Here is a 72,089-nt window from a genome sequence, read left to right on the forward strand (position 1 = left end):
GAGGTCAGGTTGACAGGCCTGTAGTTACCTGGATCCTCTTTACAACCCTTCTTGTAGATGGGAATCACACTGGCAAGCCTCCAGTCCTCTGGGACCTCTCCAGTTACCCAGGAGTGCTGGTAGATGGCGGAGAGCAGCTCAGCAATTACCCCCGCCAGCTCCCTGTTGTTAATGTTGATGTTAAACTAAGGACCTTTATGTGCAGGTTCTATATAGATGCTGCCTAGTGGGTATGCATTTCTGTTCCCATAGACATAGATAGAAACTGAAGGCATTCAACTGTTCCCGAAAGGCAGTCAGCACATCCTAGAAGCAAGCTTTAAGTTTTCATCTACTATAAGCTATTTTTAACTTCTACTATAATGTGTTTAGGTTAAATGTTTGTTTAATGTGCTAAGTGTACATAGGCCTTATTTAGGCCATATAACTGTGTTGCTAGTTACTGTCCAGATTTGTAGCAATTGCCTTTAAGATGTTTCTGTCTGAAAAGCCATCCCTCTAGAGGTTCCCTAGCCAAGAGTGACAAACTCCTTCTGCCTTGTAATTCTAGGACTTTCTAGTTGAAAATATACATTACTACAGAGCATGACCATTATCTGCACTGTCTCATTCTTGGATTATTCAGAATAAATGGGAAGTCTGTACTGTACTGTATCTTGCCTATAATGCACATTAGAAACAAAAATCAAGCAGCTGTCTGGAACAGGAGGTTAAGAACACTGGGATGATGACTGAGAATAGCATTTTAATTTTTCCTGTGTGAGAAGCAAGGGAAACAGCTAATCCTGGCTCTGTCTGCTCCCACAGCAACTTCACTGACATAAATAGTTGTGGGATATTATATTAAAGCATTACATCACTGTGACAAATTCTAATTTACTTACTTATGGGCAAGGTAGAGTGAGATAGAGCTAGAATCCAATCTTTGCTTACCTGGTGTACACTGCAAGTAACTGCAGAGATAAATGGAGATAAATGGACATAACCAAGATTAGAGTCTGGTTCCCTTTATTTTTATTTATTTATTTATTTATTTTGTTGCTGTTTTTGGAAGCAGTTTGCTTTTAAAAAAAAGGGATGCCACATAAATCACTGGTAACAAAGTAGTTCTGGACTTCAGTTGCTAGCAGCTTCTGACTATCTATCTCTGTAAAATGGAAGGTTGTCCATGCAGCTGTTTTCTGTCCAGAGGCTTTCAGTCAAATGGAATGGACAATTCTACATCTTCTATGGCCTCAAGGAAGCAGTGATATTTGTGCAGCATAGGAAATCAGAAAGACACATCTTGTGAAATGCCATCTGATTGGAGATGGGATTCTAATAATGGAAGTCTGCTAAAGCAGAAGCAATCATATCTCATCTTCTTTGCTCTGGAGGAAAAATAACATTGGAAAAAAAAGTATCCAGGATAACAAAGTACATCCTTCAGTGAGATACAGTCTGTTCATGACTGTAGGCAGAATTTACTGAATACAACAAAGGTAGAGAAGAGTACATGAATGGATGTGAATAGATGTATCACACTCATACTTTGAAACCTTGAGGGAAGGAACTGATAAGACTTGTCAATCTCCTGTATTAAATGCAGCTTTAACTTAGAAAGACTAAGGTATTCAACATACAAAATAACCTGAGACAGTACTGATTTTGGATGTGCACATTCCAGGATGATGACTATGGGATTCTATCTCCTGTTTTTTTTTGGTTTTTTTTTTTTTTTTTTGGTGTTTTTTGTTGTTGTTGTTGTTTGTTTGTTTGTTTTTTGTTTTTCCTGATATATGTTGTAATATTATACTTGATTGTTTACCTTAATGCTTTTTTATGTATCGCCAGTCTACAGAGACGACCGCTACCTTTTGAGCTTTAGAAAGGCATTTTTTTTTTTTCCACATATATAAATAATTTCATCTGAAAATAAGCTGCAAAGATACACTCTGTTGGTAATGAGTGCAAACACAACAGTTTGAGAGGCTATGTGGTGAGGACGCCCACATTTGCAGAAGTAAAAACTAAAACTCTGGGTATGTGAGGTCATCAACAGTCTGCTTTTACAGGTTGCAGAAGGGTTTTCTGTTCCCTCAGCTCAAGGATGGGTTAAATACAGCTTTGGACAGAAACCTTCTCCACCTTCCTGATGTGCAAATACATTTCCTTTCACTTGTCTGTTTTATTTGGAAATGTCTCTCAAATACTGGGAGATACTGCTCTATTCATTAACCAGCTAGAAACAGAGAAGACAGGTCTGCCTAAAGAAATGCTGGAAAATTTTGTCACAAGTGAGTACCTGGCAGGTACTTTTGCAGAAGATAACAACACAAGGCTCCTTCCTAATGTTAGAGGAGCAGGAGCCAAGCATGCTGGTCTAAAGCAGTGCTGGTGCAACAGAGCGAAGAAGTTGCTGACACCCAAAGAAACTAGAAAGGGTGTGATAGGAAAGAAAAATATTTTGAAAAAATTTTGTTTGCAAGTAGGGGGTGGGTGGCTGCTAGAAAACTGGGGCATTAAACATTATTCCTCTAAGAAAATCATTTCCAAAGGGTGGAGCCATAAAATACCACAACACTGTAGTTAACATTTCAGTAAAATATTGTTGTAGGACAGAGGTTTCCACACATGAAATCTCTCCTAATTCTGTATCTCTCACGGACATTCTGGCATTTCTTCATTAAAGGGACCAAAATCCAGCCTAGAGTAGACAGCAGCTGCAGCTTGAGCTGCTGAATACTGTCAGTTTTATATGAAAGCTGCAATTTTTCTCAAGGAAGAAAGGGACTATGAAACTTCATGTGGCCCACAGGAGGAGTGTGCAAAGGAGTTCTGTGTATCCCATGCCCAAGAGCAGCTATGTGAAGGATATGATGTCTGTCCAAGGATTGCAAGGAGTCAGTGCTGCTTATCACCTTCCCAGGGGAGTGGTGTCCTGGAATGCAGTTCCTGCTGCAGACAGAGGAGGGAGGCCAGTCTCCTGCCCATGGCTTACCATGCAGCGTGGGCTGGGGAAACCAGGCTGGGCCTTCTGCAGGGCTTGGCTAGCACTCCAGAAAGTCTTTGGCATTTGCTATCATGCCAAGTTCCCTGCTCCTCAGGACACGACTAGCTCCAGCTCTGTGCTTCCATCCACATCTGCAGAAAGCATGGAGACACAGCTGTGCCCTCAGGGTGGGGGCTGCCACTCCTACTTCTGGCACAAGGAAACCTCCATCTTGCTGAGCCTCTGAACATTACTGTAAACACAGATAGTAAATAAAGGCACTGGCATGATTATTTTTTAAAGCAGCAGCTTGGCAGATGACAGAAGAAATATGTACAGATAAGGCGACCTTGTGGATTTGAAAGCGAGACCCATTATTTGTTTTGAAACGCATTGCCTCAGTGACCCTGTTAGTCCTGCAAGGCATGTCCTGTCTGGAAATGACAAAACAGGTTGTACACTATATTTTTAACCAATTTAAGGTTTTGTTGAAATAAAGAGTATCAGTCAAGGGCTGTTAGGTCAGAGGGCCACATTCTTTCAGTTGTTGATTTCCCTGGTATCTTTTGTCTGATATCCTTTGCTAAGAAGTTGTTGGAAGAGAACTCCTGGGGTGGGTGAGGATGACTAAAGGGAGACACATTTATCTATGTCGCTGTTCAATGTGTGCAATCAGGGATCAAGTTCTCAAGCTCCAGAGAAAACCTTCCAGTGCCCAGTGATTAGACAAGGAGAGATCCAGACACTCTTAGCAGAACAGAAACAACATTATGCAGAATGTGACAAGAAGAAATGGAACATAATACATGGGAGTGTTCAAGGTGCTTCTTACGGCTCCAGCAAGACAGGAAGGGACACAATGGTGTCCTGTTCGCAGGTCCTCCTCTTTCTAGCAGGAAATGTTCTAAACAAAATTTGTCATTTGGGACTTCATGACAATTGTGCTGAGGTCCCTCATGTAAGTACTGGTTTTGGTTAATTGCAAAAAGACTTGGGGCTAAGACTGGATGGCTTTCAAGCTAGAGTTTGAAACCATGTGAAATCCCAGACTGTGTGTAGTAACACTAATCCAGGTGATTTTTCTTTTTCTTGGTATATGAGAATTTTGCTGAAAAAAATGTAGTTCTTTGATTTGTTGATTGTCCAGAAATTGCTGACAAATTTGAATTGCACCTGCATACATGTTGTTGTGAGAATAAAGCTACTACAATATGCTAACAAAACCAGAGGAAAAAGAAAGATATACTCCTTCTTATCTTTTAGCATTCAAAACATGGGAGAGTTCAAGTCTCACTTTTTCCTGTGGGGATGTTACTCTGATTCACCTTCATCAGGGATTTCACATTTGGGATATCTTGGTTTGTGATGTTGACTGCCACTGTACAGAGCCATTCTGCTTTTTCAGGAATACTTAAATACTTTACCAAGCTGAGGGGCAGTGACAGGGAAGGAGAGATGGGACTGAGTAAAAGCAATTGCCTGTCCTAAGGAAGCGTACCAATGGAAGGGTGAATTTGAGACACGGGGTCTGATCACCTGAATATTTGTTTAGGCAGAGGACTGTATGGGAACTGCTGGGTCACAGCCTGAACCTCTGATTAACCACCTGAGGTCAAGCTCTGGGAGCAGAGGTGAAGGCAATTCTCCTGTGCTACTGGAAGGGGTGGAGCCCAGCTCCACCTCTCCTAGATCCCATTTAAGAGCTGGCTACCACTGGGGAAGGATCTCTTTGGAGATTACTCCTTGTGGAGACCTTCAGTGAGCTCAGGATAAGGGTAAGCTCTATCCACTCTTCTTGAACATAGCAACTTGCTAGCCTAACTCTTCTGATTATTTCCTAATTATAAGATCAGTAGATTCATTGTTTACACACTAGGCAAGCCCAGCCAAATATATGAAAATTTACATCATGTCCTTTCTGTGGAATTTCTGTAAGTGGGTCATGGGGGGAGAATGTTACCCCCCTAGATAAGATGACTCCAGGACAGATCCCAGGATTTGTGGGATCTTCCTATTACAAATTAGCAGTTATCATTGAAAAAATGGGGGTCCCTTATGTGTTTTGGGAAATACTTTCCCATACTGTGTGGCGTACTACTTTCAGGGACTCAGCAAAGATATATTATTTACCAAAGAATGACAATTAGCTGCCTCCGCAGTGGCATGGTCACAATTAAATGCCCTAAATCAGGCTGAAATGAAAAATAATATCCCCTGAAAATGCAAATCAACTTTTGAAAGGTCACATTGAAAAGTTAGAGCAGGCACTTGGCGTATTAACCAGGAAGAAGACAATTTTGCACCCCCCAATAGGTCAAGTTTGTAATATTTCAATAGACAGTGATCAGCCTTCTAAATCAGTGGATCTGGTTAATCAGGAGAATATAAACTCCAAGTCAGATCTTGAAGTTCCACTTGCAACGGATTCTCTAGAGATCCATCCTATCATACCTCCCCTCCCCACAAAAAAAAAACCAAAAAAACCAAACACAAAAAAAAAAAACCAACACACACACACAAAAAAAAAAAAGCAAGATCAACTGACAGGGGTGCCTCCTGATCAATGGCTTCCTGCCCAAACCCATTTCAGTGTAACAGCCTGACCATACACAGCAATGGAACTAATGGACTTTGTATGACTGTTTTGACAGAAATCTGAGAGTACCAACCTGGTTGACGAGATTAAGGGACACAGGGACAGAAAGTGTTACAGTTACTGGGCCAGAAATATCTAAACTATCTACTCCCGGGTAGGCAAGATGAAATATCAAAAACAGTGAAGGAATCAGAAAAAGTTGGCATTATAAGACCTGCACACAGCCCATACAATTCCCCCATATGGCCAGTGCAAAAGTCAGATGGCACATGGAGAATGACAATGGATTATAGAGAATTAAATAAGGTCACACCGCCTATTCATGCAGCCATACCCAATATTGCCTCCTTAATTGGTACATTCAGTAAGGAGATAAATAAAAACCTATAACCGCATCCTAGATTCAGCAAATGCGTTCTTCAATATTCCAATTGCTGAAGAATCGCAAGATCAGTTTGTGTTTACAAGGGGAGGCAAGAAGTGGACCTTCCTGATCCTGACACAGGGGTATGTGCAGGGGTGGTGATGAGAACGCTACCTCATGTGAGAGACCCATGCAAACCTTCTACGGAAAAGAATAGGCTGGATCATAGAGCTTTGCTGGGAAGCCCCACCACCTAGTACAGGAAAAGATGGAACACAACTACTTTCTCTCATTGATTAATGTTTTTAGTCTTTCATTTGATCTATTTTTATTGAGAATTGAGCATATCTTGTTTCAAGTCTAGCATGAATTACTCAATGCAAACTGAACTCTTTAACTCCCAGTACAGTACATGATGTTATGATCTGGAATACCAATAACAAAAAGTATGACACTTGGGTTGCTGGAAGGAAAGAAAAAAAGCATCACTACATATAATAAAGAAAATTTTTCCCCTGATTTGAGGAGCTGATAAAAAAAAAGAAAAAGAATTATTCATTCTCATTTTCACCCCAGTACATGGTGCTTTGGCTGAGGGACAAACAAAATGGACAGAAGATGGGAGGTGGGCACTGTGCTACTGTGAGGGGCTGTCTGGGAAGAACAGAGTGGCAGCCACCTCCACTTCATAATTTAATAGTTGTCCCTGAATGCTGGCAACTGAGTGAATGCTCTCCACCTGGGGCAAACATGAGGTAATCCAGGTTACGTTAAACCTCAGATGAAAGACACAGAAGTTAATCACTGTTCAACTCATGCTGGACAAGGATTAAGCACACACAGATAACCAGCTACCTTGGCTCAGCTGGGGTACTTCATTCTGCCAGGCTCTGGTGACTGGTGTTGTTTGAGCCCTGCTTCCTCTCAATGATGAATCTAAAAAAAAAACAACACAAAAACAAAACAAAAAACCCCAACAACTGCTGATGAATGTTGCTACACTGTGTCTGCAACATCAAGGTTAGCACTTCCAAAACAAGTGACTTATGAGAAAAAATTCAGTTCACGATTAGACTTAGTGGCTAAGTCTAATCACCCTAATTATTTTAAGAATTAGATTTTGGTTCAAGTTTTGAAAAACCTCAGAACTGCTTAACATGAACAACTATAGGGTATAGTCTCCTGAGTTACTCAGGTAGCTTTGAAAGCATTCATCATTTATTTCCTCTATATATTTCCTATTAGAAGGAGTATGAAAAGGTCACAAATCTGCTCTGAAGAAAAAAATCTTTTCAGTTGTATGTCTTGACTTTTAAAAGGGGTAACTAGCAATACACTTGATTGACTGGTGCTCTCCCAGTGTGTTTCTTCTCCAGCTAGTGCTTTGGGTAGGGATTGAACCCGCCTGAGAAGGTTGAAGAATGCTGTATTAGAGACACCAAACTACTGAGTGTAGTACCTGCTGGTCCATGCTGCTGCTTACTGTTATACTGCTGCAAGGTCTGAAAGTGCTCAGTAACTTGGAAATGGAAACAATATAGGTAGGATATAATAATCAAGGAGGTAATCTAGAAGACTATTTACAAACACAGTAATTGAAGCAGGATTCCATGACCACCTCTTTCTGTATTCCCAGAATCACAAAATCATAGGGATGGGAAGGGATCTCTAGAGATCATCTGGTACAATTACCCTGCAAACACAGTTTCCCTAGAGAAGGCTGCAAAGGAAAATATTCAGGTGTGTTTTGAATTACTATGCCTTTAGGCTTTACCTGATGACAGGACTTCAGCAGTGAGAATGTTACCTGCCAGGAAGATGTCTAGAGACTTTTGGGGTAGCTGGAGGCTTTTCACTGTTGCTTGTAGTGGCAGATAAGCTGCAGGAAGAGGAACCTTCTGCAGCCTGACAACTCCACTTTTCTCTTTGTTCTCCAGCCATTTTGATATCTAAAGAGGAGGAAACTGAAAAGGAATGGGAAAAATTAAAAAAAAAAAAATGAAGTGGACTGAGAAGCATGAGTGTGGAGTTCCCTGCCTGCCAGACAGTCTGAACATTTCTGTGAGCCTCCCCACAGGGCTGCATCTCTTACCTTCAAAGGCTGAAAACTGTGAGAAGAGGAAAAGCTCCCTCAGGCAAACAGAGCAGGGACTGACTGAAAGTCTGTCAGACTATGTAACACGCAGTTGCTCATACTCCAGGGTGTCAAAATTACAAGAATGCTTCCTCTGCAGCATGAACGCATGAGCTGGCTTGCATGGGATGCAGTTTGATAGGATGCACCTCAAGCAGCCTTAGCATTTGTACAGTCAAATGTACAGTTGGAATAATGCAAGAATAGTTGTAAATAGATAGCCAGAGGGTATCTGTGGGAAAAACTCACCAACTCTGAGGCCCTCAGTCAAGATGGAAAATGTTGAGGCTTGCCACCAGAACTCCACAAAGGAGCAATCTCCATAAAGAGATGCTGCCTTAGTGGTGGTCAGCCAAGCTCCACCCCTTCCAGGAGCACATCTGAATTACCTTCACCTGTGTTCCCACAGCTGACCAACACTTTCCTCAGATGGTTTAATCAGAGGTTCAGGCTGTGATTAACAGTTTCCCATACAGTATTAAGCCAAGCAACATCCATGCAGAACCACTCTGATTATGTCCTTTACCCATACACTTAAAACCAATCATTTTACTTCCCACTGTAGTCCTTCATGACTGAAACAAAAGGCAAGGCAGATACTGCTAATGATGTGTAGAGAGATAGCCTCTATAATACTTTGTACAAATCTAACTAGTAGATTTTGCAGAACTACTAAAGAAAGGAATGATATTACATTAACCAAAATATCACAAAATCTCTGAATTTACCAAGAAGTTATTCCCTGTAAATAGTATGGTATGCGATGTTCCTCACTTCCCCTCTGCTGTAGCAGAGATACTTCAAGGAGACTGTGGTTTGTATTACAGCTGCTAAGATAACCAATTACTTTCAAAAAGACTTAGGTAGTGCAGCTTGTTTCACAACAGAGAAGGTGGTTTGTGTGTGGGAAGTAAGTTTGTTTACCATGCTGCCCCCTTTATCTTGTTGTGAAATATATCCTCTGGGAAAGGAAAACATTAAACCAGCAGATCCCATGAACACACACAGACATACACATGCATCTTTTCCCTGTGAAGGGGCTGTAATGTGGTACTATTCAGTCTGCTGCTGGAGCTGGAGGTATCTGGTGGGTAGGAAAAAGCCCTGGCAGAAGATGATCCAGGTGAAATATTTTCAGTATTGGGATGGGATGTGCCATCCCATGACTGGGGGTTTGGAATGCAAAAGCTGCTGCATCTCAGGTGAAGTGGTCATTCAGCTATGATTGAGAACACCTTCATGAGGTGTCTAGCTACAGAAGGAGAGGACCATTAAAACAAACAACCAAAAATACCTAGTCATTTTAAAGCTCCCTGAACAGCTCACATCTAAAATAAGATGCACATTTTTAATGCGGAGGAGCAAAAAGTCTTTGGCCAGAACTTTTCAGGAAAGGGCTGAAAGGATGTTCACTGCCTCCCTAGATTACTTTAAATGAATTGATATAACTCAGCCAGAATCTACTGCCTTCATGCAAACATTATTGCCTGGATGCTCTAGTCTTAGATGATCATAATGAAACCTCCTGGTCTGAAAATTCATTACATCACGTAGTAAGCATAGTGGGCATAGAGCAATGCTAATCCATCCCCTATTATTCACAAGCCTGACAAAGAGTTGTTTCAAGAGCTTTGGACTGTAGCTCTGCTTGTGACCACTGTGTTTAAGTGACTGGAAGCATGGTGCAACCATATTGAGGAAGTCATTCTTTTGGCTAAATTGACAAATAATAATTAAAAAATACCATAAAGTAAGAACAAATGCTGTAGCAGCTAATGTGGAAGCAAAATTTACTTGCTAGTAGACAAGGAAGCACAGAAACTGTGTTCCTTAAGACAAAAAATAAAGTGAAAACCTTTTCCAGTCATAGGATCAAAGACGCAAACAAGGAGGAGTGCTCTTTTGAGAAGCCTTATGGTTTGCTGGAAAGACAAGCAGAATTGTTGCCATTGCAATTATTTCAAAAGGTAGGGTGCCTGCAGTGCTGAAAACTGTAAGATGTGCCTGTGGCTGAGAATCTGTGAATCCATTGTAGTGTTCTTTAGACCCGGTCCCTGCAGACTTCAGACTGACCACTATACTTATGGTGTGAGGTCCTTTTTCAGATGAGGTCTTCTCTGGGAGACCTTCTGGGATTCAGTTAGTTCAAAAGAAAACTTTCAACAGCCACTTAATCAGTTTGGAAGGTATGACTGATCACTGTGAGGGATCTGCCTCAGGACATAGACAAGAATTTCTGTCATGGTACAAGACCAGTGATCTTCTGTGTGGTTAGTGCTTCATTTTAAAATGGAGTTAATTGTTGCTCATTTGTACTCAGAAATATTTTTCCTCTTCCTTGTTCTCATTTGTTAATGGATTTTATTCCTCTCTAGCAGTTACTCATCTGTGAATGCTGGAATTAGATGGAAGATTCTTTTTCTACAGCTAGTGACTATTGGGAATCTTTGGCAACAAACATTAATAAAGATGAATGTAAACTTTTTGGCTTTGCTATTGTTATTAATAATGTTTGTACTGCAGCAATGCCAAGGGAGCTTACCAGGTCAGGGTCCACTCTACACAGCTGGTACACAATGTTTTACAGAGCTTCTGAGCTTTAAGATGCACTGGGCAAACCAGAGGAATGAGTAGCTGTGTGGGAAGCAAAGACAGGTGATGAAAATGTCAAGATAGTTTATTATACTGACTGTATTTTCTACATTCCCCCACTTGTCAAAATTAACTTGTTGATACATACGCATCATTTTCCCCTTTTTTTGTACTTGTGAACTAGAACTAACCAAATATAAAAACAACTGATTCAGAAATACTTCCCCACCCAATACTTATGATTTCTGGCTTGGGAAGTGTTTACTAATTTGAAGAACTATGCAGTTCCATTGTGAATCAAAATTTATCTCCTTTATTAATACAAACAAATATTTGTCAAAAGACTTTAAATGAATTTTGCCATTTATATCCCCAGTTATATAATTACTACAGAAATGCAATGCCAAATGCAATAGATGACCAGCTGTAGCTGTTGACTATGTGAATATAACATATCAGTTGAAAATTGTAGAAAATGGGACTGGTGATGTAAAACAGCCTGCTAATCAGAAAAGATACAATCTTAATGGTTACCACTGCTACTACATCCAGTGAATCATTTTTCAAATTAGCCATTCTTCATAACTGCTACATGCTTTCTTCTGTTTTGAATATATTGATGCAAACAATCACAAAGCCATGCACTCTCTGCGTTGTCTTGTCTGTTTCATAAATCAATTAACTCATGCCTCCATTAGAGCATCTTGTAAGAACCCATAGGATATTGGTGTGCATGCAGTAATCAAAGTCAGCACGCATGGTCCACAATGTGAAATGTGGTCTGGGGAAGTTTGAGCACTGTTACAGTGAATTCGACTCATTACATTATCTTGCTTGTTTGCAAAGCTCCCTAATTCACTGCCTAGCCTAAGCTACTGAGACAACTAAGCATGTAGCCTAGACTCATCATATACTAAGAATTGTTTTCATGCCTTAGATATCTATCTTCAAATGCAGTTGATCATCTCCAGGAGAGCCATGTGTTTCATTTGCTTTACTACACCTTCTCACTAACAGCAGGGGAAAGACAAGTTTGATTTCCCCTCTCTTCCCTCCCAGATGAGCAGGAAGAGCAACGTTGCTCTGATACATGAAAGGAGCACATGCTGCCCTAGATACAGAACAGACACAGAAAGGGTATCTTTTGTTTGCTTTCTATTCTTGTGTGATAACAAAGTTCATAAACATATTGGCTATTGTTAAGAAGTGACTTTCCCTTTTGTTACATATTTCCAGCAGAATATAATTACCAAATTCTGAGTTGGTTGTAATGATCTTATTGTGAATATGAAATTACATTTCTTCTGCCTGGTGTACGAACTGTTTGCCCTTTTTCCCATAACACTGAGAGGGATTAAAAGCTCAGTACAAACTCTAAGCTGTTCATTCAGCTGCAGGATACTTGTAACATGAGAATACCTCAGGATGTAAAAATCTAAGCACTTTGGAGAACTGCAGCTGTTCAATGAGCAGACAATACCTACGTATTCCTTGACAGCAAGAAAAACATCTGCCTACGTATTATCACATTGCATCAGTAGAAGTACCTGTCTAGTTTAGTATCTCAGGGAGGGCTTGGTAGAGTACTTTATAGTAGATAACACTGCATGATAGCACTTCTGAAGGATTTTTTTCCTTGCCTCAGCTAGTTATGAGGTAGTATCCACATTTTAAATAATAAAAAACTGTTCATAAAGAAAAAAAACAAAACTGTTCACTTCTGCAGTTGAGTAAACCATAAAGGAAACAAGTTTTTAGGAAAGCACTTTTTAATATTCCTTAATTCTGACAGAAGTACCTTATTTTTGGAAAGTTGTTGTGAATTAAAAACTGCATTTAAAATCCTCCTGCAAAAGCATTTAAACTCTTAGGCCACACACTTATATAGGCAGGCAGATTAAAAACAATATTGTTACAAGTTACTTTGGCAGAATGTCTGTTTGGAATCCCTGGTCTTGTGGTGATTTATCTACACCACTTATTTATACAGGATTTAAAAGAAAGTACCTCATTCTTAAAAATTGAATTATCTATTCCAGGGGAAATTATTTTATAAAGATAAGGAGCTAAAGATCAACTTTTCAAAGGTATGTAGGTGGCTAAGAACACAGGCATAACATAGATTTTCTGAAAGCCTGAAGATAGAAGTGTTCTTGAAATCCTGTGGATAGCTGACTTTGTTTTTAGAGACCCATATACCTTTGAGAACATGTTTCTAAGAGTTTTGATTTGACAAAGGGAGAGACCTCCAAGATCTCCAGAGCAGCTTTAACTCAAAGGCTCATTGAAACAGGCATGGGGGACACAAACTGCATTCCCTTCTTGTTATTCTAGAGTGTGGTTAAACCAAACTGGGTGGAAGAGCTCATGGTGCACTAGAAATATCACATGTAGACAATATCAATATGGTGGCCTTCTATAATCAAGTAGCAGCAGTAGTCAGAGTAACTGATGTCATTTACTTCCGATGACTCCTGTAAGCCCTTTGTTATGATCCCACACTGCACTCTCTAAACTGGAGTGATATCAGTTTGAAGGCCTGTTTATTAAATACCTAGACAGTAAGATTGAGTGCAGCCACAGAACATTTGCTGATGACTCCAAGCTGAGAGCTTCAGTTGTTACTATGGAAGGAAGGAATGCCACCCAAAGGGACATGACAAGAGTGAAAAGTGGGTCCACATGAGCAAGATCAAGGGTAAGGTGTTGCACTTGGGTCAGGGCAACACTATTATGTGTGCAGACTGGGAGAAGAGCTGCTTGAAAGTAGCCCTGTGGAGAAAGACTTGAGGGAGTCGTAGCAAACCAAAAACTGGGCATGAGCCAGCAGTGTGCTCTCAGCTCAAAAACCCATCAGTCTCCTCAGGTAAGGGAGGTAATTATTGCCCTTTACTCTTCCTTTGTAAGGCTCTATCTAGAATACTACAACCAGGCCTGGGGCCTCCACTACAAGAAAGGTGTGGAGCTGTTGGAAAAGACCCAAAGCAAAGTCACAAAGATGATCAGAGGGCTAGAGTTCCTCTCCTACAAAGAAAGGTTGAAGGAGCTGGTCTTGTTTAGCTTAGAAAAGAGAAAGCTCTGAAGAGACTTCATTGCAGCCTTCCAGTACTTCAAGAGGAGTTATAAATAAGAGATTATAAACAAGACTGACTTTTTACACAGTCTGATAGTGACAGAACAACAGAAAGTATTTTTCAATTTATTGAGGACAGATTAATAAGTTTCTTTACTCAGAGGGTGATGAGGTACTGGAACAGCCAGAGAAGTAATGAACACCGCATCCCTGGATGCCTTTAAGACCAGGCTGGACAGGAACCTTAGGAGCCTGATGTTGTGGATGTCAGTCCTGTCTGTGGCAGGGAGGTTGGAACTAGATGATCTTTAAGGTCATCCCCAAACCAAGCCATTCTATGATTCCATTAATTTATCATGAATCCTACCATTTCTCAGTAACTATTTCAAATAGCATTACATCACATCTACTCTGACAGGCCACTCCTTTGAGTGGGTCTATTGTGTCATTCCTCTATGGTAAACTCAGCACAGCAATAAGCATTGCAGTAACATGTAATAAGCACTGTAGGCTGGTCTTTTCCCTGCCTGGAGATACCTTAGGTTCTACACCTAAATCATGAAATTGCCTTCAGACTGGCTTTCCACACCCAAGTTTGCGAAGAGAACAGTTTTGCCCACCACAACCAGTGGGATGTAAAACTTAACACTGTCCACCAAATTCAAAGCCATTGTTTACAGTGGGGACAATGGGAAAATGTAAATATGTACATATGGTATCCTGCAATCCTGCTTTGATAAGCAAAACAACTGTTTTTCTTAAAAAACAAACAAAAAACCCAGAAAGCTTAACAAATATTTATTCTTACTACTGGGGTGAAAATCAACGACATAGCTGTGATTTTACTGTGATTCTAACTATGTTTGAGACTTTAGAGCTACTGCTTTCATTGAAAATATGCTTTAGCCTAACAAACCTCAAACCAAGAAAAATAACTCCATACCGTTGTAAGGTAATGACTCATTTTCACTTAAGCACTTCAGTATCATCCAAGAAGCATTAATACTTGAAAATTCGGTGCTCCACATATACTAAACAGAATTACCAATTATTACCCTCCTACCATAAAAGAACTTTGTGGTAAGTCATGATCTTCAAGTGGCTTAAAATAGCATAATAATTAGAATGTATTATTCTTTCACATGTTATGAATTAGTGTGAGTCCTATCTGCTATCCTTATAGTCACAGGGAAGCATATTTACTTCAGAATTCATATTAAGAATATGAATTCTTAATATGGACTGAAACAGTAAATTCAGAGGAGAACTAAGAGAGGTGGTAAAAGAACAGTAAATGTAGGAGACAAAAAACATTTGGATTGTCTAGCACTACAGAAGTGATGGCTTGTGTCTCTATACCTTCTATAGATACCAGAGACTGAGACTACAGAAAAAGGAGAACAGAAGCCTAGTGCCATCATTGGACTAATCAGTCTGTAGTCATTCCCATCCCTTTGCTTTCCTGACTGTGCACTGGAGAAAGCATTAAATTTCTTGATAGCATTTGAGAGTTCTGGATGAGAAAACCTAAATAAAAACCAAGCTACCATTTATACAAGCCTGCGTTTTCTTCAGGAATCATATATGTTACGTGTTTTCAAAGGCACAGACTCTGAGAACAAGCTTTGTTTCTTTCTGATAATTTAGTGTTAAGGAATGGGTGAAACCAAGGCACATAGCAGGGTGAATTTAAATGCACAAGTGTTCTCACTTGAGCTCAAAATTTGTGGCACTGTAACCACAAGATTTTATTGATTCATTGTCTGTTAAAAAAAAAAAAAAGTGTCATTTAGCTGCTGTGAAATCCTTAGAGAACACAGGAAATTTTATAAATTTTATATATCTTAGACCCCATTTAAGGCCTGACTGCCACTGCATATATCTCCAGGCTCCTCTGGGAATTACTGGGAGATATTGCCTTGCTTCTGGTGTTACCCTTCATAATCAGAAGACGAAGCAAAGCTCTACTTTTCCCTTGCTAGGAGCACGCTTGTTAAGTTTGACAATATCCTTAAGCTTATTTTCATTAGTTCTAAATCCTTGGAGTTTAGGAATTAATATCAACTAGGAAAATGCATATTTGTTAATGACTTATCATTCAGTGCCTGAGATTTAACCTTTACTTCTTAAGCTTCAACAGGAAGTGGCTGATACAGTGGCTAGGAGTCCTGAGTTGGTAAAACCTTCTCCATATTCTGAAGCTTACAGCTATAAGAAATCACACCATTTTTTATTAAAACAAGTGTACACTGCTTCTCTGCAATACATTACTCACTTCATCCTTGGGCTCATTTCTGTGGTTCTCTTCTGCTCCTTACTCTATCCCCTTCACAACTTTCCACAGGTTCCTCCAGCTTTTTAGTTATTTCTCCCCTCACCCCTCCCTTCCCTCTTTAAAAATGTAATTGCTATGCTTTCTTTTAAATTAGTTTCCTCCCCCCCCTCCTTTATTCCTCCTCTTTTTCAACTTCTTCCCTGAATTTCAGTCACACTACTACTGCTTTCCTGACTGCAGAGTCATAGCAGCTGTGGTAAAGAATAGCACCTGAAAAAAATGCTAACAGGGGCTTTTATTATAGAAAAAAACCCTCTAATTAAAAAAACAAACAAAAAAAAAAACAAAACACCTCAAATATATTGTTCTTTGAGAGTCTCCCTCTACAACAGAAGTTACCTGGCATAACCACAGGCAATACCTGAAGATAAACAGAGAACATAGTGTCTTCATATACAGACATTCATTTCATGGCTGATAACAAAGCTGTAATTACTGTGCAAGACATTTTTTACATGGACCTTGCAGATGTATCAAGAGCTGATTTTAAGTAGCCTCATCACAACAGATACTTTCATTTCAAAATGGAAAAGACTCTAAAAGAATTTGTGAGTTTTCAGTGAAATCTACATATGAATTCGTTTCAACCATACTAATAGCTAGCACATACATTTCAGTCTTCTGTCAGCCATCACACAGTTGTTTGTCACAAACAACAGTGTATTCAGATATCAGCCTGTCACTAAGACAGGTAGAATCTGTAATGTAATACATAACATCTATGCTGATGGAAGAAACACAAATGCAAAATGGATTAGAGGCTTATCTGACTAAAACAGTAAAGCAGCTTATTTCTTCAAGTAGAAAACTACTGAAACTATACAACAGTATATTACATTATACACAGATACCCTTAGATCTTTACATTTTAGAACAGTACAAAAACTACAACCATTGGCTAACAGATAATTTATAATCAGAAAAACACCATTCTGTTCACAAAGAAATGAAATCATTTCTGAAAGATTTTTAGTGACACCAGCTGAAATATCTGCAGGTAGACCAAAAGTCATGTACAACAGGAAACATCAAACTCACCCAACTGATGAAAGGGCTCTCAGGCCACACAGCTACCCAGTACACAACCTGGATCCAATAGACACCCTCCTTTCACTGGCTGGCTCATATATAAGCCTAGGGTGGCTCCACCCTGGGTCCACCCCTTCTCCCCTTCTGGTCACATAAGGAGCGCAGGTGCAGGCAATTTACCTGTGCGCTCTGGGCCAGCATTATCAGGTGCTTTTTCACTAGCCCGTGACCTAGCAGTTGCCCTACAAACACTTTGAAGTTCATGGTTTCTCTTAATTTAGTTTTCCATAGTGTTTCTTTACAGAAAAAACAAAAACAAAACAAAAAAAAACTCCTACAAAAAACATTGATAAAACAAAAATGAGAAATGTTAGCAGATTTTCCTTTGTTAATTCTCTTTTTTTACCCCTTAAGTTATTAGACAGATTTTCTGGAGAAAAAAAAAAAAAAAAAAAATCTCAGAAAAAAGCTATTTATAGGAAAAAGTGGAGTTTAGAAAATATTTTATACTTGTAGATTTCTATAAAAGTAATGTCTTCTCTTTATTTCCTTGAGAAATACAACAGATACAAGGAGTATAGTAGCACTATTTGTTAGAGCAAATTCTCATCTATGGAACACTGTTTTTCAACCATTAGCTATGCATTTTCACTAGTGATGAATGAAAGCATCTATACCAGTGGAGATGATTGGTTTTGTCACTGCTGCTGAAATGTACCGTCCACCGTCTCTTCTGCTCATATTCATATGGTTTGGTCTCCATCAGCATTCAGCAAGAATTGATGAATGTCAATGTAAGCCTTTTTTTTTTTTTTCCCTTCCCACGTGGATGAATTCAGTACCACATCCTTGCTTCATCTGTACTTCCATGTCAGATTCTATTTTTTCAGACTGCCCCTTTGCTGCCATCTGTTGCACAGCAACAAAGTGTAACAATATTTTGGGGAAGGTTCAACCTTTACTTCCATACTACTGCCTCTGGCCATCAGCCATCAGAATAAAATAGGACACATAACTTTTGAAGCAGCCCTTATAATATAGAGCCCAGTAATTCTGATCGTTGCTGCCTCTCTCTCTTACCATAGCCCTTAATTATTTCCTCTATTCTGCTGTTAAAAAAAAAAAAAAAAAAAAAAAAAAAAAAAAAAGAATTCTAACCACATATTCTGGCACACAGCTAAGCGTTCATATGCTACTAAGCCCTACCCCACCCCCATATATTCTATATACACCATGATTTTCTCCTGCACTTCTTGCATGCTTTGGTAGGCTGTGTAAAAGTGAAGTTAAGCTGCAACAATAAGAGCTACTTGGGAGTTAGGAGGCTTCGTGATCAAACCATCAGTGACTGTGCAGTCACTGGGGAAGGGATTTGGCCTGATTCATGAGATGGACTGTATGCAGAGCGCAGAAAAGCACCTCTCACCAGAGGCCCAGGTGAGAAGTTCTACAACCCAGTTCTCTGAAGAGCATGCTCACTGGCTTGGTGGGAGCTGTTGCTTACAGAGATCACAGAGTAAGTTATTAGGTATTTATTAACTCAGACTGGAAAAAGAGGAAAAGAGGAGGGAAAATCACTAGAGGGAAAATTCTTGCTGCAAAGAGGGAAAGCCCCATTTCCACTGTGGCCGAGCAAGTTCCTTGTAACCTGCCTAGTTTTAGTAAGTGTTGAAGGATATTTTCCCAGTTGGTATGCGTGTTAGGAAACAGTAATTAAAATATACAGGCAAAGGCTTAACTTTTGATAGCGTCTCAGTTTTGACCCCCGCTTAACAGAAAGCCCCATGACTGGAGCTTAGAGAGCACTGTGAGACATAGTTGTACCTCTTCCGGACATATCTCCCATACCAAGGTGCAGCCGTTGGTGGGATTAGGTGGCAAGCAAGACAAAAGATCATTTGGGATGAATAGAGCCCTTGACTTGTTGTTCAGACCATCCAGCCGCTCTCTGTGTTCATTGTCAGGGCCAACACACTCCATATCATTACGCTGGCATTCACTCGCCCAGTCTTATAATTAGGAGCATTAGCTGTGGGAACCAAATCCATGACAAAAAGGGGAAAAAAAGAAGAGGTAGAATTGGCACACAAAAAGGCTTTCCCAGCTCAGGCTAACAACTTGTGCCTATTAACTAAAAATGATCATTAGAAAATTCCCCTGCAGACTTAAAGCTTTAGGAAAAACTTGTTTCATGTATGCACTTGCCCTGTTACATGAACACATAACCAGCCTTAAAGAAACATACTCTCTCATACTCAGGGCTGAGTGAACAGCTTTCATTCAGACACTCCATTGCCTACTAAAAAAACTTTTTCATTCTTTTGAAGTTTAAAAATAAATGTTAATATGAGATAATAATGATAAAGATAAAAAGCTTTAATAGGAGAGGGATGTTAGAGAGGAAAAGAGCACAAGTTGTCAGTAAGTGGCCAATAAAACAAGAAAACAAGAGCTTGTATAGCACTTTGATGTTGTTCTTGTTTGGTTTGGTTTGATTTGGTTTGGTTCTGTTATAGCTACCTTATACCAAACTACAGAAAAATGTGCAGAGGAGCATGTCTCCATAAACTTCATAAAGAGAGTTTTCTCTAAGTACTACTAAACTGACTTTGTGAACATCCATGAAATCTTGCCTGAAATACATCTTCACCACAACAGTAAAATACATGACTCAACAATAAAACACATGGCTCTAGAACAGGCTAGGGCAGCGGTCAGGGCACAAACAATTCTGGAATTCAAGAAGTGTTTGGACAATGCTCTCAGACATAGGGCTTGCATTTTTAGGTGGTCCTGTGTGGAGCCACTTGATGATCCTTGTGTGTCCAATCAATATTGGGATATTCTATGATTCATAGGCTCCTCTCCTCTCCCCTCCCTTCTCTTCTCAAGTAGACTTACTTTCTTAAGATTTCCTAATGTTAAGACTTTTTTAGGCTGTGCTATGATCCTCCTAGGAAATGCTGGAAATTCCAGTCTCTCAGACATATAAACGTTAGCAGGGCATGTCTTTGGTGAATACACTGCAGGGAACAATACCAACAGTGAAAACAAATAGGCATGTCTTCCCCACCCTTAACGTACATGCAGTGTTTCATTCCTAGTTGCCATGCACCAGAAATAGGTCCCTAAATCCAATTGCTTTGGTGAAGTCAAGGTCCAGGTAATGAAGGCCAAAATAGGCACAGCAGCAATATACCATAAGCAGAGACTAAGACTGAGAGTCTCAGCTTAAACACAGCTTATGAGGGAGAAAGAAAGGTCCCTAGTGAGGCTTGTCCCCTCTATCCCACACAACACTTTCCCAGAAGGATTCAATGTCACACAGCTGCACAGCAGCAGAACTGGCCTTGGGCATGTGCAGCAAATTCCTGTGATGTGCACTGGGCTCTAGAAAGGATCTGAATGGGTGCAAAAGAAACAACCTTACTACTGCTTCCACTAATCTGTATTGGAATAGTGGGACACACACAAGGAACCCAGTCTGGATCTTACCAGCTTTGCTACAAGTCCTGCAACAGGCATGATTGTCCAAAGAGCATCTTAACAGGCTGAGGCTGTATAGCAGAAGCAGTCACTCCTGTAGACATCTTTGGTTGAGCAAGCCTTTGGCTCATACTGGCATCCTTTCCTGGTGCTCCATTTGTTTAACCAAGGCTATTAAGATTAGTACCCTCCTCAGAGATGCCCCATATATATGGTATCCTAAGGTCCTGTTTGCATGTGACTTTGCAGGGAATTGCTGGATACTGAGAGAACTTAGTGATCTGTGCTCACCCTTATCCATGTGTTCATTGATCATGACATGCGCCTGGAATAGATCAAATTGAGGTAGTATGCTATTTGACCAACGGCCTTGCATACACCTAATTCGAAACTGTCAGCAGTTATGTCCTAATCACACTTTTCTTCAGCTCTCCTGAATATTGTTTGCAATGCTGGCCTGTAAGCAATTACAGCCTTAGCAGAAAGCTTATCTCTCACTGTTTCCCATGAGGACACATTTCTTAAAGAGAAAAGTGTTTTTCAGTCTGTCAGGCTCAAAGGAAGAACTTTTACAGTGCTCTGACTCCTAATCAAACAGGTGGCAATGGGAGACTGCAACACAGTACAGGATCAGTACCATAGCACATCAAGAGACTTAAATGACTTCTCCACCACCTCCTTCTTAGAAGTACTTATGAAATACCAGATCACAGACAATAATTTCTTCTCTGCTGTTGCAAACCAACTGTGTTAAGATCTTCCTCAGACAAAAGGTGGATTCTGAAAGAAGTTCACAAACAAGTTCTCATGCATGTTTTCTAGAACAGTCCCAGGGACCCAACACAGTTAAATTAGCTTTAATCTCATAAAAATCAAACTAAGGTGCCCAACTCTTGACAAAACAAGAGAATATCAAAACTTATCAGAACTTCAACAACAAAGCAATATGGACAGAATCCAAGCAGCCCCATCCTCCTCCTCTCACCAGCAGTTCATGCCTCCTAGAAAAAAACAAAAGTAAGATTTTGGAAAAGAAAATCAGGGACCAGGATACATATGCTATAAAGACTTTCTCAGTTTGCCAAAGAAATTAACCAGCAAAGATTTTAAAAACATAAAAGTCTAGCATAGTGTACTAAAATAGTTTTGTTTTTCCTGACTGTAGCAAGAATCTTTTGGACCTGCTGGCATTAAGAAGTGCAGTTATCTTAAAACACATTGATTTCAGATGCTTGCACATTTCCAAAATTTTCTTTTATGAAGAAGGAAATTTTCCTATCCTAGGATGAAGGAAATCGGAAATTTTTTTAGAAGTTTAGCAAGGTGTACGGTTGAGTCACAGTCTGAACCATTGATTGAGCACCTGGGGAAAGGACATAGTCAGCCATGGGAGCGCAGGTGAAGGCAATTCACCTATGTGACCAGAAGGAGTGGAGCCTGGCTCCACCTCTCTTAGACCTCATTTAAGGGCTGACTGCCACTAGGGAAAGATCTCTGGTTGAAGTTCTCTTCCTTGTGGAGTTTTTCCACTTCAGCTTAGGTTTTTGGAGCTGGGTGAGCTTCTTTCCACCCTTCCACTGTGTGGACTTTTCTGATTGTGACACAAGCTAAATATGTTGTTCTCTTCAATTTTTATATTTTATTTATTTATTTATTTTTAAAGACATTGAATTGAGAAGACAGAATGACCTGATTTTAATTTGGAGTAGTTAAAAGTAGCCTAGAATTTTTAATTTGCCATGATAAATATGTTCTCAGGTATACTTTCTTAAACAACATCCAGAAATTCTGGGAGTGGCATAATATTATCTTCTATTCTACAAGAGTATGCAGACAGGCCTCATCTGTGAGGCTGGGTTTTGTTTTCACGCCAAAGGTAGTTTGATTTTTTTGGGGGGGAGTAGGGAGGATGCAACAAAATGATTACCTTTAATTACACTGCAAACTAAAATGTAACACGTGTACATATATGTTCTGATTGCATGTCCAAAAATCTTTCTTCAGAATTGTATTTTTCTTGAGCATGTGTTGCTTTTGAATGTTGCTGTATCTTCTCTATTTGGAATTTTTCACTTGTCAGCATCATTGACTAAGGAAAATGAAGTTATTCCTATTTTTGTCTAGTTATACTAGTCTTAATGTTTCCCAACTTCTAGAATGGAAGTTCCTCAGAATTTTACTATATCAATTTCTTTATATGGTAGTCCAGTGTATCAAATCTAATTAAATACTAGCTAGATGTATGAATTTATATGGATTGCTTGTAGGTAATACAAAAAACATTATGTATCTTTCCTTTTGTGTGTGCTCATACATCAGGTACCCCCACAATGTGCAATGCCATTACTGCTGTATTCCTTTTGATGCCACACTGACCTTTGAGAACAAAAGTTTTATGGAGTTTCCAGTTCAAGCTATTTTTTTGTTTGTTTGGTTGGTTGTTTTTTGGTTGTTTTTTTTGTTTGTTTGTTTTGGTTTGGTTTTTTTTTTTTCTTCATTAACACAGGCCAGGAAGTTATGTAACTGCTTTTCTTCTGAAGTGTTATAATGTAAAAATATTTTCTCTAGCCGTTCATTTCTGTGTGTGTGCGTGTTCTGAGCTGTAGAGAATTTTAAGACAGCTCTTTTCAGATTAAGGAAACATGTTCAAGATTGTGGTTCAGAAAATGTTACTGGTGTTATGTATGGTAAGATAAGATTAACTGAGGTAAAACATTCTTATAATGGATGCACCTGAAAATGGTGATCATTTATTTTTCTGATCTTCAGATTTGGTTGGAAAATGCAGTTTCACTGCTGTTTACAGTATTGATGGTATAAGTTTTGTAATAGAAGTCATCAAAAATAGCGTTCTATATAAGTGCTGAGCAAAATCTAATTGATGTAGCTGTGTACTTTGCTCTATCCCACCTTATGTTTCAGAAGGAAAGGCATGCTTCTGAGCATGTCAGAAAATGTTCCATTGGACTTTTGCAGGACATGTTGTTATCTGCAAGGATTAAAATGGGTTTATTAAATAGTTGGAACAAAACAATATCAATGCTTTAGTAGTAGTTCTGAGTGTTTTAAAACTTCTTCATAGAACATATTAAGTTTCAATATTCCATTTTCTTTAAAGGAAGGTTCAAAATTTCAGAACCCACTGTGGAATGGAGTTCTTGTTTTCTAACTAGCTCTGGAAATTCTCACTGATTAATCTAAAATTTATTTCTGAGTGTAGTGATCCATACATATGCCCGAATGGTCAATAGAAAAGTTTTGCTACAACTACTTGGACTTCAAGCTGTTTTACTGGAAAAATGACATCAGAGATAATGTTCCCACTGCCTGAGGAATGTAAATTCCATACTTAGGTTTCTAAACAAACCACAATGTGCATTGCAGCTGGTTCATGGAACTACTCTGCAGTATTTGCTTAGAATTTACCCTCCAGTAGAAATGTTTTTTGCATAAGATATTCACCATATTGATTACCATGAAGACCAAACATGAGGGAAATGCAGTATTCAAAATGAAGTGCTGGAAAAAGGGAATAAGGTACTGCTGGGAAATTGACACATTTTTTCTGGACGACAGATATAAATAAATAATATAAATCATATATAAATCAGAGATATAAATCAGTCTTGTTTCATGAATACCAGTTGATCAATGCATAGGTTGATAAAGAACAGAGTCAATAAATACTGTTACTACTAGTCTATCTAGTTATGCGTCTTTCTTTTTTTTATTTTTTTTAATGACATGAGCTGTTTTGTTACCTCCTGTTTAAAACTTGATCTGATTCCAGGAGTCTCTAAAAACATTTCCTAACAGAGAAGATATAGCAAATAAGTCTCTAAACTTACTGTTAGCTCTATGTTCAAGAAATGTACACTATATTGCAAACTTGGTCTGACAGCATTTTCCCGGCTGGAATGATGAAACTTATCTATTCATTCATATGTCAATTTATTTGTCTGTGCTCTTCAGTGTACACTTACAATTGAAAAATTCTATTTTTTTTTTTTCTCTAGTAAGCATAAGAACAGATGTTCTTTCTTAACTCAAATGGTAGTTAAAAAAAAAAATTAGGACTAAACACACCAAAATAAATGGAAATCCTGTTGCTGCTTTTGAGGATGTCCCATTAAGTTCTGTGTCTCTTGGGTTTTCCATGCATTTTTAGTTCATAACTTATTATTTCAAATTGGTTTAACTTTGACATTAAAATCTTATGAGTTGACGAGTTGCCAAATATCTACTTATCAAAAAGTCCTTAAGAATTCAAGTTTCTCTTGTATTTTCAGATTAAAGAAAATAATTATTTTTGTTTAGAGTTTACAAAAAAAAAACACCTGTGTGGTATTCACTCTTGCACCTGAAAATAAATTGGGACAAATGATAGACAGTAGTTTGTGAATCTAAACAATGGAAAAAAAGAAAATCATAGAATAATGGAATCACTGAATCATAGAATGGCTTTGGTTGGAAGATATCTTAAGAGTTCCAAACCCCTTGCTATGGGCAAGGTTGCCACCACTAGATCAGATAGTCCAAAGTACCATCCAGCCTGGTCTTGAACACCTTCAGGGATGGAGCATCCAGAACTCTGGGCAACCTGTTCCAATGCCTCTGATTAAATAATTGCTGCATAATACCTCTTTTAAATCTTCCCTCTATTAGTTTGAAGTCATTTCTGCTTGTCCTATCAATATCAGGCTGTATAAAATGTCATTCTGTATCCTTTTTATAATCTCCCTTTAAGTACTGGAAGGCCTCAACGTTATCTCCCCAGAACCATCTCTTCTCCAGACTAAACAAGTGAAGCTTCATTGGTCTAACTTCATAGAAGAAGTACCCCATACCTATGATCATCTTTATGGCCCTCCTTTTGTCTTGCTCCAATGGCGTCATACCTTTCTTTTGCTGAGGGGCCCTGGACCTGGATATGTTACTCCAGATAGGGCCTCATGAGTAGAGGGAGATAGTTATGCTGGTACCAAACTATAGAATGTGTTTGCTTAGTCCTCAAGTCCAATGCTATGTGCCCCAGACATTGAAATACTCATTTGAACTACACCTTAGCTTTGCAGGTATGTGGTCTAGTATTCATCTCTATTCCCCTTGGCACTGCTTTTTTTTTTTTTTTTTTTTTTTTTTTTTCCTGGGGTGACAGACAGCATATCCTGAAGCCTATGGCAAACAACTTTGAAGGACTATCTCGTTCTCAGAATGTGAGATAACTTTATTGACCAGGAGTTCCTTACTTCTATTTCCTGGATTGTGGCACAAATCTTATTAAAATATTTCAGTTTGAAGCAATGCATTGGTTTGGACATGTAACATTTGCATGGAGCTCAAAGTGACAGTGTCCTGCCATAACACTTCTGTGCCTCCTGTGTACAAAGCTGGGCCAGAAGATTCTTGAGAATGAGCTTAAGATTAAGTTCTTTGCTAATTCTGATTTCTGGTTATTCTGTAAATAGCATGTGAACTGCCTTCCTAGTGATTTTAGAGAATGTGTTTCTTAGTCATTACTAGAAAAGCCCAAGCTGTGATCTAAGTGAAAAGGAAGGGGGAAAAAATTCTTTATGCTTTCAGAAAGCTCTTTTTTATTATTAGAAGCTCGCAGGGGTGGATTCTTCTGAATATGCTTATACTCAGTTGAACTGGCCACTGCTTTCAACTATTCTATCAACTATTCTAAGACGTGTATTTGTGAAGTTGGGTACCTTGCTGATGCTCAGTGCTCTATAAGCAGATATTGCAATGAAAATATCTTGATATAGCTGCTTTAGTGGAATTTTGAGGGTGAGAATGCTAAAAACTGAGCAGGCCTCAGTTCTTTTGCTACAATTCTTCAGCAGAGAGACTCTGCAATGGGGACTCCTAATTCCATTCATTCTGTCCTTTCTGGTTGTTTTGTTTGTTTGTTTGTTTTGAAAGGTTTTGGAGGCTTGGAACTGGCTTTCAGTTGGGGCTTTGGACAGAACTGTAGTGCAAATAGTGTCTTCAAAAGAGTCCGAGTGTTGGAAGGCAGGTGGCTTTTATTTTTTTTTTCTTTCAAGAAACCCCACAGCTACTATAAAAACAGTCTCAGAAAACTAATCCCTGTCTTGAAAACTAAACATAGACATCTCCACAGTGCTGGGTACTCTTCCACAGGCCTAGACTTGAGCACTGGACCCTATCTCACATGCAAATTATTCCTAGCCCTGCTATCAGAAATACTAGTGAGCACGTCTGCGTTTGTAAATACCCGTGAGCTTTATTCCTATGTAATATGCTTGGGAGGAGGTGTTCGATTATTTAAATTATTAACTGGAGAAAGTGTGCTACTAACGCTTCCTAAGCATGAAAAGATCACAGTATCACAGTATTGTGCGAGTTGGAAGGGACCTTAGGGATCATCAAGCCCAACTCCCAAGATTCGAGCCTTTCTGTGTAGCAGAGCGGCACTTCTACCACTTGCGCCACAGGGGGGATTCGAACCCAGGCCTCCGGTGTTGCAAGCAGCACTTTTTACCACTGCACCACACGGGGCACAATGGATGTTATATGTATCAAAGACAGAACAGATGAATAGTATAGTTAAGTATGGCTTTGCTTGCATTATTAATAAGCAAGCTATTGTAATTTCCTGATATGTTAATGTCATTTCCAAATAATTTTCAGCAGTCATGAGAACTGTGATAAATGACTTAAACATGCCAGAAAGATGTGCATCTCTTCAGTAAGGAATTAAAAACAACATGATTATTGCCAATAACACCTTGTCTAAAGAATATCACACTCAAAAGATGGGAAATAAATCAAAGCAACAGAAACAAGCATATGTTCTGTTCTTTTTTCTGTCCTGTGAATACACATTATAGTAAAGTTCATATTTGCATGGCAACACACTGTTTTGCCACAAAACACTTGACTTATTCAGAATGCAATTAGATGGCTAGGTATTTAATTGCTTATCCTCTGCTTCCTCTGTCTTCAGAGGAGATCAAAGTTCTTTTTCAGAGGAGATAGAACTACCACATTGTTGGGTGCGACTCCAGTGAAGAAGGAGAGAAGTTTGATATCAACTGTACTGTTTAAATACAGAGTAGCACCTGGGGGACTCCCGGTTGAAAGTCAAAGATCTGGATGTAGAAGATGGCCAAGAATGACTGGCAAAAGAGAACATACACAGTGAAAAATGAAAAGTTCATAGCTGTATAAATAATAATTTGAGCCTAGAATATCCTAGAATGTGGAGTCTTGAAGTACGTGCTGATCCCTGCAGCAGTAGGGGAATAGAAGAGCTGAGTTTAATTTCTGAGATTCAGGGTGTTCTCTAGTTCAGCAATTTCTGTTTTTAAGTGGTAGGACTTAATGATAGCTTCTACTCTGATAAAACCTCATAATTTGAGTCTGATCCTCACACAGGAATGTTCATGTGTAAGAATCCAATACTGGCTCTACAGATATATCTGGTTCAGCAAACATGGATGCTTTTTTTTTTTTTTTTTTTTTTTTTTTTTTGTCCGTGCTCCTTTGAAAATTAATTTGTGACTGTAGTTAACATTAATTTGATCCTGACTCTGGGGAACTATTGAAGTCAGCTGTTTTGTCATTTATTGCTTATATCTCTGAGAGGGCACAACATTCGCACTCTTTCATCTGATTGTATCCCAAACTCAGATCTTTTAGTATGGCTAACAATCTAATTGTCAGCAATTTTGATGGGTTTTAGGTGCTCTGGGACCGATTCAATCATCTTCTAAAGTCTGAGTGGATAGGCAATGGTATCAAAACTGTAGCTTGATTGACTTTGGATGAGTCCTCTGTAGCTAGAAGGGTCTGAGTGTGTGTGACCTTGTCTAGGATCTAGGATCAGACTGGTTCTCTAAATTTCTAAAAACTTGTCTATATATGACACTAATGTCATGGGATTTTCTAGTCTTTTGTGTTGAAAAATGTTATGTCCCTAATTTCCCACTGTATTTACTTTTCATGTTCTTCATGTTATAGCAAGAAATGCTTACACACGCACAGTCTTTACTAACATTTGTGGTAACAGCAAGTATGAAAACTATAGACATAATAAATTTTTCATTAACAGTCTAGAATTTAAAATGGATTTTCCTAAAACCTTTGTTAAACAATAAAAACCTTATCCAACACTGAAGTCTTTATAAGATACAATGTATCTCTGTAAGCTAGCTATCAAATAATGTATTTCATCATAAGAATGGATTTTAGTGTTCGTCAAGATGTCCTGTTCAGCAACTTAGGGGCAGAAACTGTTCCTCCTTCTTTGCAAACAGTATTGCTGGTATCAGACAAGAGAAACTGCAGTAAGACTCTTAGAAAAGAGCATGGCAGAATCTGTTAAGCTCTACACATTTGCAAATGTAGGCATCAGATATCAAGCAGGTATATTACGTGAGCAGCTCCCATTTATGTGCTGCCCCTCCTATAAGATAAATGTAACAAGAAAATACCTACTAATCCCATTTTACAGGTCCAGTACCTGAACAGAGCAGCAACAAGGCATGTTAAGAGTGCATAAAGGGGCAGAGGGACATCTAGTGGGGTTTTTCATTCTCTCTGCATTTGCAAGCCATTGGAAATCTTCCTAGAGGGATCAGCTTATATTTGACTTAACACATCAGAATGAGTTACCATAATTTTCAAGAACTCCCTTTAAACATTAGGTGAAATGTTGCAGTTGCTGTGGAGAAAGTTTAAAAGAGCATTCTTTGGCTTAATGCTAAAGCATAGTTCAGAAACTTGCTGCACCATGCTAACTTCTTCCACATGGCAGCTTGAAACTACTGTCACAGTTAAGGCTTATAACAGAGCCATGTATCTTCATCTCAGAATCCAGACTTCTGAACCACCTTTGTGAAATTTAGGAATCTTAGTTGTAATTCAGAAAGTGAATCTTTGTCTTCTGACATTCTGAAGACACAGAGCCTGCTGTGAGAAAGGGTAAGAGGAGCTGTGACTAATCTAATTTCTGTAAGAAAGCTCATCTCGATGAACTTTCAGTAGCAGTGAGTCTGAATGCATTTTGAAGGTTATCTTTATAAAAAAAGAAATGGCAGCTTACACTGGCAAAGGCTCTGAGTGCCCCTGTCCTGAATGAGCAGGTCTTGTACAGTGATGGAAGAAGAGGCTTCTGGATACTACTCATGTAGGAAAGTGGAAGGCAGTGGGATGATACTACATTGCCCTACATCTTCTTTGGTAACTAGAGAATCTGATGGGAGATGGGGTAGACAAATAATTGTTTTCAGACTAGCTTTTCAAATTCCTTTTTCCAGTGTTGTAGTCCAAATTTACACCTTTCTTCTTTATCTACACTGACTTTATATCTGCAATCATGCTTAATGTAGTCAGAGATGATGTAGAATCCAGTGAGAAAGTGGCATATTCCAGTGAGCATAGGTCTCTTATTGAGGGTTCTCCTTATTCAAATTGGCTAGCAAAGAAAACCAAGCATCTTTTCCTTTGCATCAGGTTTAACAGAACAGCTGACTCAAATATGCTAAAATTTAGACACATTTTCTTTTCAGTCAGATTATTCTTTGAAACTGTGAGCAACCCTGCCTGACAACACAAAGGAATTTTCCCATGGATCAACTAAAGCTGACTCACGTGAAAGACTTGCCCAAAGTGGTCATGCCCTCTGAGCAAATACCACAGGCATGAGGATCTCTGCTCTTGGCCTAACAGCAGTGTTAGGATTCCAGAGACCCAGCCTAGGAAGGAAGATTTTATTGGAGGAGATGAGGTTGCCTACCTGTGACCCAGCCAATCTGCTCCTCTATTTATTCATGTTGCTAACTTGCAGGAGAGGTGAATGCTTTGTGTTGTCCCTGCACAATCTGAAGAATTTCCTGCTTAGTTGCTGAAATATACTAAACAGCACTTGCTATTTGCTTAAGCAGGTAAAGCACATAGCAAAAGTCACTTCTGTGGCTCAAAGGAGAAAGAAAATCATCTGAACATTAAAGCTTTGAGTACCAGGTTTTAGTGCTGGAGCAAAAATCCAGTGGAAGCTACACACCCTTCTAAGATAAATAGTTCCTCTGGAATTGCTGAGTGTATCATAGATGAATGCTTGCTTATTCATGCCTGCCATGTATTTCTGGAGTTATTTCCTTTTCTTTCAGTGCTAATGCAGGACACATCACTCTAGATGTCCTGGCTCTTGAGAAAGGCAAGCATGTGCAAAGTGTCAGACTAACCTATGAGGCAATGATGCAAACAGATCCAGAATTTTGAGGGGTGTTAAAAAAAAAAAAAAAAAAAAAAAAAAAAAAATGAATGAAAATAAGTTTCTCTTTATCAGAAAAATGTATGTGGAAGTAAAACTTCTGGCAGATGTGCTACTAGTAACTTAAAGCTAAATGTGTTTTGGACTAACCCTGGCATTCTCCCTCTGTGCTTTTTGTTTACTTTCTAGTCATGGGAAATAAAGCAGGCAGAACAATGTCACTTTCTCTTTCCAGTTTCCGTCTATCTTTGTTCTAATAGTCCTGTAAGAGACATTTGTTTTAAATTTCTCAGACTTTCGGGAGAATGTTTTATTCATTAATTACCTGTCCCTCATTTACCATTTTCTTAGTTTTGGTTGCTCTTAGAGAATATTTGGTCTTAATTTATTTGATATTTTCTGTTCCAATGTGGTCCATTTCTATAATTGAATTTTGCATTTCAGTAAGACCACATGTGAGCTATGGCAAGATGTGAGATGGAATTTATCTACATTCCTAAAACTTAAGGCACCGGGAGCAGCAGCTTCATCTAAACAGAAAAAGCTGGAGTACATGACATGATGTTGTTGCTGTTATGCTAGCCTTCACCCAGATCTGCAGGCCTTAGTCCTGCACAAAGCCTATCCGTGCAGTGCTAACTATCAGATTTCTTATTAAATTTGAATTGCCACAGTGGATTTTGTGTAAGATCACAGATTTGTGCCTCACTTCTTTTGAAGCTCTTGAGCCATAGCTGCAATCCCCAGAACCGGATTATCGAATCACTGAGAAACATCTCAAGTACTAGAATGTTTTTGAAATCAAAGCTGAAGTTCAAGGCTTATGCCTCATCAAAACTTACAGGATAGGTAAATCTGCATTTAGACCACTGTAAACCCCACCTTTTTTTTCAGAGCTTAACACAGAAGTAACTTCTTTCTTCTTCTCATCTTATGAAAAGAGCTTGGTCCTTCTGTCAACTTATCATATTCTTTCTGTGTCATTTTTTGTATGAGTCTAGAAGAAACTACTGATGGAAGCAGGTCAGATTAACATAATCCACACTGGAGAAGAATTGGAGCAGTGTTGAAGAGAATATTGTTTTTCAGAAGTTGATAGAACCATTCTTGTCCCATTCTTTTTGGCTGAAGCTGATTGCCATACTCCATCAGGGCTGTGGTTGTTACCATTGTTGGAGGAAATCTCCTGGAGCAAAAGCCAGGCACAGATGACTCCTGGCACTCTGCTGCCCCAGCTCTGCACCTCCTTGTTGCCTCCTCTTTGTTTATCCCTTGTTGTGATTTATTGGGTTGGGTTCCATGGCTGCTCCTTTGCTGAGTACAACTAAGGTATGCAAATTGCTTTTCAAAAGCTAATAAATACTCACACATACAGTTATTTAAAAATAAGACCATATGATCAGCAGTGAGTTGCAGGAGATCAAGAAAGCATCAAGAAATAAAGTCACTGACTGGCTGGCCAAGTCCTGCATATGGCTAAAACTCCACCCATAAGAAACTCAGTGGAGAGCAGTCTTCATGGATTCAAACCAGGAGTTTAAGCAGGAGACAGCCTCTCTGGATGTAATGCATGCTGGTGACATCTTGCTTATTGTCCTGAACTGATCTATTTTAAACAAGACCTTTTTGTTTTTTGTTTTTTTCTTCTTCCTTTTCACTTGTGTGCATGACTTTCACAGAACAGATAGGAAAATGACCAGAAGAGGCTAAGTGAAAAAAAAAAAAAAGCTCCTTAGATTCTTACTTTTTATTGTGAAAGCACCAGAAATGATAGAGTGAGAGTTTAAAAGCACTGTCTGTATTCATTTGCCTTCATTTGCCTTCCAGTACTTCGTGTGAGCAGACTCACTACCATCTGTACTTGGACTTGTCTCTTGTACTCAGTATTCCTGGTTTCCAGACTGTTTGTCACCACCAAGACTAAACACAGCTTTGGTAGAAAAACACAAATCTTCAAAATTCAATTCTGCATGTTTTCTTCCCCTTTCTGAGAGGGAAAGTTGTTACTTCTTTGTCATTAAATGGTCCTCTCTGCTAGGCTGATACAAAGGTTAGTCTGACTTAACCTGGGGTGTTAAAGTTCCCACTGGCTAACCTAAACACCAGCATTTTTCTGAACCTGCAAGGGTGTGAGACAGGTATCCATGGAGTTAGTGGCTTCAAATAGCACTGCTTCAGAGCTATGCTATGGATGGGGGTTTTTTTGTGAGTGTCCACGAGTGCCCACTTGCAATAGCTTGACTTTAGCTGCAGTCCCCTTTGCTGAAATATCATCTAAAGACAGAAAGATTAAAATTTATACTTCAGAAAGCTAGGATTGTTCACAGTTTTGATGTAATGGTGTAATTCTAGGAAACAAACCTGTGCTTTTGGATCCAACAAGACTCCGTCTTTCTAAGTCCAGAGCCCACAGTGCAATACCATGGCTCTGTCCTGCGTGGTACAGCAGTGCTTTGCCTGCTAGCTGAAATTCAGCCCTTACAATGTTAAGATGTTCTCACTTCAGCAGGGAGAAAAGCATACCTAAATTTGAGTAACTCTGACTATTCTATAAACCATATAAAGCTCTAAGCTATTCTAACAACCACAGAAAGCACACAATTTAGTTTATTTCAGTAAGATTTCAATGCCTATATACTTTCTGAAGATCTGGAATGGAGCAACTGGATTTCAACTTTCACAGTTTACCAAATGTGGCATTGATGGCAAGTCATATGGTGATGTAAAGAACAGAGCTATATTTGTTTAAGGAACATTCAGGCTAAATTTTCAGCTTTGTGTGTGCTGAGAGAGAGGAAAGGGGAAAGGCTCTGAGGAAAACAAATGTTTCCTGAACTTTGAGTTTCTTTACTTTGATATATTACCAGATTTTTCGGTGATGTGACCAGTCCACCTTTATAAACGTTGCTTTATCTTGGTGACGCTTTGTGTCTAGAAAATGATTAAGCTGTCATATTTGGGGACTGGAAAGAGCAAAGGGCTGAAAGAGTTTGTTCTACTTGTCAAGTTACTCAGTTACAGCAGAGTCCCTTGGCAGACATGCATTAACTCTGGCATACACATGCACAATGTGCTCTCCCATGACTCCAGCTATAGGAGCTGTAGATATAACAAATTTAGGTGTATAAAGTTATAGGTATTAAAAATATATCATCTTCTAAGGAGGACTATGGGGCTCAGCAAAGTTTCCTATTACTCATTAGCCAACCAGTGGTCTGGCTTGTCTATCTCTGTCCTTGGCAATAAAGCAGATGAAAGGTAGCCGATTATTTGGAGGCTGACTTAAAAGTACAGTAGCTATCTGAGGCCCTATCCTTATCAAATGCTGGGACAGCAGTAAGAGCAGTACACGGAGCAACAAGGACATAGCAGGCTAGGCTGTCAAACAGCTACACCTTGTGCACCAACAGCAGTTTCCCATCTTCACAGGCACCCAAAACACATTTGGCAGCTGAAGGTGAGCTGCAGTAAACAGTTCCTGGTCCCTGCCTCCTTATCCAGACCTACACACAGACAAGGCCTCACCTCATGAAGTGGGAAATCTCTTCTGGAGCCAGCCAGTGAAGCTAAAGGCACTTGAGGAGAGGTTGGCCCAGGCCCTTATGGGGGAAGCTCAGCTATTACAAACCTGGGTCTGAAAAACTGATTGTTTTGCATTCTCACCTGTGATCCTGTAGATCACTGCTCACTCAGGCTGAGAGCAACCAGCCCTACAGCCTTCTCTAGGGATGTTAAAATTGTTGTCTCACTTGCAAGTAGGAAGGTGGGACACAAGGTGTGCCAGACTTGTTTTAAGGGCAGTGGATGTAACCTGCTAGAGACCAACATTAGAGTTTTAACTTCAAGCTTTATAAGGTACCATGTGGAAGCTCCAAGTAGTCTAGCTCGTTCTAGTGGAGAGCTGCTGTGCTGAAGAAAAACTCCAGTCAACAACTTGAACAAAAAGATAGGATCTCTCTCAGAAAGAAAAGAGCTGAGATACTGAATCAGTCATTGCAGGATTTATTTATTTATTGCCTTTAAAAAAAAAAAAGAAAATCACTTTATAATTGCCTATTCATTTCCATAAAGCACTGTGGTTGGATGTGCTGGACAAATTGTGTCCTCCTTAGTGCAACCTGCAAACATGGAAGAAATATTAGAAACAAGTGTTCCATGCAACAGCATACAATCACCCAAAGAATCACCCAAGAGCAACCTGAAAAATGAAGATCAGCTAAAATTCAGCAGATGGATCCTGACAGTAAAGGTCAGAGACATGCATTAACAGGATATCATATGAAAAGTGGGTGTGTATGAAGGCAAAATGAAGACTGTTTTGAACTCATGGGGTAACCTGGGTCCAAATATTTCAAGGCCTGATGCTAATAAATAGATCTTTCCAAAGCTTCATTTCTTGTCTGCCATGAAATTTCTCAGTGAAAGTCAGGAATGCTCTTTTTTTGTTTGTTTGATAAATCAACTAAATACTCATTGCTGGAAGCACTGTAACACTGGTGCTCAAGCTCAAATGCTTCTTATTCCCATTCCTCTCTGCAGGTCAGTTTTCTAGAGAAAGGAAGCAGGAAAGAGTCACAGAGAATCCAGAGAAGCACTGGAGGCACAACAGAAGACACTGAAATGCCAAAAGTAGCATAAAAATATGCTTACCTTGAGTCACAATCACCTTATCAGGAGAGGACAAAATATCCAAACATTATTTCATCATAACACTCCACAAGTCTTATAAGTAGATGGTACCAGCAGTGGCAGATGTGATACTCTCTAATATACTAATTGCATTGCCAAGCATACTTTCCCACTGGAAAATAATAGTGATTTACTTGATGAGTCTGGTAATGATCTGGTAGAATTATTTTGATAAATTTAAATGAGATTTAAAATAAATTAGTGGAATACAAAATGCCCTATGAATAATTTCCTGTATTTATGTGATGCTTCAGGAAACAATAAGTGGGGATAACAAAAGAACTCCCAGGAAAAAAAATCTCCAAATATGCTTTCTAAAAGCATATGTCAGCCCTACTGAGAAGCTCTGTGAGTTGCTGAAATAAGTCTAAACAGCATTACAGAAAGTGCTATGCTTCATTTCAATACCAGTAAGAAAATTCATGTAACTTGTGTAAGGAACAATAACGATGGTGCTGCTCTGCTTCATTTCACTGCTGTGCAGTAGGGTCATGAAGACTGCCAACAAGATGAGTGAAGTAATACTGAGAGATCTATGATTTTTTTTCCATTCTTAAGAGTAAATGAAGAAAGTTTTTGAAAACTTAAGCTTGGAGTATTTTTTCTACTCCTGTCTGTCATGGGGTCAGCTCTAATGTTAAAGACTAAGGTTTAAAATCATTATTTAATTTGAAAATACCTGGAGTGGCAGGGAGAGAGGACAAACATAGGAAATAGCTCTGGAAATGACATTTGGAGTTGCTGAGTCCTATTTTAGGATACTGCAGGAAAGCACATAGTGTAGTCATTTCATGCACTGGTGGATTTCTTTTTCAAACTGAGTAGAAAGTTTTCTCATGCTGCTCCTCTTGAAAGCTCTTCCAAAACATCCTTCCTCTTACAGCTTGAAACACAGGTGTCCAACCCTTTGGCTTGCCTGGGCTATATTGAGTGTCTTGGGTTCCATTTATGTAGGTCACTCAAAAAATAATGCTAAGTATGCTAATTATTTCCATGAAAACTACAACTGATACAAGGAGCATAACAACATTATTTAATAAAGCAAATTCTCAGCTACAGAGAACAATTTTTTAACACAGTCACCACCATTAGCTGTACATTTTCACCTGCAATGAACAAGTGTCTGCATGCTGCTTTTGTCAAAACTTGCACCAGTGGAGGTGACCCACTCTTGTTGCAGTCACCACTTCTGAAATGCCCCATCCACTGTTTGATCCCATAAACATTCAAAAAACATCAAAGAGAAATTCAGTTTCACATTTTTGCTTTGTATGCACTTGCATGTCAGATGCCGTTTTGTCAGATGTCCCCTTTACAATCTGTGCCATGGTAACAAAGCATAACTTAAGCATAACTTCCTGACACAGTTGGTGAAGGAGCCGATGAGGGGAAGCAAAATTCTGGACCTGCTGTTTGTTAACAGAGATGGTCTGGTGGGGGATGTAAAGGTTGGAGGCCATCTGGAACAAAGTGATCATGAAATGCTAGATTTCTCGATCCTTGTCGAACCACGGTGGGGAGTCAGCAGAACTGCCATCTTGAACTTCTGGAGGGCGGACTTCAACCTCCTTAGGACTATGGTTGAGAGGGTCCCCTGGGGGGTAACTTTGGAGAGTGTGGGAGCCCAGGAAGGCTGGGAATACTTTAAGGAATTTGTCCTAAAGGCGCAGGAGCTGACTGTCCCAAAATCGCAAAAGACGAGCCGACGGGAGAGGAGGCCAGGCTGGCTAACCAGAGATCTTTGGCTTGATCTAAAGAACAAAAAGAGAGTTTACGGTCTCTGGAAGAATGGGCAAGCTGCTTACGAGGATTACAGGTTTGTAGTGAGACTGTGCCTCCGGTGGTGCAGTGGTATAAGGTGCTGCTTGCAACACCAGAGGCCCAGGGTTCGAATCCCCTCTGTGGCGCAAGTGGCTGAAATGCTGCTCTGCTACACAGAAAGGCTCGAATCCTGGGAGTTGGACTCGATGATCTCTAAGGTCCCTTCCAACTTGCACGATACTGTGATACTGTGAAAATTAAGAAGGCCAAGGCGCAGCTAGAACTGAGCTTGGCTGCTAAGGTCAAGGAGAATAGTAAATGTTTTTATAAACACATCAACGGCAAGAGGAAGGCTAGGGAAAATCTCTATCCCTTGTTGGATTCTGAGGGCAACTTGGTCACTGAGGATTGGGATAAGGCTGAGATACTTAATACCTTCTTTGCCTCAGTCTTCAATAGTAACGCTTGTAACTCCCTGGGAACACAGCCCCCTGCACTGGTAGATGGGAAGGGGGAACAAAACAAGCCCTGCATGATCTGTGATGAGATGGTTCAGGACCTACTTTGAAAGCTGGATGTTTATAAGTCCATGGGGCTGGATGGGTTGCACCCTAGAGTGCTGAGGGAGTTGGTGGATGTGGTTGCCAAACCACTCTCCATATTTTTTTGGCAGTCTTGGCTGACTGGGGATGTCCTGGTGGATTGGAGGCTGGCGAATGTGACGCCCATCTTCAAAAAGGGCCGGAAAGATGATCCTGGCAGCTACAGGCCCATCAGTCTCACCTCGGTGCCCGGGAAGGTTATGGAAAGGATAATCCCAGATATCATCATGGATGAACTAAAGGTCAGCCAAGGGATCGGGACTAGTCAGCATGGGTTTATGAATGGTAGATCCTGCCTGACTAACCTGATTTCATTCTATGACAAGGTGACCCGCTAAGTAGATGAAGGAAAGGCTGTCGATGTGGTCTACCTGGACTTCAGTAAGGCCTTTGACACTGTCCCCCATAACATTCTGGTAGAGAAGCTGGCTGCCCGTGGTTTGGATGGGCGCACGCTCCGCTGGGTGAAGAACTGGTTGGATGGCCGGGCCCAGAGAGTTGTGGTCAATGGAGTGGAATCCAGTTGGCAGTCAGTGACAAGTGGTGTCCCCCAGGGCTCGGTGCTTGGGCCGCTTCTGTTTAACATCTTTATTGATGATCTGGATGAGGGGATTGAGTGCACCCTCAGTAAGTTCGCAGACGACACTAAGTTGGGAGGGAGTGTTGATCTGCCTGAGGGGAGAAGGGCACTACAGAGATAGACTTAGACCTAGATAGACTTGATCGATGGGCCAAGGTTAACGGAATGAGTTTCAATAGAGCCAAGTGTCGGGTCCTGCATTTTGGTCACAACAACCCCAGGCAACCCTACAGGCTTGGGGAAGTGTGGCTGGAAAGCTCCCAGACGGAAAGGCACCTTGGTGTGCTGATGCACAGTCTGCTGAATATGAGCTAGCAGCGTGCCCAGGTGGCCAAGAGGGCCAATGGCATCCCGGCTTGTATCAAGAATGGTGTGGTGAGCAGGACTAAGGAAGTCATCCTGCCCCTGTACTCGGCACTGGTGAGGCCTCACCTCGAGTACTGTGTCCAGTTTTGGGCACCTCAGCACAAGAAAGACATGGAGGTACTGGAGCAGGTCCAGAGAAGGGCAGCGAAGCTTGTGAAGGGCTTGGAGAATCAGCCCCACAAGGAGAGGCTAAGGAAGCTGGGGCTGTTTAGTCTGGTGAAAAGGAGGCTGAGGGGAGACCTTATCGTGCTCTTCCAGTACCAGAAAGGTTCTTACATTGAGAGTTGGGCAGGTCTCTTCTCACTGGTGACATGTGACAGGACGAGGGGAAATGGCCTCAAGTTGCGCCAGGGCAAGTTTAACTTGGATATTAGGAAGAACTTCTTCACAGAAAGGGTGGTTAGGTACTGGAATAGGCTCCCCAGGGAGGTGGTTGAATCGCCATCCCTGGATGTGTTTAAGAGCCGTTTGGATGTGGTACTCAGGGATATGATTTAGTTGAGGGTTTTTAGAGTTAGGGTTGGGCTGTGGTAGGACTTGATGATCTTCAAGGTCTTTTCCAACCTGGTAATTCTATGATTCTATAACAAAATATTGATGGAAAGGTTTAACTTCTACTGCCATTCTACCAATATCTGCCTCTGACTTTGGGGTCAACATAAAACAGGAGGTGTTGCAGTTAGAGAAGCTCACATAAAATGCATAATACTTATAGAAGTAATAAAACAGATTTTCTAAAATTACCTCATAAAATAGCAAGCAACAACAACAAAAAGACATACGGGGTATTTGAGCATGTTTCTGTGAAATCAGTGTATCAGCCTGGTTTGATGGAAGTAGCTGCAATTCTTAGTGAGGTCTAAATATGTTCATCAGAGATTGTTGATGAAAATCATACTATTCCTATACTATATTCTTGAAAATAATTGCCCACAAATGCAAATACAGCTAAAAAGCAATGACTTCAGGAAATCATGATTGCAAAAGCAAGGGTGTTACAATCAGAAAGACTAGTGCAATGGAAAAGCGATACAGGAGTGGAACGGCAAGAGGGACAAACAGCAAAGGAATATTCACCTGTCTCCCAGGATCTAGACTCGCAGGGAAAAGCTCTACAACAGAGGATTCTCCAACCAGTCATCTTTTCTCAATGGCAGTCAGCCCTTAAATGGGATGCAAGAGAGGTTGAGCCAGGCTCGACCCCTTCCAGTCTCACAGGCGAACTGCCTTCATCTGTGTTCCCATGGCTGATAGGATCCTTTCCCTAGGTGTTCAATTAATGGTGCAGGCCATGACTCAACAGTTCCCATTACAGAGGGATAACTTTCTCCAATAAGATAAATCTCACAATAGTCTAGTAAAGAAACATGATTTCTGAGTTGAATATCTGATTGCAGCTCTATATATTCCATTTGAAAATTTGCAGGTGATGTATTTATGTTGACTGAAAATGGAGTTACAAATATACAAATATATATATATATACGTACATATATATATAAATAAAAAAAATAAAAAATTCAGTAATTTTGAAATGTATTCTCAAATTCCTTTATCAAGCTGGAAAGCAATGCTGCATGTTGTTTACTGTTCACAGGACTGTGTTGAGCCAATGTATCAAAACGCATAAAATTATTTGCCATAACTTGATTTGGCACTGCCTTGTGCCCTCCACATGCCCTGGTTTCAGCTCATACAGTGCCAGCTGCAGACCTCTATTTGGTTTTTGCTGGAAAATGGGTGTACATCCAAAGCTGGACAAGGTTACTTGGCAGGGCAGAGGTGCTGCCAGAATGATGCAGGGTATAGGGCAGCTGCAAGATGGGCTGGACTGAGTCACATGTGGGTTGGACATGCCTGGTTTGAAACATTATTTTGATTTCCTGCATATATTTCTCTAAGTGTAGCTTATACACCTTTTTCTGTGTAAGCACTGTCTTTAGATTGAACAGCTCTCTTCCCCATATGTTTCCAGAAAGGAAAGACATACACTTTCTGAACTTTTCCTTGATCTTTTAGTGGAAATGCTAAGTTACAGCTTGAAACAGTGATTGAGCATCTGGTAAGAAGGCAGGTCAAAGCCAAAAGAGCTCAGGTGCATAAAATGCACCTGAGTGACTGAAAGGGGTAGAGCCAGGATCCACCCCTTCCCAGATCTCATTTAAGGGCTGGTTGTGGAGCTAAAGGTATCTCCTGAGAGATCTCTGTGTATCTGTGGTTTTCTGAAAACAGACACCTTTACTGCTGTACCTACTGCTGTGAAGTACTCACTTGCTATAGTTTGGGATCTTGCTGCTCTGCTGTCATTGTTGCTTTTTTCATTGTGTTACAGTTGGTGAACCAGGCAGGAGTGACAGCAGCATATGTATTTAGGATGGGTTATCTTAAAAGGTGATACTAAGAGGCCACACAAAACTTGAGCCAATTCACCTGCCAGCACCGCACTGTATTACTAATACTGAACAGTACTGACTCCCAGTGGGGGAGGATATCTCAAGAACAGTGCAAGAACTAGAAGAAATCGTAAGACCTTCACATAGACTGTATATTCCCCCCCCACAGATTCCAACATTCAGGACCTGTTTCTTTTTCATAATTACTCTTTTTGTTTGTTTGTTTGTTTGTTTACGTCCTTGCAGCCAGTATGTGTATGCCTTTGCTGAAGTTTTCTTCTGCAGCTCTTCCACTCTGAGTTTGTCAACAAAGAACTTGAATGATCAGATCTGTGCAGATGAGGACCTCTTAAAAGTGTTTGTTAGCTACAAGTTTTATTACTCATTTGTTACTGATAACTTACTGAATTAAAAATCTTTAAATGCATGGCTATAAACTTTACATTTTTTACATCCAATTATTAGCATTTTTTTGCATAGAGTTTAACTATTCCTGCCAGTTTCAGTGCACTGAGCTTCACAAGTTTACTGTTGCTGTGGGTAAATATACTACTGTATTTATTGAGTTCCTCCTGTTTATAACGCTATTTTTTCCACTGCCTTGTCACAGCTTAAAACAGCTGCAAGGAAAGTATACAGACTTCATCCCATGTTTAGGTGATGCCTAATCTGTGCTTCGATTCCTCCCTCTTTATATAAGATTTGCTACTTGTTTCAATGCATTTTCACACTTTAACGCTGCTCATCTTGGAGAAAATTCTTACTTTAATCTCTAAATGTTTTGGATTCCAAGTTTCTGCTTATCAGTGTATTTTCACATTTTAATAAATTAATTTGAATTTACACAGGGAGGTATGAATGAATTTGAAGACTGCAAGTAGAGAAACAATAGGAGTAATAAAAGTTGGACCTATACTAGCCTTACCTCTCTGTTGTCTGTGGGTAAATTTAGCACAGAGATGCCTGATTGCATTTTCCATGAGCAAATGGCAAGCATATCTGTGATTCCAAAAATAGATTTGCTCGTTATGAAGACCTTCATGGTGAAAACAAACTAAATTAAAATTCTCTCCAATATTTTTCCTACCATCAGAAGCAGAAGCCTGTTGGCACTTGAAATGCATAGAGAAATGTAGATGTAAAATATTATTACTAAGTGCAGAAGCACTCTGTCTTGAGGAATTATTTGGTAAAAGCAACTGAGTCGATAAACTCCAGAGACCTGAATGTATAATGAAAACAAACCTTATCAACAAAACAACAGCGTACTTTCCTAAACTGTAACCTGCTCTCCCATGTTAAGGGGACCTGTGGAAGATTTATACCTGCATGCAGTGGCCATAGCAACAAGGCTGATTACAAATACAAAAGTTTACTTGCACCAAGTGGGTGAAATCTACAGGTGTCTGAGAGATCTTGAGGTGTCTGTTCCAGTGGGAGAAGTGCTGACACTCAATTTTTGTTTCCCTGTCAGTTCCAATTAGGGCCTTTGACTGTGATTTGCCCCATGAAAAGGGCACAGTGCAGTCAATGAGGTAAGAATGGTACCAAACCAGGTGGGACTCTGCATATTAACCTACACAGAAGGAAGAGTCTGCTTGAGAGCTCAGTATGGACGATACTTCTGTCCATGAAAACATTTAAGAGTCCTTTGGTGACTCCTGGATAGCAACTTGGCATAGTAACCAGTTGCTGATCTACTTGCTGGCAATTCTCAGCCATGTCAGTGAAATGAGTACTTTGCAGTTGTGTCCTGTTGAACAGAGATTTGCTGGATGTGAACAGGTCATTGCTTGCAACCTCCTGCCCTTCTGTGATCTCTTCTGCTCCAGTCAGCACTGTGGATCAGGTGGAATAAGTCTATGGCTTGAGCCAGCCATGCTGCTCAGGGGCTATATGCCCTCTGAGATGGGTCTGTGGAGAGCTGCACTGTTCGCAGTGCATTCAGCCAGCATTCTGCTGGCTGAGTTACTGTACATATGAACTTTCCCATTATCATCCGGGGAGCTGTTCTTGTTCCCTCAAGAGCAAAGTTTGTAAATGGGACCAATACCACTAAGACAAATTTCTGTAGGCAGAAAGCAAGAGATATACTCAGAGTGACTTATTTAAATTTACCATTGCAGCTGTCAGATCTAACAGTCAGGGAATCGTTACAGAACACAGTCAGTGTTTCTGGTATGTATCAGCAAAAGCAAGAGGATTACTCATGGATACTCTGAGGAGCAATCACATATCCAAAGCACAATTCATGATTCTGCCTTACTAAGGTTATTCTTCTGTATTATATTTTTATCATGTTTTCTTACCCATCGTGGATTTGTGCTATGCAAGTTCTCACTAGAAGATTTCATGTGCTGTGCATGTTTTCCCAAATGCAAAGATTAAAAAAAAAGGAAGGTTAGTCAGTGGTTGTGAAAAAGCAATGTCACTGAAAATCACTGGTATGGAATTTTAATGTTGAATAGTCTCCTTTACTACCTTTTGGTATACCATCTTGCTGCGACACAACAGAGAGGCATACTGCAAAGGAGTACAAGGGTAATGAAGAGCATACTGTTCTACTGAAGTTGCTGAATTTTGGACAAAACTGAGAAACCAACCTCACAACTACTTATGGCTTTTGAAATACCTGTGATCTTTTCTAAGCATCAACGGTGTTTACCAGGTATCTTGGTTGCATTCTAGCATGGGAAATATATTTCACTCACATACAGCTCCTCCTGTTACTTTGGTGAACTCTTGTTCTTCATTGTTACAGCACAGTGTATTCATGAAAATATGTTGTATTTAATGTCACCTTTGATTTTAATACTGTTTGAAATGGTTTGCATACACATGACAAATCTGTTTTTCATAAGCCATTTTTTCATATATCTCAACAGGTATCTTAGGTGATCTTCCCATATATACACAGTACTCCCACAAAACATAGATCAGAAATCAGCATAGGTGGAAAAAACATCACATTCCTCAAGGGCTAGTTTATCCCAGGGCTGTTAATACCATGGGCCAAGTCCTTTTGTCCCCTTAGTTCACAATGAAGTGCAAATATTATGCCTTCATCAAAGGGGTATGAAGAAACATGCCCAGTCTAAGGAGGTCCAGGTTCTTCTATGTGTTCTGTTGCCATTGCCATCCACTGCAAAGGCAACCAGCTCTGAAACATTGTGCTTAAGCTCATTTACTCATTTTCTCACTTGTCATTTCCAACATGCATGTCTGTATGCCTCTCAGTAATCGAGAAAGAAGCCGTGTTTGCCAGTACCAAAACATACACACTGATGTTTATTTCATTTGGTCTATGATGACAGCTTTTTATAGGTGTCTGAGAAAGCAGATGGATGAAGAAGCAACTTCTGATGGCTTCTGTCAGCTGTTGACAATACCTAGTAACATGCTCTTTCTGAAACAGACCTGATGCCTCTTGTGGATGAGTAGGTGTTGTGTTAGTCATTAAAAAATGAAAAGTAACTGAAGGGTAGGAACAGCAAATGTAAAATTCTGACTCTTTTTGTTCACAGGAAGATGGTATCAGACTCTAGCAGTCTGTGTGATTTAATGTCACATTTATCTTATGCACTTCAGCAAAGGCTTTCACAAACATTTATGTTAGATCTCAGCTTTCAGAGATGTAAGACACATGCTTTATTCATAAAAAACTTGTGAAGCCTTCTTTAGCATCTAGGCAGATATCTTGATTTGTACCAAACTACAAGCAGTTTGTTCCATTAAAACAATTTTATTAGTTCAGGCCAGTCTTCTAAGTTAGTGATATGATTTCTTAGAAATCATATGACAATCTTCTTGTAATTCACAGGACAAGAGATGAATAGGTGAACAATGTCACTCCTCTTCTGTGACAGGTAACCACATCATGAAGTCCTCTTTATAATACCATCAATCTTATCTTAAAGGTAGGAAGAATCCTTATCCTAGTGACTCAGTTCAGTTGCCTGTGCTGGAACCCCTAATTGCGTATAGTATATTCCATTTTGCTTGCTTTTATCTGCATTTGAGAGGGTGAGTTTTCCATGCACCAAAGGACTAGAAGCTTGCTACTATAACAGGATAAAGATGTCCAGGTATTTTCCCAACAGCATGAAGGAGTTCTTGCTATCATGCATTTATGATTATATGTTTTACAGAAGCCCCAGTTCTATGATGATATTTCTATGGGTCACTATAAAATTTTTAAAGTAAATCTGTCTTTCTGTAGTAGCCAGAAATGCCACCTTTTTCATACCACCTTCATCTCCCAAGCCACGAGCACCATGAGACTTGCAATGAAATCCTGGGAATGGCAAGGCTTGCATCAGAGGTGAGCAGCAGTTTTGGAATTTAAATCCAGTAACTGTGTCTATTAAGCTTGTATTGGTTACAAAATAAATTCCCTAATTGAGGTGCCATTGTCAAGCCTGGAATTAATCAGCTTCCTCTGCAGCAGCTGGTAGACATCCCTTCCAAAGCAGAAAGCACAACAGTGACTATGGCATGCCCTGGACTCCTCTACAGCAATGCCTTCTAGCAAACATCTCCAGTGCTAAGCAGAAGGGTGACAGTAAAGTTGTGCTCCCCTCCTGCAGGACTCCTGTATCTAGTACATCAGAAAAACTATAGTACATAAAAACAATGAAATGCTATATCTAATCATTTCTAAATTGAAATAGAGCTTATCTTCTGTTTGAAGTGAGTTTATTATGAGGTCTGGTAAAAATCATAGAATGGCTTGGGTTTGAAGGGATCTAATTCCACCCTCCTGCTGTGGGCAGGATTGTCAACAACTAAATCCCTCCAGGGATGGGACATCCACAAGTTCTCTAGGCAATCTGTTCCAGCATATCAACAACCTCTGACTGAAAAATGTTCCACGTAATGTAGTCCAAATCTCTCCTCTTTTAGTTTAAAACTGCTCCTCCTTGTCCTGTCACTATCAGACCACATAAAAAGTTGGTCTCCCTCCTGTTTATAGGCTCTGCTCAAGTACTGGATGGCCACAATGAAGTTTACTCAGAGCCTTTTCATCTCCAGACTGAACAAGATTCCTTCAACCTTTCTTCATAGGAGAGGTGTTCCAGCCTTTTGACTATCTCTGTGGCCCTCCTCTGGAACTGCTCCAGCAGCTCCACATCTTTCTTACACTGGGAACCCCAGAACTGGATGCAGTACTTCATATGAGGCATCACAAGGTCAGAGTAGCAAGGGACAAACATACCTCTTCTTGTGACCTCTGGCCACTCATCTTCTGATGCAGCCCAGGATATAGTAGGCCTTCCAGGCTGCAAGCACACACAACTGGTTTATGTCCAGCTTTTCATGCACCAGAACCTCTAAGTCTTTCCCTGCAGGGCTGTTCTTACTGAGTTCTTCTCCCAGACCGCACACATGCCTGGAAGTGTTGTGACTGAAGTGCAGAACTTTGTACTTTGAAGCTCAGTATGTTTATGTGGGCTTACTCCTCAAGCTTATCCAGGTCCTTCTAGGTGGTATCCCTTCTATAATATCAACTACATCACTGAGATAGGTGTTGGCAGCATTTGTTCCCAATGTTTAGGTAACTGATAAAGATGTTAAAGAACACCAGTCCTAAGACTGATCCTCAGGGGACACTACTTGTTACTGGCCTCCACCTGGGCATAGAACTGCTGACCATAACACTCTGTTTGTGACCATGTAACTAATTCTGAATTCTAAATATTCCACCCTTCAAGTCTGAATTGCTCCAATTTAAATATAAAATTGTGTGGGACTGCATCAAAAGCCTTGCATAAGTCCAGGTAACTGTTTTTCCTTTGTCCACTGATGCTGTCACTCCATTGTAGAATGCCACAAGATTGGTCAGGCACTATCTGCCCTTTGTGAAGCTCTTCTGGCTTTCTTGGATCACCTCCTCATCTTGCATGTGCCTTAACATAGCTTCCGGAAAAATCTTTTCCACGGCATATAGATGAGGTTCACCAGCCTCTAATTTCTCTGCTCTTCCATTCTCTCTTAAAAAATGGAAGGGATATTTCCCTTATTCCTGGCAAATGTGACTTCTCAAATAAGATAAAGAGTGGCTTGGCAACTAGTTCAGCCACTTCCATTGGAACCCTGGGATGCATGTTATCCAACCCAATAAGCTTGTACATATTCAGTCTCATGAGACAGTCTTGGACTTGCTCTTCTCTTACAGCAAGAGGAATTTTGCTCCCCCAGCCCCTGCCTGGAGGTTCAGGGTCACAAGAGACATGGGAAGCCTAACTTTCAGTGAAGATCCAGGCAAAGAACTAATTGGGTATCTCAATCTTCTCCTTGTCTGTTGTAGCCAGTTCTCTTTTCACTAATCAGAAAGGGTATATTCTCCTTGATCTGTATCTTCTGACCAACGTACCCATAGAATCCTTTCTTGTGATTTTTCACATCCTTCACCAAATTCAGTCCTATGTTTCTGTTGAAATTGTTCCTAAACAGGAAGAGGAAATTCATAGTTGTACAGACAACAGAGTACAGCTGGAAAGAATACTGTAGTGAGATAACAAAGGAACAAACAGAGAAGGAATGCTCGCCTCTATCTAAAGATTTAGACTCACAAAGCTCCACAAAGGAGGAAACCCAAGAAAGAGAGCCTTCCCCAGTGGTGGTCAGCCCTTAAATGTGGTGTAGGAGAGGTGGAGCCAGGCTCCACCCCTTCCAGTCACACAGGCACAGCCATGGTCCCATGGCTGACTCAGTCCTTGCTTCAGGTGATCAATCAGTGGTTCAGGTTGTGACTCAACAGTTCCCATACAGTAGCAGATTTAGAAAAACACACCTTCATGTTTCAAAATTTTAGGCACTTCACTGAAATACAGAAATGTCTCTAACATAATGCATTCTGCACAACTTATTCTTCTAAGGCAACATATGATAAATTCTACCATAAAGCCCTAGAAATGATATGCCAAGCTTTCTAGGACTTACATGTTGGTTTGCCTTTTCAATAACTTCTCTAAAGCCTCTGTGTATCATAGTCTAATTGTGATCTATAACCAGCAGTGGAAAAAAGGCATGTGAGACACTGAGAATTACATTGTCATAATGTTGCATATCTATTTCATTCATATTTCATTTATGTAGTTCAGGCTTTAGTTTTCAGTCCAAAAATAAGAACTGGAATAAATTCAACGAGAAACCAAAAAACCCCACCAAGTGACCAAAATGTCTCCCAAACAGCAATTTTCACAATTCAATTGCAAGGAATTAAATATTGTTTTAGTTAGGGTTATGAACTGGATAATCTACTAGGAATTTTCCATTTCTAACTGATTGTGATCTCACATCAATATACCTCTGCTCACTTTAAAGGAATCACCTCAGAATTACTCTAATGTGAAAGGAGAGCAAGCTCCTGTGATTCTATAATTACTCATTCTAAGCTGTTCGCATATGCCTCCAAGAGTAAGGGCTTTCAGGAGAATATTGTGGGAATCAGATTCCAGTTTTCATCAGTACATTTAATCATTTACTTTGGTCTACTGATCATTTCTGATGCTCTGCATGTGTTTGTTCTTGTAAGTGAGGTCAGATTTATAGAGAAAGAAAATATCTTCTATAAAACCAGACAATATTGCTCAAAATAAAAAGAAGTTATTGGGCACTCCACTACATACAAATGCCTCCTATGTATTTCCATGGAAACTAAAGCAAAGAGTACAACAACACTATCTGATAAATTCTCAGCTACAAAACACTATTTTTCAGCATAGTCACTACCATTAACTACGCATTTTCAGACACAATGAAGAAGAGTCTACACAACACTCTTGTAAAAATCCGCACCAGTGGAGGTGACCCACTGTTTTCCAGCTGCTCTGCTAGGAAAACGTTGCCAACACACTCTTCCTTTTATCAGCCCAAGCTGTCAAGTCAGAAGACACCAAATATGGGCCACATGGTGAGTGTGGTAGGACAGTCCAGCCAATGTGCGCCATGGTCTTCAAACTGGTTTGTGTTACTGTGTTGCAAAAGATACCTTGTCTTCTTCTCTGACCAGAATCTGGAAGTTCAAGTCTTCAGCTTAGCATCATGATACAGTGGTCAGAGTTAATGCTTTGGCTGAATTCCAGGAAATCCAGAAGGATCACCCCAAAAGACAGTGCACATCAGTTTAACCATGGAGGGCTGTCTTGAATATTTTCTTCAGTGGGGAATTCACATTGCCACTCTATGGATTGCTGTTTGACTCCAGCTCATAGTGGTAACATCACATCTCACCACCAGTAGTGACGCAGTCCAGGAAACTGTCACCTTCATCCTCATATTGATTCAATAGGTCCTGATGAATTTGTTTACGGTGTTCTTTCTGTCACTGTGTGACCATTTTTGGGACCCACCTGACTCAAACCTCGTGATGTTCCATTGTTGGAATACTCCAAAACTCTCACTTCAAATATGACATATGGTTCTCATCTAACAAGTATGTAAGTCTGTGCTTAGCTCTAAGTGCTGAGAATAGTCTCACTGAGATGATGCGTGCACTTATTCCTTTCAGGCACTGTGAGCTTTTTGTGCACCATCTTCTTCTGTTATAGATTCCCTGGCAAAGTCAAGAGTATTTGCCACTCCGCTCTTCCCTCTGTGTTCCTTTTACCCTATCTCAAAACAAACTTCTTAAATGTTTTTGCAGAGTTGCTAGTCTGAGAAGTGGTGTTCAGCAATTCCTTGGCTGCACTATGTGTACAGGGAAACACAGCAGAAGGTGCTGAAAGGCCTGAAGTTCATTCTCACTGGCTCCTTCCTATACAGTACAGCTAGCACATAAATGACTTGCAGTATGTAGGCCATACAGTCAGGCACTGAATAATGTAGGTCAACTGAGATCTCTGAAGTCTAGCACATAAAAGCAGGGCTAATTTCACTTCTAAGAAAAAATTATCAGGGTCTTCTCTAGTCAAGTTCAGAATATCCAAATATTCGTATATTATATACTAGTAAGTGCCAAAACAATCATCTCTAATGAAATGCAATAGAGATGACCTTGAGGTTTGGAATCAGGTATGGTTCAGGGCTGGAATCAGATTTCAGATGATTTTAAGATTCAGGGATTTAGCACTTCTACCTTGGACTTTTTATCTAAGGATCTCTTATTTTACTTTAAATGGAAAGTAGCCATTTAATAAATCTAGTCCAGTAGAGCTGAATCCAGTATTTATCACTATATATGAAGAAAAGTAGCTTCTGCAGTCTCTTGAAGAACTGAGCATAAAATGAGCCACCCTTCCCTCTGTGTTTTAATTAGATGTGACTGAATTAGTTCAAACCACAGTTGACTTACTGGCTCCTTTACAAGTACATTAACCACTAAGTTTTGTTTTTTTTTTCCCTGAGAAAATCAATTTTTCCTGAATGTGAATGGAATTCAGAAGCGCAACCATCGTGTTTCCTCATCCCGGAGTTTTCTTACACACAGCTGTTATTGGCTGGAAGTTCAACAGCATAGTATGTGGCCATTTGATTCTCACACTGACACAGGGCAAAGGAGAGCAGCTGAGGGTGGGTTGCACAGGTGACAGCCCACAGGCGGGGCATCTCTGCCCTCTGCTGGATGCTGCCGTCCACTGGGCTTCTTCCTCCTTTTCCTCACACCCTTCGGGATGGAGATGCAACTTTGCCTCTTTTTAATTGAGCAGAGAAACTATTTATGTATGTATTTGCTGCAGAGGAACAACTGCACTACAGTTTTATCTGTCTGTGTTCCTTTAAATTTTTTTATGTACCCTTAAAGTCTGTCTCAGATGAATTCTGATTTCATACCTCTAAACTCTTTGATTTGTTTGTTGTGAATACCTTACTACACTCCTACTGATGCTCTTGCATAAGTTGAAGTATATGTATGATAAGAGCTCATGGATCCATCTTGCATTTTGGAGACATGAAGGCTGGAACCATATCCTGCATCACCTCTCATCTTACAGGAGCAAACATGCAGTGGGAATATGAGGGGGTAATAGTGAAGTTAAGAAGAGATGTGGAAACCACTGAAAACAAATGATGTGGCTAACACCTTGAGAGAGATCTGAAGACAACTATGCATAAACTATCTTAATGGCACCTCAAACAAAAAACGTATGAAAATCTGCACATAAAAGACATGGTATTTAAGAACTGCAGGAAAGGTAAACCATCTCACTTTGAACACGGGCAGTTGAGTTGAGATAAAAGATCTTCATATTTGTGATAACAAATATGCACACTTTCCTACAGGCTACATGAATCTTAAGGGCTCCTGTTTCGCTAGTGCTGGGCTAAGGTCTTGACCCCCTGCTCCTGTACTCAGGCATGCAATTACTTTACAAGTCGTATAATAAGCCACCATACCTAACATACATTCACATATGGGAAGGGAGAACTGATCTCTACGGTTTGCCTTGAGGAAACTGGTGCAGACTTCTCATTTCTGAAGTCTTGAAGTCTTCCATTTTAAAAAAGCCCGAATGCTGTAGAGCTCATGCAGGCTCTTTCTGTTCCACTGTCTTTTCAAGAGTCACAGTTTACTTCTAAAATCACCCCTGTTCATTTTTGCTAGCTATGGAAAACTGAATGTGGGCTTATTTCTTCTTTGGTGAATCCCAACAGAAGTCTCACCTGAATCATGAAAAAAGTACATGAAACTCATGTAATGAAAGTAAAATTTAAAAATTATCAGTATTCTAGATAAACCTGCCCAAACATGCCCGCATAATTAGTGAACGAACATGAAGGAGAGACAGAACCTTGACATGGAGTTTGTATCATGAGTAATGTGAACACTAAATTCAGCCTGTCTGACCCCAGGGAGATAAAAACAAAATGTATGTGAACTTCCATTTTGCTACAGCAGAAGGAAATAAGTGTAATGTGGGGCTTTATCTGGTGGGGCAAGTGAGAAAGTACAGAGTGGGGAAATGGGCAGATCTCTGAAAGGCACCAGAATGCCTCATTATAGCAGGACTTGTGAGCAGCCATAGACTCCTTATTTAGTGAAGGACTTGCATGTACAATAAACTTGAACACTTCATATTTCAGGAGACTTGGGACACATATGAAAAGCAGAGGAATTTGAGGCCATTTAGGCATAAGTAGGTATCTGGAATACCTTTAAAAAAATCTACCCTGGGAGTTGCATGTGGAATGAGCATATGCATATCTGTTCTTTAAGATAAAACCATAGAACCCAACAGAGGAACTATCTAGCATTGCTGTTTAGCATCAATTTGGGAGAAAGCAGAGAAAATATGTCAAGTTTTGATCTCAGTTTTCACAGTTTTTGCACAGAACAGCAAACCACTTAATTTTGTGCTTAAGAAAAGCCACAATATAATGGCATACAAATAAGCTCTGCAGTTGGGGTTCTTCCACACTGAAGAATAATGGTGGCCAAAAACTCTTAAGATGTTTAAGGTGGCATTCAATGAGTCACAGAAAGGAATATTTGGAACATTGTTTTCATGGGATTGTAGTGAGCAAATTGAACTGTCCCAAAGATCCCTACCTCTCTTAAATACTCTGTGGGTCCTACATCTGTAATTTAATACTCCTAAGCGTCAGTTATATTAACTGTGAAATGTGCAAAAATGTTAATTCTCCAAGCGTTGTCACTGGATAACGAAACAGCTCCTTGAATAGAAGATAACATAAAAATGTGTTACTATTGTAAATAATAGGTATATACTCCTTCGGAATGGTGAATCAAGTGTAATTGCTTTGCCTAAGGAAAAAATAAACCAACTTGTTCTGCTGATATATTTGGCTTACTGTTAAAGAACAACTGTCTGAATTCCCCCAGGTGCAGATTTATGACAGCAGTGACTGCTGGGATTAAGCATCCTTGTATATTTGGCCCCACCGCTTTCCTCAGTACCTGGAACACCCGTGGGAAGATAGCTGTATGTGAACTGGATTCGGAAAAAAAAAAAAAAAGAAAAAAAAAAAAAAAAAAAAAAAAAAAAAAGGATGTTATCTGAAATCTAGTCTTTTTCATGTTTGAGACCAGTGAGCACTGCATTAGAATTTCACTAGTGGTGTCTGTTGAATTTGGACTTGTAAACTGCTTTTTAAAGCTAGGCAAACTTATGTGAATTCTTAAGGTCTGCATCTTTCCCTTACTCCAGAGCCTTGTTTAACTGTCTATGAAATTGGTTAACAATGGAGAAAGTAAAATACGGTCTCTGGAATATTCACTGAAAGCAAACACTTCTGGAGTGATGCAGCTCTCCAAAATGCATTATTTTCATTTTCCCATTAAATGCTGTAAAAATTCATTTCAATATTTGTTTAGCATTGTCAATATCACTTCAAGAAACCCCAAAGTTTAAGGATCACAATGGCATTTTACTGTCTCCCACCTTTATTGTATCATACCTAGCAGCTGCATAACGTTATGCAGACGTTATTCAAAGAAACACAATAGCGATGGCATAAGATAGATAAATACTACTCTTATTATGAGGAGAGGCTGAGGGAGATGGGGCTGTTTAGTCTGGGGAAAAGGAGACTGGGGGGAGACCTTATCATCCTCTTCCAGTATCTGAAGGGTGCTTACAGTGAGAGTGGGGCAAGTCTCTTCTCACTGGTGACAAGTGACAGGACGAGGGGAAATGGCCTCAAGTTGTGCCAAGGTAAGTTTAGGTTGGACATTAGGAAACAATTCTTTACAGAAAGGATAGTTAAACATTGGAATAGGCTCCCCAGGGAGGTGGTTGAATTGCCATCCCTGGATGTGTTTAGGAGCCGTTTGGATGTGGTTCTCAGAGATATGATTTAGCAGGAGGTTGTTAGAGTTAGGGTACTATGGTTGGGCTGTGGTTGGACTTGATGATCTTCGAGGTCTTTTCCAACCTGGGAAATTCTATGATTCTATGATTACAAAGCCAAGACAAATATGTAACAACTGACAAGGTTGCAGGAGTCAATGTATTATTTTATAGTAAATAAATATCTCATTCTCAACCAGGTACGTATCATGATAATGAACTGCTTTTCTTTTAGGCCAGTGCCCAGGATGACTTCCTAATAGAGCAGCCAGCCATCAGCAGCGGGGAAACTACCTGCAGTGATCCAAATGTTATTGTAGAAGTTATGTTAACTATGGATACCTTCTGTCTCTGCTCAGCAGTGTTATATTTCAGTAGACTCACAAGCTGCCCTTGTTTCCACAGAATAGTTTTAGTGGCATATAGTTGAATGCAGATTTGTAGGTTGCTCTGAAAGAAATGCCTCCTATTTATTTCCATAGAAACTACAGGTATAAAGAACACAGTAACACTACATAATAGAGACAATTCTCACCTACAAAACACTATTTCTTTCATCTGGTCACTGCTATTTGCTATGCATTTCTGGGAGCAATGAACAAAAGCATGCATGCCACGCTCACACAAATCTACACCAGTCAAGGTGACTCATTGTTGCTGCAGCCACTTCTGAAGTGCATGGCCTCCTGACACATTGTGCTAACATGCACTGTTTGGTCTCTATAAACATTCAGCAAGTATCAATGAATGTCAATGAGTATAGGGTTTTGGGTTTTTTTTGCATGAAGGAATTCATAGAATCATAGAATCACAAAAGTTGGAAAATACTTCACAGATCATCCAGTCCAACCACCAGTATTTCCTACTACACCATATTCTGATGACACCAAGCTCAGTGGTGCTGTTGACACAGTGGAAGGAAGGGGTGCCATTCAAAGGGACCTCAACAGACTTGAAAGGTGGGCCTCGGAGAAGCAAAATGCAAGGTTTTGCACTTGGGCCAGAGGAATCCCAGGCACCCCTGGGAGACTGGGATGAGCAGTCCTTTGAGAGTAGCTATGCAGGGAAAGACCTGGGGGTCCTGATGGATGAAAAACTTAGCATGAGCCAGCAGTGTGCTCAGAATACTCCACTCTGATCTGGTAGTCTCGGCTGGGGAACAGACTAAACCCTCCATGATCCAGGAGGAAACAGTCAGAGACCTACTGCTGCAACTGGACTGCCACAAGTCCATGGGGCTGGTTGAGATTCACCCAAGAGTGCTGAGAGAACTAGTGGAGGTGATAGCCAAGCCACTTCCCATTATCTATCAGTGCTCCAGAAGACTGGGGACTTGCCAATGTGACTTCCATCTACAAGAAGGGTTATAAGGAGGACCTGAGGAAGTACAGGCCTGTTATCCTGACTTTGGTACCAGGGAAGTTATGGAGCAGACTGTCGTGAGGGAGATCACACAGCATGTGCAAGACGACTGGGGGATCAGGCTTAGCCAGCATGGGTTCACAAGGCCAGGTCCCGCTTGACCAACCTGATCTCCTTCTATGGTCGAGTGACCCATCAGGTGGACAAGGCTGTTGATGTGGTCTACCTAGACTTCAGCAAAGCCTTTGACACCGTCTCCCACAGTATTCTCCTGGAGAAGCTGGCAGCCCGTGGATTCGATAGGTACACTCATGGCTGGGTAAGGAGCTGGCTGGAGGGCCGGGCTCAGAGAGTGGTGGTGAATGGAGTTAAATCCAGCTGGTGTCTGGCCATGAGTTGTGTTCCCCAGGGGTCGGTGCTGGGGCCTGTCCTCTTCAATATCTTTATTGATGACCTGGATGAGGGCATTGAGTGTACCCTCAATAAGTTTGCAAATGACACCAAGTTGGCTGGAAGTGTCAATCTGCCTGGGGGTAACAAGGCCTTACAGATCTGGACCAGCTGGATAGCTGGGCTGAAGCCAATGGGATGAGGTTCAACAAGACCAAATTCTGGGGGAAACTTTGTTAGCTGAAAAGACAAAGAATGAGTCCTTCAACTTTAGTACAGCAAAATGAAACATGGTCTCTACAGCTTAGAGATTCTGGTGTCTCCTCCCCAGCTACAGCAGGGCCGTGCCAGTATCTTTCTCTCCTGTATTCCTTATCTGAGAGAGTCCACCATGATATGACAGCTGGTCAGGAGTGGTGGAGTAGAATTGTTTATGTTTATGATTATTCAACAAGTATCATGACTGAAAGATCTTGCATTCTCTTCATTATATTATTTCTAGTAGTATGTATTTTATAGATCACATCTCCTGTTATAGATCATATGATATTTATATACATATTCTATTATTTTAATATGAATGCCTCCCTGAAATCCAGATGTATTTCTCAGTCATCTTTTCAATAATAAGAAAGCCCAATCCCTTCCCACAGGGAGAAATGCTACATTTCAGTTTGTTAGTACCTATAATATACTGTTCTACCCCTGTCTCATGTTTTTAACAGCCTGTAATCCAGGATAAGAAGCTAGAGCAGCAGGCTAGGAGTTGGTACTGACACATGGAATTGGCTTTTTGCTGCATGACTCAAATATGGAGTTCAAGTAAATTCTTTGCTTCTCTTTCTCCCTAGCTTCAATTGGTGTAATTTGTGTAATGAACTGCACAGGTCATGGCCTTTCCTGTATTTTTCTCAGCTCCTTCTGCTGATCCAAATTATTGATACAGCTTAGACCTCACAGTTGAGATACTGCAATTTCCAGACAGAATAAATAAAAATAAGTAAAAATTTAAATCAAGATGTATAACTCTTACCTTTATAGAATATCAGGGCAAACATTTGCTTCAAAAGAAAGAACATTGTTTAACTAAAAATGAGCACACAGAAATCAGAGTGTTTTTCTCCTAACTTCTGTCCAAATATGTGTTACTAAAGTTTTTCTTTATTAACATTTTCTCTTTGACTAGACAATCAGGAAAGGATAATATCTACATAATAAAGTCCAGTTATCACAATTGCACATTGTATGAAATATTTGCCACTGGGAGAGTATTTTTATGTATCTTCCACTCAGCAGCCAAAACTATTTCTGATCAGAATTTTTTCTGCCCCAAATTAAAAACAATGTGAGCCATTTTCCATAAACTAATGAAATATATCATCCAAAGCTATTCACCATTCTTCAACAGAACAGACCAGGTGTAGTCTTTCTTATTACAATTTTGCTTCCGAAGTTGACTTCATAATAAAAGTTCATAGAGATTTTATGGATCTTAAGGAAAAGGGAAAGTGCTTGGCTCACTTCACTGTTATAGTGATAAAAATCAATGCCAGGACAAGCATAACTTCAAAGAATGCCTCAGGAACCTGCTTTGTAATAAAACAACTATGAAGGACACTCAAATTCTTCATCTAGGTAGGAAAAAAAAAAGAAAGCAGGCACAGAGTGAAAGGGAGATTTCCTTTCACCATACAATGAGAGATCACTTCACACTTTCCCTTGGTATGTTAGATGGTAAATTGTAAAGCCATGTTATGTGAACAGATGGAAGTAGGGATCTCTCACTAGGACTAGGTTAAAGATCTGATGCCAGGGATGATGGGCAAGACAGGGCCTTTCTAACAGCATAACTCCCCAGAACCTGCTGGGCAGGCAACAATACTAACAACAGAATCTCAAAAGGTTCTCAGCAGACTGGCACCTCAAGCCTCAGACTTGTATAAATTCTTCACAGGGCTAATCCAATCACCAGCAGATGTGAAACTGTGTACCTCCCATACAGGATATTTTTGTAGGCTTAGAATCAGCCTTCTCATCAGCCCTCCCTCTGTGCAAGCAGGCAGATTCCCTCCTTGAACACACAGAAGTAACCCTCCTTACTCAGCCCATCAATTTAACAGCTTTATACCTTCAAACCAGTTAAATGGATACAGTGCAAGAAGGGCAAAGTAGTGTGGTGAGTGGTGGGAGGCAGCTGTTCCATGCTGACCAAAAAAAAAAAAAGTCATTCAGATTGCTGAAGGCTCAGGTCAGTCTCTTTCACACAGAGAGCAGAGAAGACTGCACATGTGCAGCCTACCAGTAATTTCCCTTTCACACCCCACAGTCCCTGTTCCCGTTAGCTAACTATTTCTTTCCAGTTGTAACCTCAGGTTTTATACACCCTTTTCCCTTGCATTCAGTGGGCCACCATCAGCATATTTGAACCCATGGTCTGTATTGTTTCTGGTATTTGTGTGGTGCAGTCGGGTGGAATTTAGCTCCTGCCTGTGTCAGCACACAATCTCAAACATACTTCTTCCTTTCTCTTGCTCAAGGGACTGAGGCAAAAACAAATGCAGAGAGTGCCAAGCACTCCTCAAAGAGCACTGACCAGGTGTGCCTTCTGCTTGAGTGCAAAGCTCTGCCAGCTGCAGAAGAGTGCAATCTGATCCAAGGAGGCTTTGTGTTTAATTTTGTTCTCAGCCATCTGTTCTACAAATTCCCAAATAGAGTCTTCCTCTGTTCTTTAGTTTTACCAGTTCACAGCATCCTTTAGCAGCATCTCCTTTACTCTGGCAATAGATTAAAACAGTCTTGATAGGCAAGCATCTTTTAAGGTGTCAAGAGAGCCATCAGGAAGCTGTGAGCTCCTAGCTTCTTGCCAACACACTGAATCATTCCTAAACTCCAGGAAGAACCAGCATCTGAAAACCCAGTGGAGACTGCAAGGAGTTGTTTTTTTTTTGCCCCCCTCCAGCACTTTCCCTGTCATTGTTCACATTATGTGTGGAACAGACCTTGGATGAAGTTTATACACCTGTATGAGTCACACTTGAGCTCCCCTCTGTAGCTGCTAGAGGTTAAATAGGACTAGAATGGCCATTGTCTTCCAGGATTTTGCAGTCTTTGATGTGTCTTTGACATTTTCACACAGCCTATTTGTTATGTTTAACATGTTCTTTTCTGTCTGGTTCCTTTATAAATGGCTTTGTGGGGTGTGGGGAGGGAGGCAGGGTTGTATGGTTTATTTTCTTTTTTCTTTTTCTTTGAACTTGCATGTGTCAGTGAAGATATAGTGCTAACAAAAATCACAAGTTTTCAAGTGTCATCAGGCTGCAAATCAGGGGATTCCCTTTGGTGGTGCAGAGCTGGGCTCTGCTACTAAAACAGGAAGATGGATTTCCTCATCATTCAGATGACACTAAGCTGTAGGGTGTAGCTGACGTGCAAGAGGGACCTAGACAGGCTCAAGCAATAGGCCCAGGAGAACCCTGTGAGGTTCAACAAAGCCAAATACAAGGTTATGCACCTGGGTCAAGGCAACGTCTCCTACCAATACAAGCTGGAGGATGAAAGGATTGAGCACAGCCCTGCCAAAAAGGTCCTGGGGGTACTGGTGGAAGGCAAGCTGGACATGACTAGCAATGTGCCCTTGCAGCCCAGAAAGCCAACTGTATCCTCAACTGCATCTAAAAAGTGCTCAGGAAGGTGATCCTGACCCTCTACTTTGCACTGGTGAGACTCACCTGCAGTAATGTGTCCAGATGTGGAGCCCACAGTACAGGAGAGACGTTGACCTGTTGGAGAGTGTCTAGAGGAGGGAAAAAAAATGATCTAAGGGATGGAACACCTCTCCTATGAGAACAGGCTCAGAAAGCTGGGGCTCTTCAATGTGGAGAAGGCTCCCAGGTGACCTGACAGCAACCTTTAAATATTTAAAGGGGTGGTACAGGAAGGAAGGGGACAGACTCTTTAGCAGGGTCTGTGGTGACAGAACAAGAGGAAAAGGCTTCATGCTTAAAGAAGGAATATTGAGGTTGGATATACAGAAATAGAGATGGCAAGGCACTTGAGCAGGTTGCCCTGAAATGTGGTGGAAGCCCCGTTCCTGGAGAGATCCAAGGGCAGGCTGGACCAGACTCGAAGAAACTTGATCTAGCTGTAGATATCCTTGTTCTTTGCAGGGAGTTGGAGAACTTTTCAAGGTCCCTTCCAACTCTAAAGATTCTGATCTTATGATGTGTAGGCAAGATCCAAGATTCTCTGAAATCATTGGCTGCTGACTTCATGGGACTTTGGATTATACCTTGAATTTTCAGAGACAGACTTTTAAAACTGCTTGGAGGATGAAAAGACCAGACAAAAGTTCCCGCATGGCGTTTAGGGCTACATCTTATTTTTTCCATTATGCTTATCAGCAGTGTATATCATCAGTAGGTAATAATGGAGACAAATGCAGTAACTTTTTGCAGTAGACCAGTATTTATCTTTCAATAATAATTTCTTTAGCTTAATTTCTCATATTGTCCTCTATGTAGGTACAGTAAGATCAAGTATTCTCTTGCCCTAGAAAACTGCAGAGAGAATAGCAGAAAATTTGGACTGCATATCTTCAGCTAATTATGTCAGCGGTAGTGATATTCAACTATCAGGGGACAATTTGCTGGAAAAAGAATGAGAACAACTGCACACTGAAGGCCAACAGTGTGAGGATAAAGCCTACAGTAAGGAGGCAGAAGATCCAAACAATGGGAAGAATATGCTGCCTAGAGCAGCTCTCTGGGAGAGGACAAGCAAGAATGCATAGAGAGGGGAAGCCAAATACTGGACTCAGAGTAGACTCAGAGAGTATTCAGAGTGAAAGTGATAGCAAGGATGCTAATGTAGAAAGGCATTTAGCTGGGAAGTCATTTGAAGTGGTAGTCCTTTCTTTCGGCTTTTGCTCCTTGTTACCACTATTCTGTGGAATCCCATGAGTCAGATGAAAGAGGGAACAAACCTGAATGAAAACTAATGATTTTCTGCCCTCCAAGTGTAGCTGTCAATGGATCAGACACAGACCTGATTCCCACACAGCTCTTCAAGCAGTGATGCCTGAACAGTGGAGGGTTGGTACAGTGCAGCCAGAGGCTGCAATCAGTGGTAGTCAGGGATATCCACATTCCTACATATCACATACTCTTCTCTTGGAAGTATAAAGGCTAAAACAGCTTACAGATTGTGAAATGGGAAAACCTTTCTACTCATGGGGCTTTATCGCAGCTAAGAGCTGATCTGGGATTCATATGGCCACAACCAGCCTTTTCACATGTCTTCTGAGTGTTACTGCTTCTGCCTGAGTCTATAACTACCCCCTAAGGAGGGAGAGGTCAACAAGCCATGCACTTTTGAGGCCACACATAGTTAAAAAGGAATTTAAACTGAATTCAGTCACTTCTACCCTGAGTTGCCTTTTGTTAGGAAGTCTCTGCCTCACTCAGAGAGGCATGGTGACACTGTTGTATCTCTCTCCCTTATTCTCAGGATGCTGTTTTTAATAGGAGCTCTGCTGTAAAGAGGTGAGGGTCAAATGTCCCACACCCAGCCTGCTACCCATAACTTGCTACACGGTGCTGTTTAGTGCCTCACTGGGCTCCATACAGTGCTGATCTACTCTTTGCTCTCACTGCTTCCCACCTTAGACTTGGCTATTAGCTGTGAGCATAACCAAGCTGTGGAGGTAGATCACACAGACCACTGAGCACTCCTTCCATGAAAACAGAAGCTGAAGTGGCCCAGGCTAGGCCAAGAGAAAGTATCCATGAGGCAGCTGCAGTGGTTCTGCCTACCACTATGTGCCAGCACAAGTAAGCAAATTCCAAGAAGATATAGTCATCAGCAGCTCTGTGAATACAGGAAAGTGGTTACAAGCACTATCTGCCTCAAAGAGAGAAGAAACCACAGACTGACTGCAGACTGCAGCAGTGCTTGTGCTTTCTGATAATATGCTGTTCAGAAACATTTGCTGCTGTACTATGGTACCTAAGGCTAGGTAATTGCAAAAAACAAACATACAGCATTTTAGCGTGCACATAATAACATTTAGCATGCACATAATAAAAGTCACATGCAAAGGAGAAAGATGTTTATTCCTCAAAGCTGTTACGTACTGTGTTATGGGAGAGAAAAATTTGCTAAGGTGTACAGTGCGACTGTCCCCTTCCAGTCAATGCAGGACTGTTTTGCCCCAGCACGGGTCCCATAGTTCTACCTAATGACTCAAATATAGTGTCTTCTTTACATTCTGAGACTGCTCAACAGGCAAGTCAATTACCTAATTCAGAAGATCTTCCCCATTTTTCTCTTTACATTTTCTCAATTTTAATAATCACCTTGTTCTCAAATTTCATATTGTTTTCCTGAAAAAGGAGCAAGTGCTTGCAAGTATTCCTGCCTGGTTAGTAAATCATAAAATTAAGAAGTATGACTGCTTGAAAAGTGATCTGCAGTTGAATGTTTCCTATTCAATTAACTGTTCAAGAGACAGATTCTCCATCTAGTCAAATGTCCATTTGTTGTCCAACTGGAAATGATAGGAGATGGGTGGGGTGGTGAGAGGCAAGGAGAAAACATTAGCATCTCCCCTATAAGGAGAGACTAAGTGAACTGGTTCTGTTTAGCCTTGAGAAAAGAAGGCTGAGAGGGAATTTGATCCAGGTTTATAAATACCTGAGGTGTGGGAGCCATAGTGGCAAGGTCTCTTTACAGTAGTGCGTGAGGACAGGATTAGGGGAAATGGGATGAAACTTCAGCATAGGAAGTTCTGCACAAATGTGCACAAGAACTTCTTTACAGTGAGGGTGACGGAGCACTGGAACAGGCTGCTCAGGGGGGTGGTGGAGTCTCCTTCTCTGGAGCTATTCAAGACCCGCCTGGATACCTACCTGTGCAACGTGGTGTAGGGAACCTTCTTTGGCAGGGGGGTTGGACTTGATGATCCCTTCTAACCCCTACAATTCTGTGATTCTCTGATTATGGATGCCTTCCTGTTCATTCTATACCAGTGCTTCATGAGCTGTTTTACCAGCTCAAGTTACATGTTCCCACCACATCTCTTCACCTCCCTGTTGTACCCTTGTTTCAAGAGCTACAGGGAAGGAAATGGCTCTGAGCTTCAGTTCCACTACTCTGTTCTTCCACAGCATGAAAAGACCACAACAACATTCAGGACCTGGCCTCTCTTATCTCTTATCTGAGATATTGTATTTTCATTATTGAAAGGTTTTATTAAAGCCTGGGATTTGCCACAGAGGATGTTCTTTTAAAATCTGCCAAGTTTGCTTTTGAAAAAACAGATAGCATTACCTTATTATTTGTGGTATTCCTTGTGTATTCCTCTTCCCACTTCAGTGGAAGGCTGCTAAGGATGTTTAGGGAAAGGCTAAGATAAATGTAGTTCAATATCAAAATAAACAATAGAGGGTAATGGGCAGCTTGTGTTATTCATGCTTGTACTGGATTGTAGTTTGTGTTTAAAGAGAACTCTCCCAGAGCTTTTCTCCAGTGACTCCAAAGTCCAGAAGGATCAAGTCAGCTCTGTCATGAGTAATGACTGATATTTTCAGTGGGGCACACATGGTTTTGAGCACAGTACTCTAAAATTACAACAGGATGAAGCCTGTGCTACTAAGAGCTGTTCAGCTTTATCACCATTCCTCAAGTTCTTCTCCAGGTGTCCTAGGAGCACTGCACCTCCTCCAAGGCACACAGTGGGACTGTCATTGTTCTTAGCACTGGAAATGATCAGAGTGGCTGCTACACAAAATCTGTCTCCTGCTTGGAGTGCTCTGTGCAGCTGGAGGAGGAAGAGCTGAAGATTTTCTCCCACATGAGAGCTCTCATTCCAGAAGATGGACACTAACTTTCTTGATCAAGTCCATATGTACGATTTTGGAATGCCTTTCTACCCAGGCATAGTTTCTGAAGGGTAACTAATGAAGATAGTCATGGGGAAATGATGATTTCACTGTAATGATGTAGAAGAGAGAACATACACGTATTCATGTGCAGATGATGAAGATAGAGAAGTTCTACAAAGTTGCTCTTTTGAGATGTTAGCATGTTGCCAACAAATAATAAATAATACCAACTTTACGGAAATTCTACAGGAAAATTCATCTTCAAAAATTACCATAACTAGTCACCACCCTCTGGTCTGGCAGAGCAAAAGCCAGAAGCTTAACATACTGCATAAGGGAAGAAGAGAAATTATCCAGGGCAGACCTTTAGTGATCAGAACGGATCATGGTTTTCCTGCTCTGAAGTGTGTGCAATGCAAAGAATGAAGATCAGACTTAACCAACTGATTTTTCAGGCCTAAAGTCTGAAAAGAGCAGATATAAAATCCTTGATGTTTAATCATCAGTTCCATGTTTTTCTTGCTCCCATGTATTTGTTACATCAGGAGATTATGACTGTACCATCCTAGAATAAACAACATGAGGTTCAACTGTCTCAGAGAACAAAATTAAGGTTGCTAATTTGAGCCAAATTTTGATGGAGAGATTAACTGCCTCATAGATAAGTTAACAGATAAAACATACAATGCTACTTGTCCATTAGGGCATATAACATAAACTATTATATGGCCTGATTATGCAACTCCTATGGGATACAATCTGATGCCTCAAGTGTCTGGTTCACACTGAATGAACCTCTAAGAAGCACCTGATGTGAGACATTAGTCATTACAATCTAAAGCAAAACTAAGAAAAAACAGTTGCAGAATTCTGGAAGTATCAGTACAAAACACAGCTGTACAAAATAGGTTCGAGTTTGATGTCTTTCTAAGAATACATTATTCTATATACATCTCAGTGCATATGGCACTAAGCCGATAGTTTACTACTTATGCAGTTTCTGACAGACTGAGTTGCTGGCACTATAGGCATTACCTTTGTTCTGTATTTCTCTGTTGCCATATCCAAATGTTTGGGTTTAGTTTCAGTGTGATTCTATTTTACTGCAGGAGAGAGCAGAAGGCAGCACTATTCTCTGTTGTGCCTCAGCTCCATAGGGCAAACTTCTTCTCCCTTTGCTTACACGTAAGTAAGTCTGCTGGTCTCAGTGGAATAACTGCCAGCTCCAAATCAAGTCTGCTGATCTCAATGAGTATCTTAGAGCACAACATTGCTGGTGTCATTGTAGACACTATAGGATTCAGCAGTGATAACCTCCTGGAATTTCTGACATGGGAAAACCTTCTGTACTTTAGGGAATATCACATAGGTTCAACTGATATGGAAATAGCTTTAAAAAGTCCCTTTCTCTTTTCCTTGTGATTGTTAGAGAATCCTGGAATCTCTCAGAGTACCTCTGAACACAGATGCTTATGCTCCTTCAAGCAGCACAAAACTTGAGTTTTCAGGGCAGTATTCTTTTAGGGATATCTGGCAACTTCTTACAGAGAGAGTTGGCCTTGGTTTTGCATCCTAGGCCTATCATGATAAAGCAATCATGATAACCAATCAACGGAACAGAACCGGCAAGATTTTACTTCTAAACTAATGCAAGGAACCTACCTCCAAACCCAGTTCTACTGAACCAGCACAACCAAGTGTCTGAAAGCAAGGAACTGACAAATTCTGATTGCTCCAACAGCCTTAATTCTACTCACTTGGGAGTATGAAAAACAGAACAATATTTGGCAACATGATCTCCCTTACCCTAGAATCTCAGTCTCTCCAGCACACAGCTTGAGAGGACAAGGAAGGAGATTTATTATTCATTAATATTGTACTAATTGTCGATATCCCACTGACACGAACAATTTAGAGAATTCCAAGTATTATGCAGCTCTCCTGCCAGATCAGAATAGAGTGACACGGCTGCAACTACCTACTTAAGAAGATTTGCCAGATTTTATTTGCATAAGAATTTAAAGTGACAAAACCACTCACGACAGCCAGGAAATGATCACTAAAATTTAATTACTGCACATTCTTTTATTAGCTCGATATGTATGTGTCAGTCTGCACATAAAACATCAGACACTAAGGCATCAGACTAAAGCAGTCATGAAACAGTAGGCTTCATTCACTGTTAGAGTTCCCTTCAAGTCCTGGTGGCAGCAAAGAGAAGCCTTCCAGGCTTTATATTTTATTTGTGCTGTGCTGCAGCCTTCTGTTAAAAGGAGGTTGGTTGGTTTCAGAGAATAATCCCTTTCAGGTTTCAGCAGGTAAGTGAGTAAGTGAGAGCAGGGAAGGAATGAGAGAAAATACAAAAAAAAAAAAATAAATAAATTTAAAAAAAAAAAATAGCATGTAGAAAACTCATCTCTGTGTGAAGTCTCAGCCACTTCCCTTATTGATGCTTATTGATGATTTTTGGTATCACACTAGCAGTCAGAGGCACTTCCCAAGATCACTGTTGTGCTGTGCCAGGGAGAAGATTCAGAATTCTCACCACTCGCCACTCGCCCAATGACAAGGATTAAACTGCCCCACGTCCAGAGCAAGCGGTGCTTATTTCCCCTCCTCCGCCAGCTCGGCGCTGCGCTCCAGGACACATCGGGAGCCGTTGCTGCTCAGGACCCGGGCCCCTGGAACCGCCGCGGCAGGCCGCCCTCTGCCGGTACTGGATGGCAGTAACTGAAGGAGTACGGCTAGGGCTGGTCCAGCATGGGACTCCAGAGAGCACAGCTGAGGTGGAGAGGCGCATGTACTGCTTGTTCAAGCGAGAATTATTAAACATTGCTGTTAGTTCAAATCGAACGGAACTGACTCATAATCCCAATCAACAACAGGTGCAGAAACATGCCAGTTCAACTTCTAGCATTGAATACCAATGAGTGAAGTGCAAAAATACTCACCAAGAGACAGCAGCAGCAGTGAGAACATTTTTTTCCAGTGGTTCGGTGCTGTTTGGCACTTATACTGCTGTGGCTAAGAAACTGAGTATACCTTGGAAAGACACTGGGATTGATGCATCTGCCAGCAGTCCCTCACAAAGTGACCTAGGAATGCTCAGTGCCGCAACTCCTACCATGCTTCCTCCCATTGCTCAGATCTCCCTGCATGATGCCAGCCTTGCCATAGTCACACAGCTGCAAAGCCCAGAGTTATTTGCGCTCTGTGGTTCCATGCAGTGGCAGTGACTGGCAACAGGCAGCTGTTAACTGTTAACATAACTCACGTGGTCTGGTTGCCAGGATATAACCCTATATGCAGTTCCTAAATTTCCCACAGAAGAGTTCTTTTTTTTTTTTTTTTTAGCCTGAGCTTTTTCCATCTCCTTTTCTCAGTCTGTGTAATGAGGACAGGAGCAGTAGCAGTGAACAGTGGTAGGAATAGTGACACAGGAAGACTATAAGTCCTCCTGCCACCAAAATCTGCAGCAGAAATGCTTGTCTGTAATACAGTGTCACTGATACACAGCCCGTTTATTTCAAGACAGGACTGATATTCAGGAATCTGAGACTCCATATTTGTATTTCCAGAGCCCTCTACCGTGAATGTAGGCAAGACACTCAACGTGAAGTCTTGTTCTTGTTCTTACAGTAGCTGATGGGAGTCTTGCTAATGAATTCTGCTATATATTCTTTAATACATAAGCAACAAAACAAGGGGGGAAAAAAAGGAAAAAGAAAAGAAAAGAAAAAAGAAAAAGGAAAAGAAAAATGTAATTTGTTTGGCATAAAAGCAGATAAGAGAGGAAGTGTTTTGGAGCCAAGACTGTCTCTTTTTTTCATGTTCAGGGGTCCTTTAGTGCATTAACACATATGGAAGAAGGAACAAGATCTGCATACTTGAACAAGAGAGTGATTTTGAAGTTCCAGCTAAGGGACAGAAAATAAAAATTACCCTTGCAAAGTGAATGAGTACAGAACTTCAGCTCATGTTTTTAATAGACTATCAGCCTGAAGAGGCAAACAGAAGGGCAGATCCTGGCAAACGAGAGCCAGATTGGTGGCAGATAGGATAGCCTGATTTAATGTTGCAGGAAGGTCAAAACAGAAATTTCAGCATCAAAGAAAGGAGGAGGACTGCAAAAGCTCAGTGCTCACAAGTAGCACTTAACAGAGGTATCATATAAAATTAACTCTGCTGTCATTATGTCTATTGGAAAGAAAGGAGGTGAAGGCCATGACCTATGGAGCAGGGGTCAGATGGTACAGACCATCAGACAAAAGAAGTGACAATGGGGAACATTTTTTCTTTGAAACATTACCAGATGGTAGCTAATCTCAGTCAAAGGAGAGGGCATGGACACCAAACCTGCACAGGCTTCCTGAACCTGACACTCAATCATTATCAAGGGAAAAGACTATTTTTACAACTGTTACATGAGAGACCATGCAGTGCAACCTGTGCAGTTAATGACAGTGCTGTGGTGATTTGGGACAGAATTAGACAAGATCAGTCATAAAATATGTATTTGCCTTGTAACTGTTTGTCCATAGAAGATGTAATCTAAAATAACTTGAAAATTGCTTTCTTAATGAGAATTTTTCCTCCCCCATTCCTCCCCTTTCCCTCTTCTTCTGGTTTTGAAAATGACTACATACTTTGATTTAGAAGAAAGAACAGAGGAGAGGTTGCTATGAGCTCGCACACCAACGCTGGTGTCTATTTGAATGACGTGCTTCATAGTAGAAATGGTAGAAATTCTGCAGCTTGCATTCAGCTAAAATTTGCTGGCAGATTTACCGGAAAATCTATGGCTAGTCCAACCCAGGTAGGACACTAGTTTATTTCCACACCTGCAGCAGAAGCAAGGACCACACATAGGGACGTACGGGTGGCAGTGATTTCAGTGGCCACAGACCAGCATCTATTCAAAGCATTAGGGCATAGACCTGAAAATAAAAACCTAAGTGCTTTTTGTGGTGCTCATCACTACATGGTCTGTGTTTTATCTTGACTGAGTTATATTTTCACCATTCTTATGCTGTTCTGTCTGGGAAAGACAGAACACTTAGGCACCTGTAATAGTTATGATCTGATTTAAAGTCCTCAGTTCAGCTAGAAACAGGGAGCAGTGCAGCATGCTTTTCTTAAAATGACCTGCTGTGCAATGCTTGTGTGGTTTTATCTACAAGTATTATACTTTTATGTGCCTTCTATATGAGAGTTCCAGCTTTGAACTGCGGAAGCAAAAGCTGGAACACAGGTCAGGGGAGGTGCAGGCATGGTACTTAAAGCAACAAATCCATCCTAAACCCACTGTGGCACACCCTCAGGACATTCTGTCATGTGCTCTCTTCCGGTCTATTTAATAGGTACCTCAGCCAGCCTGTGGTGAAGCAAGGTCAAGAACACATTGCAGAAAGATAAGCTCTACCCATGCTATGAAACCTCTCTGTTGTTGCTCTGGGAGAAGGTCTGCTTCACCTTCTCAGCATTGTTAATTATCATATTTCAAAGTGTTTTTCTTGTGCTAAATATGCACAGCTAACAGAGGAAACAGAGTACACAGAGCTTGTAAAGAGCCTTGCCCTGCTCTTTCACAGAATTTACTAGCCTTCAAAACTTGGGTCTGTTGAACCTGAGGTTTCTTTCTGGTTTCTTTCAGACACTATATTATTACTGTGTGAAATGGACTTTGCAGGGCAAAGAATCCTTTTAAAAAGATACTATTTTGCCCTACATTGACAGATATTTATTAGGAAGGTGCCAGGAAGTGACATTATTTTATAACTGCAGCAGTAGAACAGAGCTGGTTGGATTTCAAAGCTTCAATGAAAACTTTCTTCATAATTTCAGATTGTGTTGAACAGCAGATTCAGAGATTTTAACTAAATTAAATGTGTTCAAGGCCAGGTTGGATAGGGCTCTGGGCAATCTGATCTAGTGTCTGACTAGTGATTGAAAACCCTGCCTGCAGCAGGAGTGTTAGAACTATATGATCTGTGAGGTCCCTTCCAACCAAAGCCATTCCATGATTCTCTGAAAGTAGCTCAAGGTGCCCACTATCTGTTGTTTGCAGAACAACAGTCATAGTGCACAAAATGACAGTGTGTACTACATGAAAGGTGCTATGGGGCAAGGGAAAAGAGACCTATTGACCTGGAGAGTCACAAGGACAAGAGGAAAGTTGCAAGAGATGGATTGGGAGAAGGAGGGAGTGCTTGGTGCTGATGACTGTTGGGCTGGAGAGACCACTGGCTCTGCTGGTTCACAAACTTAGTTGGCTTTGGGTTCAACTCCTTGCTCTGCCAGAGTTTCTGGGTGCCACAGGGCAAGCAACTCACTACCAGGGTCTTCTCTGCCTCCAGCTTAGAAATAACTGTTTATCTCCTCAGTTGATGTATGGCATGATCTGGGCTTTGCTCTCTGTCTCTCTGCACCCAATGCTGCAGAACCAGGAATGCAATGGAGAGCACAATGGCAGCTGCAAAGTCTTGGTGCAGGAGGAAGAGGACTGCTTTCAATTTTCACAGTCCATGATTGTGATTAGAAATGACAGATGTAATCAGGCCTTTGGTTTTGTTGTGCTTTTATGTCTGTGGAAAATGTCATCAGCTGCTCTCAGCCCTCTATCCAACTGAAGGTGAAGATTTTGACAGGCTGGGGCAAAGGATAAGAGATGGGGAGAGAGAAATGCATTGAATTACATTTTAAAGAAACATGCGTAAGACCTAGAAATGCTTTAAGTCAGTGCAAAGATCCTGGGAATAGAGCTAGTCCACTGGCCAACACATTTTTGTAAAAGGAAGCAACTGAAGTCTTCCTCTTTTTTTCTCTTTATCTCTAGCAGCAGTCTGTACCTATGTTTTCTTCCCCAATCATGCCTATAAGTTCAATCAACTGAAATGGTTTAAATATATACATGAATGGGGTGAGTTACGTTGCTGTAATAGGACACTGAGATAAAAAATGTCCCTCAGTGATGCAACCATAAGATTTATTTCAGTTCTGTACTGGTCTACAAAAGACAGAGCAAGCAAGAAAGAAATACTTACCCACTTTGCAGGATACGGAGGTACTGGAGCAGGTCTAAAGAAGGGCAACGAGGCTTGTGAAGGGCCTGTTTGGATGTGGTGCTCAGAGATATGATTTAGCAGGGGGTTGTTAGAGTTACGGTACTATGGTTAGGCTGTGGTTGGACTTGATGATCTTCAAGGTCTTTTCCAACCTGGGAAATTCTATGATTTCTCTAGAGCCCTGTCACAGACATATAGCTAAATCTGAAGAAAGATTTTTCTTCTACCACAAACTTTACAAACGTCTGAAACTGAACTTCTAGAACGTTGCTGCTGTTGGACTTCAAGAGCAGAAAAACAAACTCAAACCCTGAAATAGTTCAGCACTGTTACTTAAAAGCCCTTTAAATGCTAAACATCATCTACTGTAAATTTTAAAAACATATTTTCTGATCATGATCAAGTTGCAGGATTAACTTCAACCACTGATTTTTATTTATTTATTTATTTATGTATTTTGTTTAAGCCTTTATGTGCTTATGGTATATTGCTTGCGATGACAGTTTCACTTCTAACAGCAGCAACTCTGCTTCAGAGACAGGCCTGCCTTTCATTGAGCTCAGCACTCATTTGAAAAAATGTTTGCATTAAAACAGCCAAGAAACAATCATATCTCTGAAATTGTATATATATATTTAAAGATGAATACATACATGTATATATGTGTATATATATATATATATGTATGTATAATCTTGGCACTATTCACAGTAGTTTTATCACTCCATAACCTCTGCTGAATGAGAAAGGCTGTGAAGCCTGAAGCCTCTGTCTAGTTTCTCTTTGCTGAGCTCTTAGTGTTCTTGGAATTTCTTATTTTTCTCTGGGGGAATTTTTTTGTCACTGAGATCAGTAATGTTAGGATTTAATTCCTTGTACCTATAAACTCACCAAATGTTCCCAGTTTGGCCTGCGTGGGTAATTTTATGCTTGTGTCACAGAATGTGAAATGTGCCTTTCCTCTGCTAAGACTCAGGGAAAAAATAAAAACAGACAAGTAGCAAATGAGAAGTCTGAAAAGGCTTCCTGGATTCATCCTTGCTAGGTGCAGATCTACATTCACCAGTTCCCTGCTCTCTGTTGCCCTGGTATCATTTATCACTACTTCCCTCCTGTACAAAGCTACAAAAATAAAAATAACTTTTAAAAAGCAGCAACAGTAAAAAAGAGGGTTCTAAACCTTTCCTTTTTTTCCCCCACTCGTATGAAATGTCTTTGGCAAGCCTAGTGCAAGGGCAGCTAGCAGTGCAGGCATGGTTCCTCAAGAAATACCTAGCATTTAAAAACAGGGATTTCTAAACATTTCTGAGGTGAAGGCAAAATTCCAGGCAATTTAAAAAAATCTTCTGTGCTGTTTGGTGCTGAGACCAAAATGATTAACAGTGGTACTGATTTGCTTTATAGCAGCTGTGCAAGGAGCCAGCTAA

The 72,089-nt window shown here is 40.5% G+C and overlaps 1 long non-coding RNA gene across 2 annotated transcripts; it reads right to left on the bottom strand.

Moving 5' to 3' along the window:
- Positions 1-2,874: 2,874 nt before the first annotated feature.
- On the bottom strand, positions 2,875-17,152 carry LOC140264373 (uncharacterized). Of its 2 annotated transcripts, XR_011906047.1 has the most exons (6): positions 17,104-17,152; positions 16,358-16,426; positions 10,608-10,699; positions 7,739-7,895; positions 6,787-6,867; positions 2,875-3,224 (listed from the first exon to the last, which is right to left on the bottom strand). It is a non-coding gene; the product is annotated as an uncharacterized lncRNA (long non-coding RNA). The 2 variants fall into 2 exon arrangements; XR_011906046.1 differs by lacking the exon at positions 2,875-3,224 and having other exon boundaries at positions 6,294-6,867.
- Between the last annotated feature and the right edge of the window lie 54,937 nt (positions 17,153-72,089).

This window comes from Excalfactoria chinensis, chromosome 1, assembly GCF_039878825.1.
Source record: "Excalfactoria chinensis isolate bCotChi1 chromosome 1, bCotChi1.hap2, whole genome shotgun sequence".
Taxonomy (NCBI): domain Eukaryota; kingdom Metazoa; phylum Chordata; class Aves; order Galliformes; family Phasianidae; genus Excalfactoria; species Excalfactoria chinensis.